General features: G+C 51.6%; 2 protein-coding genes across 6 annotated transcripts in view; one reads left to right on the top strand and one right to left on the bottom strand.

The window, feature by feature from the left end:
- Nucleotides 1-1,281, bottom strand: part of LOC133340584 (ras-related protein Rap-2b) — a 14,854-nt gene extending 13,573 nt beyond the window's left edge. The window contains exon 1 of one of the 3 annotated variants that reach the window (XM_061548936.1): nt 1,103-1,281. The gene's annotated coding sequence lies outside the window, so the exon portion shown is untranslated. Of the gene's footprint in view, nt 1-202; nt 223-944; nt 963-1,102 lie in introns of those variants that run through there. The other 2 variants (XM_061548953.1, XM_061548944.1) reach the window with 2 other exon arrangements.
- Nucleotides 1,282-13,641: 12,360 nt separating this feature from the next.
- On the top strand, nt 13,642-56,789 carry LOC133340604 (muscleblind-like protein 3). 3 transcript variants are annotated; one of them, XM_061548966.1, is made up of 13 exons: nt 13,642-13,870; nt 22,709-22,779; nt 33,000-33,112; nt 34,575-34,697; nt 35,847-36,020; nt 36,638-36,868; nt 37,446-37,688; nt 42,890-42,943; nt 46,133-46,286; nt 47,797-47,835; nt 48,854-48,966; nt 49,320-49,370; nt 49,948-56,789. In XM_061548966.1, exons 2-13 carry the CDS (start codon nt 22,746-22,748, stop codon nt 49,960-49,962), a joined length of 1,344 nt encoding a protein of 447 aa, XP_061404950.1. In that variant the 5' UTR covers nt 13,642-13,870; nt 22,709-22,745; the 3' UTR covers nt 49,963-56,789. The 3 variants fall into 3 exon arrangements, with proteins under 3 accessions (XP_061404950.1, XP_061404959.1, XP_061404968.1); XM_061548975.1 differs by lacking the exon at nt 42,890-42,943; XM_061548984.1 differs by lacking the exon at nt 22,709-22,779.
- The last annotated feature ends 4,922 nt before the right edge of the window (nt 56,790-61,711 follow it).

Consider the following 61,711-nt stretch of genomic DNA (forward strand, 5'->3'; position numbering starts at 1 on the left):
CCGACATTGACGATTGTTAATAATAAATACATATATAGAGCGCTTTTCATCAAGGATATAAAAGCGCTGTACAGGACAGCAGCAGTAGACACTACGCATAAAAAATACATTTTAAAAAAAATATTTAGTAAATTAACTAAAAGTTGAATTAGCAGAAGCATATACATAGATTTTAAGGCGCATTTTTTAAATGTCAACGTACTCAGAGATCCTGATATCTTGTGGAAGCGCGTTCCGTAGCCTGGGGGCTACACGGGAAAAAGCTTGGTCACCCATAGACAGAAACCTCGACCTGAAAATGCAGAGAAGATCTGCATCCCCAGATATTACTGACTTTGAGGGGACATATGGGTACAGGATGTCAATGATGTAGGCTGGGGCAAGATGGTTCACCGTTTTGTAAGTTAAGAATAGGATTTTAAACGGTATTCTAAGTGAAACTGGAAGCCAATGCAGGGAGGCCAAAACGGGTGTAATGTGTTCTGGTTAACACCCTAGCAGCCGCAGACCAGTGAGAAGGCGACGACTAATAACTGGGAGGCCTTTTATCCAGCAACTGAGTGACCACGTTGAAGACGGTGGCACCTCGCATTGGCGCACCGATATCGATGGCGTATCCCTCTCCCGATTAATCGAACATCGACGCCCGGTAAAGTTGCGGGTTCACATCACGGCACCAATCTGTGAGGCAAAGCAAGTGGGGTTCGGGAAGGCGTCGTCGCCGCCGCCTCAACCAAACCTCGTCCGCACGCCTCCGACGGCGGCAAAGATCGTGACCATTTGACAACAAGACGACGCCGAACGCGACAATGGCCTCTTGAAACAAGAAACTTTTGAGACATCGCGCGCGCGGGGAGACAAAGACATCGCCTCAGGAGTGTCCTCCTCCGGCTTCGTCAGCATAGACATCTCGCCACACAGGCGAAGAAGAAGAAGAAACCCACCACCACCAGCAGCACCAGCAGCCCCGTAGCGGTGAATCAGGCGGCGAGAACGAACTTTATAATCAGCTGGCGCTGTCGGGGGGAAGTGACGGCCGTTGTGACGAGTCGGTTTCGTTAATAATAACAAGAAGAAGACCAGCAACAGCAAACAAACCCACCCGCGCGGGGGACGACGATCGACGGCGACGAAGAAGACGACGAAGAAGACGACGACGAGGACGCGGGGAGGTTTAGCAGAAGAAAGCCACCGAGATGTGAGCCGCGAAAACCTCCTCAGCGCACGGCCGCCATGTTCAAGTCGGGCGGGGCGGGGCGGGGGCAGCGCGCGCGGGGCGTTGTGGGGCGGGGGGAGGGGGAAGTGTGGAGCGGCGATTATTTATTTATTTATTAACGATTGGCGAGGGGATATTTTTTTTTGTTCCCTGATGCTTCTCCGAGAAGAGGCGAAGTTGTTTGCGCGGCTTCGAGTGGCGGGGCTGGGGTGTGGGAATTTGTAAAAGAAATCGAATTTTATCAGCTCGATTGAAAGCGGCCGGTCGGTTGCTGACGTCACTTCCGCTATGCTGCGTGACGTCACCGGGGGGGTTCGTCGCGTGACTACGTTTCCGGTTCGGCGACGTCACGTGGGTGCTTTCTCATTGTTTTTAGATTTTTTTTTTAGTCGTCGTCGTTTTAAATAAGAAATATATAATTGTGATTTCACGCGTTCGTTTATTTTATAACAGGATCCTTTGATTCACGCTCGAGACAAATTTTGGAACAACAAAATAAAACGACGCTTCAGTTTTCGCGACGGCTCGCGTGACGTCACTACCGCCTACGTCACAGTTGACAGACATCTGCCAGACGGAAGACGCCCACCTCTTCCGGATGATTCTTCCGTCTTCCGGAAGACATTTTCCTCTTCTGGAAGATGCGACGGTTGCATAGGATCTGGCGGCTCTCGCGTGGGCGGCGGCGTCTTCCGGAAGAGGAAGATGACCTCCCATAGACCGCACGAATCCAAGCCGATGAAATATGTTCGATCAATTTCGATTTAAAGCTTTCGTGACTGCAGGGATTCATATTCTTGGTTCATTCGGTAAAGTCACGTAGAAGGGAAATAATAAAATAATAAAAAATTCACATTCATTTTAAGATGCTTTATTTTTATTAGGGAAATAATAAAATAATAAATATTAAACATTAATTGTATGCTTTATTTTTATTATTGTATTATTTCCCTTCTACGTGGCTTTACCGAAAGAACCAAGAATATGTTCGATCAATCGATCTCTTTCGTCACTTCGGTATTCACATCTCGGAATCTCATTATTCGGCAGTCGTGTGTTTACGTGTGTTTACGTGTGTGTGGTCCCACGCGATTTTAAAATAATCGATGCGTGTCCGTGGCTACAATAGTCGGTGTTAATCGATTAATCGGGAAGTTTAGATGCTACCACGTGGGTTACGCTGCTCTAGACATGTTTATCTTTTTTAAATCCTTTATATTAAGTTCGCTCGCTTGTTTGCTTGCGTGCTTGCTTGCTTATGACCGTGCAAATCTTTCGGTCGTTTTTAACCCACTTCCCGTGATCCAATCGAGCTGACATTTTGCACACAGACTCGTTGTGCGAGACAATTAATGTTCGTGAAAAAAAATCAAAAATTTTACACTGTTTATGGAAAACAAATTAAATATTTAATTACCAATTGCTTAATACTGGCAGACAATCATCTGACCCATAGGTGGCAGCCATCTCAAGCCAGAGGACGAGAGGACTCTAGCCGCCACGCATATAAAGGATTTATAGTGAAAAACTTTGTTTTTACGGGTTATACTTATTTTGTGTGCAATGTCAAACTTCAGCAAATGTCTCCCTGCTCGTTCGAGCCAACGGTAGAAATTCCACATCTTTGTGGCAGGGCCATTCCATCCGTGGAGAAACCACTGTTGACCTCCAACCCAAAGTGGTACATATTTCACCGACCGTGAATAAGGGATCATGGTTGACGATTGTTGGTGATGAGGGTAGCAGTGATAGTGGTGATGGTAATGATTGTAGGTGCTTTTGCTGCTGCTAATAGCGATGCTGGTGATAATGCTGATGTTTTGGTGATGTTGAGGCCGGGAATAATTCTAGAGGTCGTGGTGGTGGTGGAAGTGATGTTATTGTGATCGCTTGAATGTTGCAGGAAGTATTGCCACTGTTTCAACAGACCAAAAGTTTCCCAGTGACCCTATCAACATTGTCATCAAGTTCAACGCCATGCCACCAGTACAAATCAATTCCTGCCAACAGAATGCAGATGCAAGTTTCCAGACGCTGCTGCTGCTGCTGCCGATAATGAAGGATTGTTATCACGCTTGTTTACCCAGCAAAGTTTTACTGAGTCAATACTTTATTTTAGGAGGGTCCTGCCAAGTTTTCGCAGTAGAGGGCGACAGCTGCGATGTTGATCTGTGTGTAATCCCAATAGAGCAAGTTATAGGTAACTAGCTGTACCCGGCTTAACGCATTTAGCAGATGTTAAATAAAGTTTCACGCTTTTTTATATTTTCTAATAAAATATGTATCTAAAGATATAAGCTATAGATAGAAGATAGATACAAAAATAAACAAGATTTGAAAAGATACATACAAAATATAAAATATCACTTTGAAATAAATACATCATGGATATTGCCTCAATAGTGTCTTGCTGAGGTACGTAATAGTTGTAAAATGTAATATTTCGTAAAAAAAGAAATCTGAAAAGATTCAAACACTTGAAACTTCAACTGAAGAAAGCTTTCCTGTAGAGCTCAAATTTCATTATTCAAAGCAATACATCATGGATATTTCCTCCATAGTATCGCGCTTTGGAGCCAAATTAGACGATCCAGGAACTTGAAACCAGCTGAGTTGTTGCAGACATCTTTAGCTTTTTTTATTTAGAGATTCTTAAGCATTGGGATGCTCGTCCAATAATACCAGTCCAATTGTATGTTTTAGTTGTTCTTAGACATGGGTGGAAACCCTTGCATAACAGGGGGAGAACATACACATCTAATTTAGAAACATACACACCTCAAACAAAAAGGTGCCAGAGTCGGGAATCGAACAGGGGGGGGGGGCTTCTTGTGGTGAGACGCGAGTGTTGCAATTGCGCAGCCAGCCGATGACGATGGCATTTGGGCTCATCTAAAACCCTGGATCTCAATTCAAGCAACATGTTTTTTTCTTCTTCAAATTCTGCTCCCGTGCATTCTCTCCACATCGCCACTCATTTGCCAACCGTGAACACTTGGCGATAACGATGAGGATGATGGGCTGAATCGAGGAAGCCCAAGCAACAGTTCCATTCGCATGGTTAAATAGAGAGGGCATCTCGCCCATGGTGATCTGGTGGTGGCGGGGCCGGGGGGTGGGGTCCGACCCAGGATGTGTGTGCACATGCGATAGCGGCGGGGACAGTAACAGCAGCAGCAGAGCACCATGACGGCCAAGCACCACTTGTGCAACACGTGCATTGCACAACCGCGGTGCAATACGGCGCCAGACCGGTCACTGGGTCCGTGATGGCCACGTCCCATGACACTGACGAGCCTTGCGTCTGGGCGTCTCTCTGAGTTACCAAACTAACCAAACGTTTTTGTTTTATTGTACCAGGTAAGGTCCATTGAGCTATATAGCGCTTTTTTTTCTCTCGCTCTCAGAAGTGACCCGACCATCACAAATGATATTGTAGCAATGTCGGAGCCACTGAACCAGAACTGCTGAGATTCATGAGTTCAAGCCCTGGTACTGGACAGAGATATATATAAATATATGAGAAGGATTCAGAGTGGTCACACAGGTCATGTGGTTTGCAGGAGGTTTGTGCTGATTTAGATAGATTAATACTTTTTTTGTAATCATATCGCTGTTACTATAGCAGGCAGGGCCGGATTAAGATTTTGTAGGCCCCTGGGTTACAGGTACTGAGAGGCCCCCAGCAATATTTTCAAAAGGAAAACAAAGTGAAAGAAACTTACACTGTATTTCTACAAGGCTAACAAATACAATTCAGCATTCACAAATTAAATAACTTTTCAGTTAATATCTGGAGGCCCTCCAGCTGGCAGAGGCCTCTGGGCTTGCAGCCCCTAAGGCCCCCGTGCCTTAATCTGGCCCTGGTCGCAGGACTGGGCAACTGCAGCTGAAGTTAAACTGTTGGCTGCTTTCTCAGTGGATAACTGGCAAGCAGATCCAACTACAACTAGGTCTGCTCAGCCTCAAAAATAATTGCGCTATCTCCCAAGGCCACACGCGTGCCCACAACTGGTTTGTGTTTTTGTCCCTTTCCAGCAAATAAAAATAGCAGGTACAGTTTTTCTGTACCATCAAGTTACTTTTTTTTTTTTTACAGTATTCTAGTTAGATCCAGCTCGATAGATTTAAAACCCATATATACTTAGGTTTTGTTTGGTAAATAATATTTTACCAAATAAAAAAAAATTATTACATTTAAATAATACAAATACTTAATAATTGTATGACATTTTATGAATGAATAATCCATAATATTACTTTTAAAAATATTTAGTTAAAATTTACTTTCAAAGAAAAATATATTGTAGCCTTTAATAAAAAAATAATTATGCTAAAAATAAAGTGTTAGTCTTTTTTACAACATCTGTCTCTTGCAGTTGAGTGGCACTGAGTTAAAGCGCCCAATTCACGTAAAATTTTTATCTAGGACTCAGCCAATGATCCATTTTTTGTGGAAAAAATGTAGTACCGCTTCATTGGAATTTCAGCAACGGCCGTCGAAAGGACAGACTTTCCCCCGACCACTGGTAGAGCAGAAAATAACAAGTACAGCAATATTGATGTCACGGCATATATTTGGCAGGGCAATCGTACAGTAGTTAGCACGCTGTTATTAACCTGCTGGTCTGAGTTCGGTTCTTGGCCACGGCGGACATTAGTGAGGCGGGTGATACCAGAACCGGTCCTTACCTTTTCCTCTTCACCTACCCACCCTTACCAGCGTGGTTGAATTATTTAATACAAAAATAAAACATGACGCGCATTGTGTGGGGAGACATTCATCCTGCTGTGGATTGGAAAATGTAAAACGAATTTCTTGTGTTCAGTTTGTTGTCCTTCCCCCACACCTCCGATTTCCACGGTTTAGCTACGTACCTTGTGAAAGAAGTTCAACATACATAAATGCAAAAGGGCTGTACATTTACTATTGCAGAGTTCAAAGCTTCGCTGAGTCTCAAGAATATTTTCAGAAGGGTGCTGTTACATTGGGATGTTTGGTCAATTCAATTCCACGATCGTTTGGTTTCATGGTCCAAAGTTGCCAAATATATTTTTAAAACGAATTACACCACAATTAGTCGATTGCTGATGATATCGTACAATGCATAGCAACCATCGCACCCCTGTTGTGAAAACATGGCAAGACCCGCCTGAAATAGAGCCATGAGACTCCGTTAAGCTTGCCTGGGTAAATAAGCCGTCGTAATTAGGATTTGACCAGAAACGGAAGGATATGGAGAAAACCAAATCACGCATTTGAGGGGATAACACGTCAGGGTCTGCACACACGGGTTTACTCACGAACCCACTTACTGTACTGCCACCTCCTGGTCCACTCGCAGTCCAGTAGGTTTGCGAGTTTCATACGTCTATATGTGATCCATGAATACTTTACTCCGAAGGACGTTTTCTCAGTCGGAAAAAGTGACCTATTATGAGCCCTCTTCGAGAGACCCCTAGACCCAAAACTTGAAACCAGTATTTCAGCATTGCAGACTCCTTGTGTCTGTCATGGCCATTATGAACCCTCTAAGAGACAGATATTCACCCCCACAGTATGAACCTGGGATCTATGTTTGCTTCAGTGTATGATATATGATAGACACTCAGACCTAGGGCTTGAACCCAGCATCTTATCAGTTCCAGCTCCGTATTCCTGATCATTATGGCCATTATGAACCATCTTAGAGAGCGAGAGGGACACCCAGACCCTGGGCTAGACCCCAGGGCTTAGCAGTGGCTTTTGGCTGGCCATCGAACAAAGATGGTCACTGCATCGCGCGCTTTCAGATGTGCTTCTGCAGTCGTCTGGAACGCTCTTCCTTCCGATATTAGGAAGCCACTGGAACTGTGCACTTTAAAATCTAGATTTAAATCTCATTTATTTAAAACTGCTTTTTGGGTTGAGTTTGTGGTCCTTCCCCCGCACCTCCGATTAGCACGGTTGGCTACGTGCGGTGCGAAAGAAGTTCAACATATATGTAGAGGAGTGCTGACTCAGTGTTTCTGACACAGCCATTGTGGACCTCCTGAGAGAGAGAGATGAATAGCCGGTATCGAAGGCTCTAACCCAGTGGTTACTGACATCGTGAACCCTCTGAGCTAGCCGGCTTCCTCACATTCATACTTTCAGTCACGTGGGCCTTTTTTTCGTAAATATTTTTCATTCCATCGCCTCCTCTTGAAGTGGCGACCTCTCAGGTCACTCGACAAAATGCCGTGGAAAATGTTTTAAAGGAATTTTGTGTGTTTGTCTTTTTTTCGACTTGCAAACTCGCATTGACTGTACACTCATTACCGAACAACACTAACCGAGCCCACATACTTCACCCAAACGGTAACACATTAAACTGGAATAAATTAGTGCATTTAACCAGCACCTGATTATTAATCTATATTAATAATGAATAATTTACAGGTCTTTGTCAGTCCATTGCTATATGAAGGTCCTCTCCCTATGCCGTATCCAATCATGGGGGTTGTTTGACCATACTTCACCACGCTGGTCAGTGCGGGTTAGTGGCACTGAAGGGGGTAGAGGTTCAAGTCGCCACTGATGTGAACCGTGATCAGGAATACAATTCGTGTCACTGGGTTCACAGCACAGCGCACAAACCAGAGCGCCACTAATTTTTGGAAAGACAAAAAATGGCCATCTCAATGGACAGACTGGCCATGGTTATTAGGGAATTAGGAATTTCCACCACTATATCAGGGGCCACCAAGCGTAGAATTGCTAGATTTTGTGGTGGTTTGAAAGCGTTTAGATCATGTTAGCACGGTTGGCAATGCGCAGTGCGAAAGAAGTTCATCATATTAACGTATGAGTTAAAGCAGTGGTGTAGTGATCCCCGTGCTGCGCTATAAACTCAGCCACCTGAATTGGAATCCCGGCCAAGGCTAACACGAGTGGCGAGTAATGTCTGTTTCAGTCGTGAGCATCCCTCCCTCCTTCACCAACCCACACTTACCAGCGTGGTGAAGTATGGTGAAACAACCCGCACAATAAACAGTTTGTGAAGGCCTTCATACAGCAGTGTATTAAACAATGGACTGTAAATTACTCATTAGAAATATAAATTGTAAATCAGATGTTGGTAAAAAAAAAAGCTAATCTACATAGAGTTTCATTCCCGGCCACGGCTAAAATCAGTGGTGAGTTGATATCTGAATCTATACTAAGCCTCCCTTCCGCCTTCACCTAACCTGCACTGAATAGCATGATGAAGTATGGTGAAAAATACCCCCAAGGCCAACAGTGTTAGGGAGGCCTTTTCATCCAGCAGTAGATTAATAAAGGGGGCGTCACAGTGGCGAGTTGTTTAACTACCTCGCCTGGTATTCAGGTGGTGGTGGGTTCAATCTCAATCCTGACGCCTGTATATTTGGAGTTTGCATGTTCTCCCCGTGGTCACGTGGATTTTCTCCGGGTCCTCTGGTTTTTTTCCTCCACATTTAGAAAACATGCGTTTAGAGTATTTGGCTGCTATAAATTTCCACATGATAAGCCACTGTTGAGCTATCATTTGTAACCAGGTCGCTTCTGAAAAATAGCTATGGACCTGACCTGGTATAATATTTTTGAAAGTTTAGTTTTAGTAGTTTAAAGGGCCGTACAAGTCTAGTTCGTGTTTTGTTGGGTTAACTTTTTTTCACCACTACCTTAGGTGGCCGCGTGGCTCAGAGCTCAAAAATGCTGAACGAACACGGCTCGGATCTGGGGTTCAAATCCGCGTTTCAGCCGCCTGTGATTAAACCAGGTCCTCAAGTGTAGTGATTTTATGTCATATAATCCCATTCACCAATGGACTGCACAAACAAAAACCCATCACATTCAAACAAATTCTGCACTGCATTTTCTGGCAAAAATTCCAGCTCGGAGCATTAAAATATTGGGTTGACACTGTCATGTGACGGGAATTATCCTCAGTGGGTGGAAGAGTGGGTGGGAGGAGTGGTGCCCTCCTTATTGTGTGGAGTATAGGTCACTTGAAAGCTGTTCCCTAAAACGAATGGTTGCGCTGCTGCTGCTCCGATGTTGTAACATCCCCCGGCGAAATTGTTATAAACGATTGTCAAAAGGAAATGGACAACAAAGAGGACATGTCCACACTTCTAGCCCGTGGAAAGCAGCCCCAGTTGACTTTTAAATGGAATTGCAGTTTCAAAATCCCTCTATCTTCAGTGCAACAGAGTTATTTTGGGAGGGATGCAATACAGTTAAAACATATATTTCTAAACATGGCTCCCAATCCCTTATCTCACGGCAAAAAGGGGCACGGAGACTAAAATCCGTCCAAATTTCAAAGAAGCCTCCACACGTAAAAAAATTTGCACACTTTTGCCTTATCTGCTGACAGTGCAGGGCCCCTTTAAGGTCTGGCAGCCCATGTACAAGGCTAAGGTAATAGGGGGGGTACAGGTTTCCATGGCAATAGCCAATCAGGTTGTCCCATTGGATGTCTTCCCTGGGGTTCAAGGGTTAGGTGCTGCAGTTCGGCTCTCTAGGTGGTCTCTACTACTGCCCCAATGGGGGGGAGGGAGCCGTGGTTTTGTGGGATAAACCAAGGTGCATTTTGCATTCTTGCACGGTGTGTTGCCTTGCGTGGGGGATCTATTGGACCGGTACTGGGCCTTGCCTAACGTCGACTCAGCCTCAAATGAGTACCTTGTTCTGGTGGTGTAAGCATCGCGATTGGGGGAGACAAAGGCGGCCGGGCGTGGTGCTGGCCACCTAACCCTCATCGTGTACCGCGCCGGCCTTCATATGCGCTTGCTCACAGCACTTGACCCAATTGTCTTTAAAAGGCTATACGGGGGATCTTTGTCTTTGTTGTTGAGGTTTCTATTGGCAGTCTCTGTGTACCGCTTGAAACGCCCTCCCGTAAAAAAAATGTGTCTCTTTATTTATTAATTGTATTATGTAACAAAATTAGAGCTGGTTTATTTGAGTAAATGATTCATCTACCGATTTACCAGTTACATTTAATCAGATAGCTTGCAAATAGTTGGGCGAGTGGATGGATGTGTGGGGGGGGGGGACAAAAAGTCTGATTTCTGGTGACCGCGTGTGCCGCTGGACGGGAGGTGAAGGGCGGGGCTTGGTGACGCCACCAGCAGCTGGGTCACACTGGGCGTGGCTTGTACGGGCTTTCCTGCCTTCGGGAGGCTGCTATTTGTCAAGGCGACCTCAAGTAATAGAGCAACAGGAGAGTGGTGAATGACATGATTTTGTTGTCGATTTTTGACTTATGTCCCCAGTATCAGACAAAGTCACCGATTGACAAAACACCCAGATTGGACCTGATCAAATTTTTGTTTTAATCTCAGAACATAAGCAGGGTTGGGCATGAATAGTGTTTTGATGGGGTGACCACGATAAACAGGTGTTAACAGGCTTTTGGGTGACGTAAAGAGAGAGGGCTTTGCAGCAAAATCCATTATTGGGCTGTGCTTCTATGCTCCTCGCCTTCACTAACCCGCAGTGACCCAGTGTGGTGAAGTATGGTCTAATAGCCCACACGCTGTGGGGAGGTGGCCGTCGATCAGTTGACTGAAGGGGGGGGGGGTGTTGTAGTTCTGCACGTCTATTGTGCACCACCCTGGGTTCGTCATCGGAGTTCTATGGTACCTCGAAATTCACTTCATGTGCCCTCTGTATCCACACCAGGGTTATCACTTGTGCACTTGTGATGCCCTGGAATGAGTGGTTGTCGCATGCTGACCCACCTAAACTGGAACATCTGTGAAATCAGTAATATTTAAAAAAACTTTTTTTAAAAACACGCTTTAATTAAATGTATCGTCCGAGTAATGGCAGAACTCCACGACTCCAGGAAGTGGCCCCGAAGCTTGCCATAACGTAAGGGACCGAGGTGATTTACAGCCAACGTTAGTTGAGCGTGGACAATAAGACCCAAGCCGAAACATAAGATATAAAAAAATATGGTTTAAAAATATATATTTTTCTTTTTAAATGATAGAATATAGTATTGTCATCAGTAAGACATAAGTATACGAAGTTTGCAGTAGATAGCACATTGGGAAGTGGGTTAAAGTTGAGTTACAAGATTTGAGGATACAACAACAACAGACAGTGAGTTCAATAAAAGCGTGTAAAAAGAGCTTAATTGCTCATCGGATTTTCATGAATGAAATTCTTTTGGTTAAACCTCACATTCTGCAAGAATGAAAATTAATTTTACATTTAATGCGATTGTTTTTGGGCAGTTGTTGCCGTATACTTAATTATGTGTTTTATCACGCGTGACCGAAGCCAAGATTCGAACCCATATCAGCGATGTCGACGCCGACTTCTGAGCCACCCGATCACGTGTACACAAAATATTGCAGAAAAGCACCGTACACAAAAATGTGCAAAAATCCCAGTGGGATGCAAGTCAAACAACAACAACAACAACCACAAGACAACTTAAATTAAGGCCATCAGTCTAACTCTGTACTACAACAAACAAACATGGCCAAACCGAAAAACTTTTCGAAAATCACCAAAATAAAGCCATAAAAGCAATGAAACAGTGGTCATGGGAACTGTGACCGAATTTTCACAATAAACGACGTAAACAACATGTACTACCAAACTCTGCAGCCATAGCTGGCTGCATGAGTGACTCCACAACAGTAGGAGCATCAGTCGGAGTGTCAACATTTTTCAATGATGATGGGTCCTGCCCGAACAAATCCATGGGTTCCTATTTATCTGCATGCTTCCAAGCATGCACCTCCACAATGCGGTTTAGTGCCCTTGTCAGATTTTGTTTCAAGTTCACTGTCAGTATATCCGTGTTTCCAATCCATATTGGATAGTAGGTATTGTGCACTGATTGGAAAATGTCTTATTTCGGGGCAGTGGTAGCGATGCATGGCTCTGTAATCCAGCACTACGGAGACGAGTTTTTGAAAGATTACACAGAATGTTGTGAAATTCACATCCGATGAGCAGTTGCCCTTGAACGGCCACCAACAGCAGTGACGATCATCTGAACAAATCCTGGGTCTCCCTTCGGTCAACTCAGCCTTAAATAAGTAACTGGTGCGGTGTGTATCCATTGTCACTCGCGAGACAAAGGCGGCCGGGCGTGGTGCTGGCCACACACCCCCTCGTGTTGTTTACCCATGACAGCCTCACTCAGTCGAATGACAATTTTTTAGGAGGGTCCTGCCAAATTATGGCAGTAGGGGGCGATGACTGCTATGTACGACGTTACTGGAGATTCCGATAGAGAAACTCGCGGGTACAGTATTTTTTTCAAACTTGGTCCAATTTATGAATATGTATTTTGTTGGTTTCCTCGTGCAGTCTCAGTGTCGCTGTTCAATCACTTGTTTCTCTGCCCCCCTACCCACTTACAACAGATTTAAGTGGCGAACTAAGTGCAAAACCCGCTGAAAGTTCAAGCCGTTTGACCCAAATGCGGGCAACTTTTCCACCACCCCCATCCTTTCGATTTAAAGCTTTCGTGACTGCAGGGATTCATCTTCTTGGTTCTTTCGGTGAAGTCACGTAGAAGGGAAGTAATAAAATAATAAAAACAAAACATAATAAAATAATTCTCACGACGTTTCGACCACAACGCAAGCAGCCGTCCTCAGGTGAAGACCAGGTCTGTCGGGGGACGGCTGCTTGCCTTGTGGCCGAAACGTCGTGAGAATTATTTTATTATGGCTTATTTTTATTATTTTATTACTTCCCTTCTACGTGACTTTACCGAAAGAACCAAGAAGATTAACCCCCATCCTATTCAAACATAAGCCCCGCCCACACGCCCGCAAGCCACTCCCACATTTTCACAAGCCCCTCCCACTAGGTCTCAAGCCCCGCCTTCTCGATCACAAGCCCCTCCCACCAGGTCTCAAGCCCCGCCTTCTCGATCACAAGCCCTTCCCACTAGGTCTCAAGCCCCGCCTTCTCGATCACAAGCCCCTCCCACTAGGTCTCAAGCCCCGCCTTCTCGATCACAAGCCCCTCCCACCAGGTCTCAAGCCCCGCCTTCTCGATCACAAGCCCCTCCCACTAGGTCTCAAGCCCCGCCTTCTCGATCACAAGCCCCTCCCACTAGGTCTCAAGCCCCGCCTTCTCGATCTCAAGCCCCTCCCACTAGGTCTCAAGCCCCGCCTTCTCGATCACAAGCCCCTCCCACCAGGTCTCAAGCCCCGCCTTCTCGATCACACGCCCCTCCCACTAGGTCTCAAGCCCCGCCCACACCGTCATACGCCCCGCCCCCCGATGATCCACAAACTCCGCCCACAGAAAGCCAGGCCCCGCCCACAGAGCCCACACAAGCCCCGCCTTCTCGATCACAAGCCCTACCCCCCTAAGCACGCGGCGGCGGCGGAGTAGGGGGTGGAGCGAGTGAGTTCTCGAATCAACGCCCTTTCCGGTGACGTCACGTCCGGTTCCGCTACGAGGCCCCGCCCCCCTGTCTGCCCAGCGACAATGGCGTGAGGCGCGGCTCGCGTAGAGAGGCAGGGCCGCGATTCCAGCTCCACGAACGAATCTCCCGCTCTCATCTCTCTCCCCTCTCGCTCTGTCTCTCTCGCCTCGCTCTACAGCCGCGTCGCTCTCACGCCGCGCTGAGCGAGCGGAACGAGGTTGTCGCTCGGATTTTGGGCGAGGAGTGGCATTGAGGGGTGAGTGCGTACGTTGCGTGCGTGTGTGCGTGCACCTAGCCTGGCACAGTCGCCGCGGTGGTCACCGCGGCTTGGTGGTTGTGTGTGTGTGTGTACGCGCGCGCTCTCTCCTTGCGGTCGTGTTTGTCTCCCGCGCGAGTATGTTGCGTGTGTGCACCTAGCCTGGTACAAGCGCCGCGGTGACGTCAGCACCACTTGGCGGCGAGTGGTGGTTTTCGCGTGTTTGGTGTGTGTCGGTGTACAACGCGCGCGTCTCTGTGCGAGCTGTCGTCTTGTTAACTCGTAACACCTGGGCCTGCCCCGTGACCTGATAAGTCGGCCTTCGACGCATCACGTGGTCGCCGAGTGCACCTAGCCTGGCACGAAGCGCTACGGGGTTACGTCAACGTCACTTCTTAGTGCGAATGGGACGACCTGTTGTGCTGGTTTGTGGATGTGCGTTTGTGAATATTATTAACATTAGTCTGGGTGAGTGCGTGTGGGGGGGAGCGGTCGTGTAGCGGTTCGCGCTGCGCTACGAACCTGGTGACCAGGGCTCGATTCCCGCTCACGGCCACCAACACCCAGTGACGATTACCTGAACCGGCCCTGGGCCTCCCGTAGGTCTACTCAGCCTCAAATGAGTACCTGGTGCGATGTGGAAACATCGCCACTGGGGAGATAAAGGCGGCCGGGCGTGGTGCTGGCCACCCACCCCCTCGTAGTGTGCCGTGCCGGCCTTCATAGGTGCTCGCTAACAGCACTTTCCCCTACAGTCTGTTCAAGCTACACGGGGGGCTCTTTTTTGTAGGTAGTTAACGTGTTTTATGTGTGTGTGTGAATGTGGATACACTCTCAGTACGTGAGTACATGTGTTTGCGTATGTTTCGAATCGGTGCTGGAGGAATCCGATGAGCTATGAAGCTCATCATCGCACATGTCCGGCAGGGGCGGGTCAGAAAGTGATCTTGTTGTGCCTGTGTGTGATCTATGGCGTCACCGACCCGCACTGACCTGCCTGTTGAAGTATGGTACACAAAATAACCTTCACCACCCTCACGCACGGGCGTGAGGGAGCCCTCATCCAGCAGTGGATTGTCACATGTAGCGGCGTCTACGTTTCCTTTAGCCGTGAATCTCCCCGTGCCTCTCCCCCCTTCATTCATCTCCATCCTCTCCATCACTGTCTGACCCTCTTTCCTGTTTCTAAATCGCAGTGTCTTTCCCTCTAAGCGTGTGTTTTTGTATCATTTTATTGTCTCTATCTGCGTATCTCTATCTCGGTGTGTTTTAGCATCAATGTTTCACTGTCGACGTCTCGGAGGATCTGTTTCTTCGTCTTAATGTGTCTGTACCCTGGTGTTCCTGAGTGCCTGCCTCTCGCTTTGTGCGTCTCTAAACATGAATGTCTCTATCTCCGTGTTGTCTTTGCATCTGTATCTAAGTGTATAAGTGTGTCCCATCGTGTCTTTTTGCATATCAATGTGTTTCATTATCGTGTGTCTTACTGGCCTGTATATGTGGCTCTCTGTCTTAGGGTCTATAACCGAAGGCATGTCTCTGTGCTCGTGTTGGTGTGAATGTGTGTGTTTTTATGCTTTTTCAATGTCTCAACTGGATCACAGTCTCAGCGTCAATGTGTACACGGTGTGTCCGTATCTCGTTCTTTATGCGGCTCAATGCGTCCCCTCTCTGCTAACAAGCACGTCCATAATATTGTGTCGTTACCATGAATTTTGGAAATTAATCTCCCTGGGCAGACGCCACCACACGTCCCACGCACAGTGAGCGGAGCCACACGGTATGTGTTGTCTCTGTAAATCCTTGCCTCTGACCTTTGTGTCTTCCTGTGCCGTACTTGTGTGACCTCATCTCTCTTTGCATGTCCCCCCTATTTCTCTATCTCGCGCATCTTCGGTTCGATCTCCCTCTGGTCCACGTGTTTTCGCTCGCGCGCGGTCAATTGTCTGTTGGATGAGTTGTCTCGATTCCTGTCCATTATTCTGTGTCTCTCACAATCCATTTCACCTCCCACTCAACTCTCATCCCTCCTGCATCTCTCCCACTCCCTCGTCACCACCACTCATCCCTCCCCACTCATCCCTCCTCCCCACTCTCTCTTCGTCTCTCCACTTCCCACCCACCCACTCTCTCACCCCGCTCTTCCTCCCGTCGCTTTCGCTGCCTCTAGCAGAAACACGGATACGTAAAGTAAATTAACAAATAAAAAGGTGCGTTTCTACTCTCCCGCCACTCTCCCTTTCTCCCTCTGTTTACTCTCTTGAGTCTCTATACAATCTCTCTCCTCCCTTCTCTCCTTTCCATCTCCTCTCAATCGGTGTCATCTGCCATCTCCCCCGTCGCCCTCTGCTATCTCTGCTGTCCTGCTCTCTCTTCTTCCTTTTTCTCCCCATGCCGACGTTCCCTCTCATCCCTTGGCTCTCACTCCCACAATCTTTCTTTTCCTCGCTCTCCATCCCCCTCCGTCTCTCAATCCCGTCTCTCTTTCTCTCCATCCCTTTACCTCTCCCACTTCTCTCTCGGATCTTCCCTCTCTTCCTCTCGTATATCCCCCTCTTTGCACATCCCCTCTGCTATCTTTGCCCGCATGACTTCTCCCTCTCCCGTGCTTTTCTCTCTCACTCCTTCCCATCTCCCTCTCGTTCTGCGTCCGTCCCCCCCCGTCTCTCTCCCTCCCTCCTCCTCCATCTCCTCCCTCCCACACTCACACACGTGGCCCCGAGGCTTGCCACCACCGCTGCCGCCAGCTTAGTAATTCATTTTTTATTTAGGGTTGTTTAATTATTTTAGAATATCTCGCCGCTGACTGTACGGGGTTGGGTTTTTTTCCTCCCCTCTCTCTCTTCACGCAGTGCGAGAACGTGTCGGAACCCGCTCGCTCAACACCGCGCCTCAAATCCTTCCTATCCCCCCCGCCCACAACGCTTCCATCGAGGCTTGCCACGGTTTCAGTTGCTTTGCCAGGAATGATTTTCATTTATTTATTTCATGAATTTCGGGTAGTGACAATTGTACGCGGGGGCCAATATATTTAACACGACATTTTTTGTACATTTTTATCAATACTGACAACAGCCGCTTCAGGCCTTACCTAGGTGCACCTTGAGGCCACGTAAATTTGTCGAAGGCTCACTGGCAGGTCATCGGAGAGAGCCCCCAAGGTTACATTAATTATTGGTTGACCGACTGAGATGACTTAAAGAGAGACGCACACAAAGATAAATCTCCAGTATAGCCTTCACAGACTGTTGGGGCAAGTGCTGTTAGCGAGCACTATGAAGGCCGGTACGGCACACGGGATGGCCAACACCATGCCCGACCGCCTTTGTCTCCCCAGTGGCAATGCTTTTACACACCGTACCAGGTACTCATTTGAGGCTGAGTTTAGATTAATCGTCACTGATGTTGGCCGTGAGCAGGATTCGAACTCTGGTTACTGGTTTAATAGCGCAGCGCGCAAACCGCTAGACTGCCGCTCCCACACATACACACACCCACCACATACCCAGCCAATACTCAGGACTTGAACCAAGCATCATAATTCTTCTGGCTTAGTGTCTCTGAGACGACCATTATGCTCCCCCACCCATTCCTCTTCGAGAAATGGAGAGATGCCCAGACCCCGGGCTTGATCCCAGAATCTCAGAAGTGCTGGCTTCGTGTTTTCGACATAGCCATTTTGAACCCTCTGCAAGAGAGCGAGAGAGACATGATCAGACCAAGAGCTCAAAGCTAGGATATCGGTTAGTTGCAGGCTCTTAGTATTTTAACACATTCATCACGAACCCATTCAGAGATAGAGACATTTAGACTTTGAACTCAGAATTGTAGCACTGCCAGCTCAGGAAATCCTTACATGGCCTTTATGAACATCGAAATATATAAATTGTAACTATTAAATTATATTTATTTTACCAAGTAAGGCCCAACTGAACTATATAGCTGTTTGTTTGCAGAAGCGAACTGGCGATCACAAATGATAGCCCACTGAAGTGGCTTAGCAATGTGGAAAAGTTTCGCAGCCAAATACTCTAAACGCGTTTTGATTCCAAACGTGGAGAGAAAAACCAGAGGGCCTGGAGAAAAATGCGCACAACCACGGAGATAACATGCAAACTCTTAGGTTTTTTTCGGTAAAGTCACCATGTAGGTAAAAAATAAAATTAAAATTAATAAAAGTAAAATAAAAAGTCACGACGTTTCGGAGGCAACACAAGCTTCCGTCTTCAGGTGGAACCGTCACAGCACGATTGCTGTATATACATATATACAGCAATACATATATACAGCAATCGTAAACATATATACAGCAATCGTGCTGTGACGGTTCCACCTGAAGACGGAAGCTTGTGTTGCCTCCGAAACGTAGTGATTTTTTATTTTACTTTTATTAAATTTTATTTTTTACCTACGTGACTTTACCGAAAAAACCTAAAAGTATGAATCCTTGCAGTCACGAAAGCTTCAAATCTAGAAAGAACATGCAAACTCCAAATATACAGGTGTCAGGGTCTGCATCGAAACGATGACCTGTATTCCAGGTGAGGTATTTAGCATCTTTCCACCGCAGCGCCCCCTTGGTTTTAACCAACAATACAAATTGTGTTGACCAAGTTCCTCTTACATGAACATGGAATATTTGTGGTGCATGCGTGGTGTCTCTGACATGACCATTATGAACTCTCTCTGTGAGAGAGAGCGAGAGATAAATTAGACATTGAACCTAGGAACCCAAAAGTACCAGCTCGGTGTCTGACGGAGCCATTACAAACCCCCTGAGAAAGACGGATAACCAGCCCGGTTCGTAGGTCGGTGGCCAAAATGCACTACACGTTTACTTCAGCCTGGTTCTATTTGGTGGGCAGCAGAGGGAAGTCGAGCTCAGTTTATTTCTCTCTTGCACTTTTATTCTTCAACAGCCTTTACCAATCCCCATTGACCTGTGCGCTAAAGTATGGTCATGTAGCACCAATGACTCACACGGTGTATGGGGTGGGGGGAAGCCCCTCATCCAGCAGTGGATTGACAAACAATGGCGGTGCATTGGCATTAATTAAACAAGAAAAGTTAACTTTTTTTAACCAATCAGGCCCAATGAGTTATGTAGCTCTTTTTTAGAAGCGATCTGGCCACAAATGATTGCTCAACAAAGTGGCTCATCACGTGGAAATTTCTAGCAGCCAAATGCTCTTAAACGCACGTTTCTATAAGAGCGCTAGGACAGCTCGCCTATGATTTAAAATAATGTTATACTCTATGCAGCTACAGTTGAAAGCAATTAATAGTTGATTTGTTTTGGCCAGATCACGTGAGTGAAATGCCAATGTGTGTTGCGCACCCTCCTCCACCCGACCAGTCGAATGAGTAAAGTTGTCGCTTGAATAAGCGCGCCGATGTGAATTGCTTCACCACACAGCAATGTTGAAGGGCAATCCACAGAATTTAACAATCGTGTATGACGTTCCAGAGCTAAACTGCTATAGCTGAACTCTGGAAATCGCCCGACGATGCTGAACGTCGTGGCCAGCGAAACGTCGTGCCTCTCTGTTGAATGCGTATGGGTTGCTCTTCAACTTGCTGGCATGGTAAAGCGACTTTATTTATTTGGCCGTGTCTGGCAGTGTAGGGAAGGGTGTACAACACACATTGGCCTTGTGCTCTTGAGATCTGACCCAAAAAAAATAATTATGAATCATAATATTAGTCATGAAAGCCTTTGCTCAATTTGCATTTTAAAGTTAGTGCATTAGAATTGTAAATTTGGAGAGGGTGGTTGGGGGGAGGGAGGGTGGCAAGATACATCTGTAAAGATGATCCAATAAGAACTAACAATAAAGTTGTATTTTGATTAAAATTTTCGTGACTGCAGGGATTCATATTCTTGGTTCTTTCGGTAAAGTCACGTAGAAGGGAAGTAATAAAATAATATACATCTAATATAAATATTAATTCGTGAGAATTTTTATTTTATATATTTTTTTATTATTTCCCTTCTACGTGACTTTACCGAAAGAACCAAGAATATAATAAAGTTGTATATAAGGTTGCTCTACAATGAGGCGCTTAACCCACATTGATTCGGAGAGTTGCCAATAACCTGGCGGTAAAAAGGCCAACGTCAAAAGGATTCACGTTGCCAGCAGAGGTGATGTCGCCGTTACGTGCAACATCGCCGAGAAGTGTTGCATGTCACGTGCCTTGTGACGTCACCTTGTTGCAGGGGGGGGGGGCTTGAAACGGCAGGCATTATTGTCGCCAGATTTAATACTTCTGCGGACGTGCGCACGTTGGGAAACTGCTAGAGAATCCGCGCGATGTGCAAGGCTTTTCTTCCTCGTTTTGCTTGTAAGCGGTGCTTCCAACTGCTGCCTCGTGACCCAGTACACACGCACTAAATGTGTGTGCGTGTTGGTTTAATTAACGGTAAAAATGTAGAAGTCCCGGTATGAAGATCTAGTTCTCCCTGCAGCCCATGTCCCCTACTCCCGTGTTCCCCTCTGTGGAAACTTCGTGGCGTACGAGCAGGGACAGTTGTGAAAAGTGCCGGTACACTCTTCTCGTTTGGTGTTGAGAAGTGCCGTTATGGTGTATCGTAGTCTATACCGGTACGATTCGATGATGCTACACAACAATGTAACGTTGATATTAACGTGTTAGCAGCTCCGTTACCGGCCGTGGGTCCCAAGTCAAATGCATTTCAATTTCATTGGAGCAGTTATACAGATTGGGGCAACCTTTGGGAGTCAAAGTTTTGCAATTGTTATCGTATTACGTTGTGAGTGTCCTTGTGAAGGTGACCACCGATATGTTCAGAATGTGTGTCCCTGAGTCATCGGTTTGATACCAGCGGCTCAAATCTATCGTCTCTCTCCATCCCAGCGTGGATGAGAAAAAATCAATTTGTCCCACCCAGCATGCCCGACGCCATCGTATTTTGCAAGGAAGGTTGGGCAGATGATTTGCATCTGACCTAGTCAGCCCTGATTGGTCGACGTGCTGTCCCCAAGTCAAAAGACACTTGGCGATTATGCCCACAGTTTTCGTAAAGTGTCTGAAACTACGTCGGAGATCGTGGAATTGCCCAATAGCATAGACTTCTCCGCCCCGTCCCCCCCCCCCAACTTCCTATTGGCTGTTCCCAATGGCAGGCTGTGCCAGCATTGAGCATTGAAGGGAATTAAGCTTGAGATGCGGGTTGTGGTGAAGGCAGAAAGCGTAGATACATGCACTACGCAGGCTCAAGCCTGCTTGACCTCTTGAGAATGGGCACATTCCAGGAAATTTGGTCATAGGCACGTACAGAATAGTTGGTTTGTATATTTCAATCTGCGTCCATCACTTGGGAGCGTATGCCCTGTGTTCGTTTTGTTATAACACTTTCATTTACGTTCTAGTTAGAGTTGTTTAGATTCTATACGTAAATATGCTGACCAGTCACTGGACACACACATGCACACGATTCAATGAATAATCACAATTAGAGTTAGCAATTTTAATCATGAGTTAGCCTCGATTATGCTGTCGCATTTGCAATGTATAATATGGCCATGTCGCTCATTCTTCTCTGCTGCTCCCATTGTCTGAAACGCCCTTATCCCCGGCCATCCGTTCCGGATACTTTCTGCCTCCTGTTCACATCCAGGCTAGACTTCTCTTCCTTTCTCTGCCTACAACCGACTGCATCTCTCTATAAATTAAGTAGGCCGAGAGGTGCGTCATCAATGACCTGAGGTTGCTCGACGTAGTTTCAAATTAAACGCTGTATCTGACGGCTACATTTGGATGTGAGAATTGTTCTTCAACTTACCGGTGAGCTTGAACACAAAAATTTAGCATGATCAACGCTTTTACACCAGACAATTTAATTATTTTGGTTTTGTCGGCTGGCGGAGGGTTGCGCAACCTAAAAATGTGTTCAGATCATGAAGTGGCCTCACTGAAAATCTATTATATGAATCCTTATTGTATTTACTCACACAGAGACCCCATTCTCACATAGACCCATAAGACTCAATCAAAAGCCCATAGACTCGCATAGTGACGTATAGTCTCAAATTGAGACAACCACAACAACTGCCGCTCACCACAATGTGGCGGTGAGGTCACCATGACACTTGTGCCACGCTTGTTGCACCTGGAAACTCTCTGAAGTGTCGAAGGCTTGCTGGCAGGAGGTCAGACCCAGGTGCCATGTGTTCATTGACTGAGATGACTGGCAGTTGCACTACCTTTTCCCCCTAATTTGCCAACTTGCTGCCTTTTATCCGCCCAGCGCTCTGCTCCTAGTTGTGAGTGTTGCTCCTCTGCCCTCCGCTGTTGCTGGAGGACGACTGCCTTCAACTTCCCAGAAGCATCCTTCACGAGCCTCCTCCACAGAGGCCGATTAGAGACGCATATACCCACATGGACACTCTAGATTAATTTAGCCAACTGTTACTGCCTGCCTCTGCATAAAATCAACATTCCCCCTCCATCTGTACAGTGTCTTGATATGCGGTCACATTAATATGTCACACATATCACTTTGTATTGTAATTATAATTATATGATAACATAGTCTGTGTCGCTACGCCTACATGAAGGTGACACCCAATTGACGTAATTGCACAGGTGTCCTTGCCCTATTTGGCCACAAGACGTTTATGTTACAGGACTGGGGTGGTTTCTTTGGCCGGTGGCCTATAAATGACCACTGCGTTGTGTGTGCGAGGAGTTCGCGTCACTTGCAGCCACTAAGAGGCACTACAAATGCACAGCGCTCGGATAATTCACACAAATTTAAGAGATGCGCGACACCCCGCTCCCCTCCCCCACCCCTTCCCCCCACCCCTCCATCAGATTGCGGCTGTATTCGCGATTCCACGTCCCAAGTTCGATGCAAGAAGAGATTCCGTTTCCTTTATACTTGGGTGAGTGTAGTGGCCTCGAATGGCTGCAGATGTCACGTGAACGCACTGCATGATATTCGTACACGGTATAGTCGTTTTTGCCAATTGGTTCGCTTTTATTAGGGCAAAGACAAAGAAACCCACTTCCCCCCCCCCCCGTGTAGACTTAACAGACTGATGGGGAAAAAGCTGCAAGCGAGCATCTGTTATGGCCGGCTCAGTACACTATGCAGTAGGTAACCAACACCACGCCTGGCCGCCTTTGTCTCTCCAGTGGCGATGTTTACACATCGCAGCAGGTATTCATTTGAGGCTGAGTCTACCTAAGGGAAGCCCAGGACCGGTTCAGATAATCGTCACCGGTGTTGGCCACGAGCGGGAATCGAACTCGGGTTACGGGGTTCGTAGCGTAGCGCGCTAAACGTTGCGTGACCGCCCCCCCACACTTACATCTGCTGTGTCCACCTGCTGTCCCCTCGTTCACTCTCTCATACCCCCCTCTGCATCGTATTGCTCCTCGCTTTCTCGCTCACTCTCACCACAAACACTCTCTCCTTCCCAGCAACGTGTTCACTCCTCTCACTCTGTCTTTCCCGCCACCGTGCTCCACAGTCCGCAGCCCTGTTCCCTGTGCCACTCCACTTTCACCTTATAGGCACAACCTTTACTCTGTTACATCACCACCACCACCACCACGTTCTACAGTATCACTCCCCCTCCCTTCCCGTCTCTCGAATCGATCGCAGCCCGGACAGGGGATTCGAGCCAGATTTCCCCAGCGAGGGAGCGAGGGGGGAGAGATGGCGCTGGGACAGAGAGGGAGAGGAGGAAAGAGAGGAGAGTGGAGAGAAGAGAGATTAGTCGGGGGAATTGTCCACGTAGCGATGATTACGACGGAGATTGTATTCATGGGCACCGAATAATTCACTCCCCGCCTACCACCACCCCGCCCCAGTTTCAATTGATTCTCGCGATTCGGTGTCGCGATTCGATTCCAGATTCCATTCTATTTTTGTCACTTTTTTTTTGGGGGGGGGGGGGGTCGCTTATGCAATTTGGTTTGCCCCATTAGCCTAAACATAACATATAGCAGCAGCAGCCATGGTCTAGACACTTCTGGACCAAGGCCTAACCCAGGGGTCGGCAACCTACGGCTCCGGAGCCGCATGCGGCTCTTTACGGGCTGCTTCTTGACGATATGTACGTATGTACAGTATGTACTCAGATGCATTGCGGCTCTTGAAATACTGAATTTTGTACCGAATTGGAAAGAAATGGCTCTTCTTGTTATTTTGGTTGCCGACCCCTGGCCTAACCCAATCGCTCCCGCAATGTTACAACCCGCACTAGTGATCCATCGCACTCCATTGCACTCCATTGCACTCCTGCGCATGAGCGGAGCTCATTGCTACATCTGCACTGGTCATTGGTCATCCTCTCTGGGGTACGTTGCCTCCTTCGGCTGCCGTTCTGTCACCCGTCTCTGAATCGTGAGCGTGATCATTTATTTTAAAATGGTGAATCGATGCCTCGTTGCGCAGCTATTTATAATTTTTGGCTGCTATAAGTTTCCACACGACGGGCCACTTCGTTGAGCTATCATTTGTGGCCCGGTCCCTCCAGAAAAATAACTAATAGCTAAGTGGACCTCGCCTAGTAAAATAACAACCTGATTAAATAAAAATAAAAAAGTTTAGTTTTAGTTTATTTTTACTCATTTTCTTACCTTGCCTTTACTTTGCACTCCGATTGTATTTTTGTATTGTTTGTTGTAACTTTCTGACCCCATGCCCCCACTGACAAAGAGCTTCATAGCTCATCGGATGCTGAACAAGCGAGTGGACACAACATCAACGAGGCACCATATGAGCAAGATAGAACAATACAAACGAGACGGACAGTACAGACAATACTAAAACGTGGATTCCTCGAGTCTATGAAGTGAATAGTGACAAGTCTGAGGGTTCTCATCCTGGCCCTGCCCATAGCTATTGCTTGTTTTGCTCCAAGTGTGCCGATGCCTCCATTCCGATAAATGGTATCAGAATGGCAGCGAGGAATCGCATTACGCAATCCGTTTAAAGTTTATAAAGAGTCACCGCAGCTGCCTTGGGGCATGGTAGAGTTTTGCGCGCGTTTTGCGGTGTAAATGCAACGTACCGCCCTTCCTCGCTCCACTGCTGCATGAGGGCCTTCTCATGCTGTGCGCATGGGTCACGAGACATTGATGTGACCGTACTTCACCACGCTTGTCTCAGCGCGCATTGATGAGAGGCGCGGGAGCCTGGTGTCCTGCTCGGGGTTTGCCGGCTTAGCTCGGTGTGCCAACCGCCGCGCGCCACCCCCAGCGCTTATACAGCGTTACGTAATGGCGCTGAAGCTGTCGTGTTAGCGAGCACCTGTGACCTGTCGACTCGCACGAGCTGATGCCGTGGCCAGCACCGGTGCGGGTGGAAGGACGACAACTACCTTGGCCACCTTTGACGTTGAACAAGATGCCACTGTGAACGTGACTTGGGGGGGGAGGAACTGGCCGGTGTAGATACCAGGTGGCGGGGATTGGGTCCAGGTTGCTGTCTCCGAGGTTCGGATTGTGGAGCGTTATGAGAATGCTGCTACAGAGACAAATTCATTCCCCCACCCCCCCCGCCCGCATAGCATGCTTCGCAAGTGCTGCGGGCAAGCGTTAGTTTAGCCCAGTTCGGTACACCAGGCAGTAGGTGACAACACCACGCCCGGCCGCCTTTGTCTCCCCAATGCTGAAGCTTACACCAGCGACGATCTCGAGGAGTTCCCAGGACCGGTTTGGATATTTGCCGGCAATTTTGTTGCTTGTAAGCGGGCAGTAAACTCGCGTGGCGCTGGGCTCGTATTGCAGTGCACTAACCACAGCACTACCACTCCCCCATAAGGACATATATGGCCACATTCATGCGCAACTGCAAAGGCAAAGAAAAATATCCCCCATATAGCCTTAACAGACTGTTGGGGCAAGTGCTGTTGGCGAGTAGCACCTATGAAGGCCAGCACGGCGCACGAGGGGCTGGGTGGCCAGGGCCACGCCGGTCCACCTTTGTCTCCCTTGTGGCGATGTTCACACGATGCACCAGGTTACTTAATTAAGGCTGAGTCGGCCTAGGGGAGGCCCAGGACCGGTTCATATAATTGTCACTGGTGTTGCCCGTGAGCGGTAATCGAACTCGAATCGCCGAGATTGTAGCACAGCGTGCTAATCGGTGCACTGCACACACATTCACACATCCGCACATATGCTCATGCATGCATGCATGCAAACCCAAACATCCAAAAAGGCTAAGATCCCCCACATGTCCAACTGACTGCTGAGAAAAGCACTGTTAGCGTTCACCTATTAATGCGAGTCTTGTTCGCAATGACGTGGTCAGAACCATTCTGGAGTGCTTTTATCTCCCCAGTACGGATGTCTACACACCGCACCGGTACTAATTTTAGTGTCTGTCGACCTACCTGAGGCCCGTTTACCAGTTCACATAATTGCCATTGATGTTTGCTTTACAAGGGAATTGAACTCAGGTTAGCGGATTTCGTGGCGCAATTTGCTAACCACTATCCGACCGCTCCCCACAGCCACACACACACAGACCGACGCACGAACACGCCCTGCACTCGGACAATAGCCACCATTCCGATTCATAATGAAGTGGCAGTGGTGACTTCACCGCATCGCTTGCGATGAAGTCACTGCCATAGAGGCCAGCCGTGACGCTGCTGGTACCGGTTCAGTATGCAGCTCCAAGTTCTCTCTCGAGCCCTCGTGTCGGCAACCAAAGTAAGAAAGAGACATATTTTTCGAATTCAGTAAGAAACTATATATTTCAAGAGCCGCAATGCATGTGCATACGAGACGGTCATTAATAAATGAAGTCACAAAGCAGTCCTTAAAGAGCCGCGTGCGGCTTTGGAGCCGCAGGTTGCTGACCCCGGCTCTCGCCCGTGTTGTGCCTGTGTAGCCCCTTCTATCCAGCCAAATAGAAGCCGCTTGGTCATGCGGTGGCTGGGGGACATGGGAGCTACATGACCAAGCCATGCAGCCTCGCCCGCTGGAGGAATTCGCAGACGGGACTCAGTCCAGATCTTTCAGGGATGAGCACAATCCAGTCTGGTTAAACCTGGGATGGGTAGTAGGCAGGACAGCCTGAATGTTTCAAGCCGGCGCAGATGTTCCGGTTGTTTCATGTTTTGTAAGCATAGGGCAGAGAGGGCATAACTGTGACCAAGCAGACCGGGAGCGTCGCGGCCAGCGTAGTGTTACACAGTGGATGGAAAGATAAGGCTGCTCGATTGATTGGATGGAAAGATATAAGGCTGCTCGACTGAATGAGACTCGTGTTACCAAACACTAGAAAATTGCCCAGATATGGGATCTCCTCTACGCTCTTTATAACTACCCTATTACTCGCAGAGTGTTAGGGAGTGGAGTGTTTGGATGTCACATAGTAGCAAGGCAGATTTTAATTGTACTGGTAGGAACCTCCTGGTTACACCAGCCCACAGGGGATTATTGTGTCCGTCGTGCAGGGAAGGGCTGGGTGGGGAGGGAGGGGCTGGGTGGGGAGGGAGAGGCTGAGTGGGGAGGGGAGGGAGGAGCTGGGAGGGGAGGGAGGGGCTGGGTGGAGAGGGGAGGGAGGGGCTGGGTGGGGAGGGGCTGGGTGGGGAGGGGCTGGGGTGTGGTGCGGAGGGGCTGGGTCGGGAGGGACTGGGTGGGGGGTGGGGCTGGGTGGGGAGGGGCTGGCCACCCCGCGGTGCCCTTATAAAACTCAACGTTTAACCTACTCACGCCGGCTTGTGCCCGCCCTCAGAGTCGAGCATATTTGTGGAATACACCACGCCGCCGTTGACCCTGGTCATTGATCGTAAGGCCACACCACGTATTCGTGGACTGCTCCAGGTTAGCAGTCTAAAACTCCTCAGTTGGCAGCAATTACTAGGTCCATAATAATACGAAACATGGTTGCCCAGTAGGGAGCCATCCCTAGACCGAGGCTTCGATCAGCCTCCCATTGCATCTCTACCAGATGAAAATTCCTCCGGTACAACCAACCATAGGAAGTGTCTGAGAACTACATGGTAAAATAAACTCCTTAAAAAAAGTTTTTTTTTAAACAACAGTTTTTTTAACAACTTCGTTTAACTCGCAGTCTTTGAGAAGTACGTCAATGGTGCCTGAGACACGTGGCGCCTGCTTCTTGTGCGAGCCGATGCCACAGTTTAGGGACCGCGGCGTTTTTGACCTACACAAAAATATATAATTAATGAGCCGTTCATACAAAGATTGTCATTGCTTGAAAGGGGGCAATTAATTGATGAATTGATGCCGATGTTGATACAGGCATGCATTGTTACCGGATCTGAGTACGTGTGCAAAATGTGGAATTGATTAGACAACAGGAAGTAGACTAACTCTTGATTACAAGATTTGACCACGACAAACACAAGTGAAGTGAAATACAACCGTTGAAAAAGATGTGAAATAGTGTCGAGGCCAGATGATGTGCCTTCTTGTACCCCAATGGCTCTGGATCTTATGGTGTGTGTGTGTGGGAGTTATCCACAATCACACACACACCTACTAGATACTCACACCAAGATATCCTCACACACAGATACACAAATACAAAGATCCCCCATATAGCCTTAACAGACTGTAGGGGTAAGTACTGTTATCGAGCACCTATAAAGGCCAGAACGGTACACGAGAGGGTGGGTGACCAGCATCACGCTTAGACCACCAGGTAACCATTTGAGGCCAAGTCGACCTAGGGGAGGCCCAGGACCAGTTCAGATAATCGTCATCGGTGTTAGCCGTGAGCGGGAATCAAACTCGGGTCGCTAGGTTCGTAGCGCAGCACCACTGCTCACCACCACACTACCGCCTCCCACTCGCACACAGACATTCAAAGATAAAAAGACAAAGATCCCCCGTGTAGCCTTAACAGACTGTTGGGGCAAGTGCTGTTAGCGAGCACCTATGAAGGCCAGAACGGTACACGAGGGGGTGGGTGGCCAGCACCACGCCCGACCGCCTTTGTCTCCCCAGTGCGAGGTTTGCACACCGCACCGGTACTCATTTGAGGCTGAGTCGACCTCGGGGAGGCCCGGGACCGGTTCAGATAATCGTCACTGGTGTTGGCTGTGAGTGGGAATCGAACCCGTGTCGCTGAGTTTATAGCGCAGCACGCTAACCGCTACACTACCGCTCCCCACAGATACACACACACACAGATACACACACACCGATACACACACACCGATACACACACACCCATACACACACCCATACACACACACAGATACACACACACACACAGCTACACACACACAGATACACACACACAGATACACACAGATACACACACACAGATATACACACACAGATATACACACACAGATACACCCACACAGATACACACACAGATACACACACACATATATACACACACACACAGATACACACACACAGATATATACACACACCCATACACACACACACAGATACACACACACAGATACACACACACAGATACACACACACCGATACACACAAACCGATACACACACACCGATACACACACACCGATACACACCGATACACACAAACCGATACACACAAACCGATACACACACACCGATACACACCGATACACCGATACACACACCGATACACACACCGATACACACACACCGATACACACACACAGATACACACCGATACACACACACACAGATACACACCGATACACACACACAGATACACACACACAGATACACACAAACCAATACACACACACCGATACACACACCAACACACACCAACACACACACACACACGTGGTGCCAGGTGGTGGCTTTGCCCTCCCCGTGCGCCTAGGAGGAGCCCCCTTCTCGACCACTTACACCAATTAGCGGCTAATTAGTCATGTCAGGAGGAGGGAGGGAGGGTGCGGAGTCTGTGCCCCTCCCTTCTCCTGACCCCCCGCAGTCTCCTCATCCATGGCCTCGTTAAATAATCACCATTGTCATGGATACCGCTGGTGCCACCACCACCACCCCTCGCCACCAGCACCGCAGCTCCCTCTCTTGTGGGGGAGTTCAATCCCTGCCTGGGGTCCGGGGTGGAGGGAGATGTCGGGGGCGATAGGGTTAGTTGTAGTCGCGGGGTTGCCACGATCCTACCACGTGTAACGTACGATGTAGCATATCCACGAGAATCGTATCGTCCATCCGGCAACGTATCGTCCGTGAATACCCCTGTAAACCCGCATCACGACTCGCAGTGAGCCTCGACTATTGTAGAAGTTAATTTAAACACATTCCTCCTGCGGAGGGAGCTGGTAGGAACGTTGGGTTGCTCGGTCAATGGCCAGGGTCAATGGCGGCGTGGTGTATTCCGCAAATATGCCCGACTGAGGGCGGGCACAAGCCGGCGTGAGTAGGTTAAACGTTGAGTTTTATAAGGGCACCACGGGGTGACCAGCCCCTCCCCACCCAGCCCCACCCCTCCCAACCCCCACCCTACCCCACCCTCCCCACTCAGCCCCTCCCCACCCTCCCCACCCAGCCCCTCCCCACCCAGCCCCACCCCTCCCAACCCCCACCCTCCCCACCCAGCCCCCCCCTACCCAGCCCCACCCCTCCCAACCCCCACCCTACCCCACCCTCCCCACCCAGCCCCTCCCCACCCTCCCCTCCCACCCAGCCTCACCCTCCCCACCCAGCCCCACCCTCCCCACCCAGCCCCTCCCTGCACGACGGACACAATAATCCCCTGTGGGCTGGTGTAACCAGGAGGTTCCTACCAGTATTATATTTCTTTCTTGTTCTGTCACTGACAGTTGCGTGCGTTATGTGCGTCTGTGTGCTGCAAAGTTTTACCCGGGATTACAGGACCGACCCACGGGCAGGTTTACGTCGAGTGATCCGCAGTCGAGGAACTTTAAGGCAATCTCCAGTGGTACTGAAAAATGTTGTTTACGTTTACAAGACGATGAGACATCGATTTCGCGATAATCGTCATTCGTCGTGAACGTTGATATTATATCTAGAACACTTGTATCACGGCGACGCTCGGACGAGTAGGTCGTAACGACGCATCAATTCGTAAATCTGCCGATGAGATTGTGTCTGAGACGCACAGTACGTACAGTCAGTATAGCACGTGCTTTCATAACGCAAATTGGATACAACGCGATGAATGTATTAGGGAACACGTCTTTTTATGACGCGGATGCCAATTGGATATCACGCGATAGACTGAACAGAAACTGCGTCGCGAGTAGAAATTGGTGGTTGTACCGCTGCCTCAGGGTAGCATCGCACGAGGCATTGGGATGCTGCTGGGTGCTTATTATAGATGGCACCCACGTGCCTCAGTCATTTTTCAGCCTGCGTACGCATCTAACGTGTTATAATTACGCGATTCTTCCATAACGCGGTGGTTCTTTAAGAAGGCAACTACTACCGTGTTATAGGTGAACAGACTATTTGTCTGTTTACTCACCTAACACCATCTGTGTCTGAGGTTGTGTGTCTATGTGACCGTGGGGAGCAGTAGTGTAGTGGTGTTAGCGCGCTGCGCTACAGACATGGTAACCCAAGTTCTATTCCAGCTCACGACCAGCACGAGTGACGATTATCTGAGCCGCTCCTGGGCCTCTTTTAGGTCAACTCGGCCTCAAATGAGTACCTGGTGCGGTGTGTAAACATCGCCACTAGGGAGACAAAGGTGGCCGGGCGTGGTGCTGGCCACCCTCCCCCTCGCGTGCCGTGCCGGCCTTCATAGGTGCTCGCTAACAGCACTTGCCCCAACAGTCTGTTTAGGCTATATGGGAGGGATCTTTGTATGTCTGAGGCTTTGTGTGACTATCCGTACATCTGTGAGGCTCTGTAACCGCCTGCGTATCTGAGGAGCACCTAGCCTGGCACAGGTGCTGCAGTGACGTCACTGCCACTTTGTGGCGAATGGCAGTTGTTGCATATCCGAGGCTGTGTGTTTGCGCGACTGCTTGCGTGTTTATTGGACAGTGTGTTCATCTGTCGAATGAGTCGGTGCTGTGCGTATGCCCATGATTCCCGCTGTGTAGCCATCTATGTTGAACCGTACCTAGCCAACCGTGCTAATCGGAGGTGAACTATGAGACTGGAAAGAAAGCCTCGGTGAAATAGACTTACATTGGACACAAAACAACGCACGGATCTCCTCTGTCGCCTTATGGCACTGTAGGAACAAGTGTTTTTAGCAAGCGCCTATTAAGGCTGCCACAACAAGCGGTGGTGTGGTGCGTTGGCATCGCCCTCGGCCACGATCGCCTTTCCCCAGTGCTGGAATGGACACCACACCAGACGCCTTTTGTTTTATTGCCGAGTCTTTCGAACGTGCAGAGCCTGGACAGATTGATGTGGAGCACATGCCGCTGTTGCACGGCTAGAAATTGAACCCAGGTCGCCGGGTTTCTAGTGCAGTGATTTTCCGCCAACCAATTTTGCCATCATTCCTCACGCAAAGACGCACACGTACACACGAGTGCATACGTACACGTATTACCATATTCGCACGTGTGCATGGACAACATAAACATACATTTCGATTTAAAGCTTTCGTGACTGCAGGGATTCATCTTCTTGGTTCTTTCGGTAAAGTCACGTAGAAGGGAAATATTTTATTAAGAACCAAGGAGAAAAAACGTAAACATACTCGAAACGCAAAGATTCTCCATATAGACTGTCCGGGCAGGTGCTGTTGGCGATCGAGTAGGTGGCCAACGTCACGCCAGGTCGCCTCTGTCTCCCCAGTTCTGATGTTTTATGCACCACATCAGGTCGGCTGAGTTGACCTAGGGGAGGCCCAGCGCCAATTAAAATATCCGCCACTTGAATTAGTCGTTACTCGGGTAGCCGTGTAATGCGCTTACCACTATACTACCGCTCCGCATACTTAAACACAACACTCCTACACACACCTACATGCACACACCTATGTACACACTCGCAAAGACAAACATCCCTCACACCAAGTGCTGTTGTGCGTACGTATATTGAACTTCTTCCGCATCGTACGTACGCAGCCAACCGTGTTCATCGGAGGTGCACCACACATCGGGTGCCCTTTTAAGGCTGAGTAGACCTAGCATCTACTAAGCCTCTTGCACATGCTCTTATGCGCGCGCACACACACTCACGCTCGCTCTCTCTCCCTCTCCCCACAGGAGCCGACTGTCGGTGGGGGAGCTCCCTGGCAGCAGGGCCCATGAACAGCGAGGTGGCGGCCGTGGCCCCCATCAGCCTGGTGCCCCGCGACACCAAGTGGCTCACGCTCGAGGTAGCCCCCCCCCCCCCCCCCACATCTCCGCAACCCCCTTGAGGCTCCCCCAAACTTCCCTCGACTCTTCTCAATTTATACCGTCGCCTACGCACTGATGGCCACAGCCGCCCCCCTTCACACCCCCTACCTCCACACACCCCTCCACCTCCACACCCCCCCTCTCCACACCACCCACTACTAACCCCCCCTCCACACCCCCCACCTCCACACCCCCCCTCCTCCCCACACCCCTCCACCCCCCCTCTCCACACCCCCCCCACCTTATACACTATCCACGAATCCACCCCCAGACGTCCCTCTACGCTATCCCTCGGAGCCCCCTAGACTCTCCTAGCCGCCCCTCCAGACCCCACGGAGTGGTTCTGTACAAACTCCCGCCCCCGCTAGCTCTGCCTCCAGTCCTCTGCTGCCCACCCCCCCCACCCCCCGCATCCCCCGAGCTGTCTCTCCACACATCCCCGAGTGGCCCCCCCAGACTTCTCCTCTGACCTCCCTTATGCCGCCCCTACCGCTGTACAATTTCAGCCGTGTTACTCGCCACGTTTAGTCCGTTGTCCTTCCCTCCCGCACCTCCGATTAGCACGGTTGGCTACGTACGGTGCGAAAGAAGTTCAACATACGTACATGACCGAGAAGCAGGGGTCTCCGTATGTCAAACGGCCAAAGAGGCTTTCCGACTGGGTTGAACGTATTTATTTTCATGTCTTTGCAAAGTGAAAGTCAATGGTTGGCCAAGACGTCCCGAGCGCACGGTTTTTCGACGAATTCCACACAGCAGCAAAGTGTCTGGCTGTAGAATTGGTAGCGCGCGCATGCAGAGTGCAGCACCGCTACGCAACGCTGCTGCCTGACCACATCTCACGGGGACCGCCGCCGTTACCTAATTTGTCCCATGTGCCTATTCTAGAGTCACATCTACCCCTGGTGGGCCGGGGAGTCGTCGCCCCTCCCCCCCGAAACACTCGCTCGTGAAGCCCTCCCGTAGGCCCTTTTGCGCCACCCCCCACCAGACACCCCCACCCCCGCACTGCCGTTCCCCCGGATCCGTCAAGCTCTGTACACGCAGTGTGTGTGCGCGTGCTCGTGAGCAAGATCCATAGTTTTTTTTTTTAGTCGGATCGTGTAAACATAAAAGCGTGTCGTTAAACCCGCTGTCAGGTAAACCAAACGTGCCAATCAGTCACTGCTTCAGCACACCGGTGTGTTGGAGAGTCAACCCACAGCGTTTACAATTTGAGTACTGTGAGGTATCGCCGGCGATTACAACAACCAGCTCCGACAGGCGATTAGCCAGGATTGTGAAAAAGTCTTCCTCTTTCGGTTTTAAATTTTGAGTAAGCTATTAAAACCCGTGAGCAAGAGTTCTCTTGCGTGTGTGCCTGCCCAGACCTGCGTGCGCACCCGTGTACATGTGTCGTGTGTGTGTACGCATGTCGTGTGTTCACCCGTGCCTGCGTAGGTGTGCCGTGAGTTCCAGCGGGGCGCGTGCTCGCGCACTGCGGAGGAGTGTCGCTACGCCCACCCCCCCAAGCACGTGAGCGCCCCCCACGGGCGCGTCATAGCCTGCTTCGACTCACTCAAGGTGCGTGCGTGCGTGCGCGTGCGTGCGCGTGTGTGTCTTCGTGTGAGTGGGGTCATCTCAGTCAGTCGACCCGTGGCACCCGGGTCTGCCCCGTGATCTCCTGCCAGCGGGCGTTCGACACTTCACGTGGCCTCAAGGTGCACATGGCCTGGCACAAGCGTCGTGGTGATGTCACCGCCACTTAGTGGCGAATGGCGATTGTTGTTGTGGGGAGCGGTAGTGTAGCGGTTAGCGCGCTGCGCTATGAACCTGGCGACCCGGGTTCGATTCCCGCTCATGGCCAACACCCAGTGACAATTATCTGAACCGGTCCTGGGCCTCCCCTAGGTCGACTCAGCCTCAAATGAGCAACCGGTGCAATGTGTAAACATCGCCACTGGGGATACAAAGGCGGTCAGGCGTGGTGCTGGCCACCCACCCCCTCGTGTACCGTTTCGGCCTTCATAGGGGCTCGCTAACAGCACTTGCCCCTACAGTCTGTTAAGGCAATACGGGGGATCTTTGTGTGCGTGGGTGGGTGGGTGGGAGGCTCGTGAGGGAAGCTGCTACTGGGCAGTTGGAGGCGGTCGTTTTCCATCAACAACAGAGGGCAGAGAGAGCAACACTCACAACAATGAGCGCCAGGTGGCTAAAATGCAGCAAGTTGGCACGGTAGGGGGCACAGCAGAGGACCTGATTTCGGTTCCCTCTCGGTCAACATCAGTGGCAAATATCTGAACCAGTCCTGGGCTTCCTCTAGGTCGACTCAGACTTAAATGAGTACCTGGTTCGGTGTGTAAAAACATTAGCATTGGGGAGACAAAGTCGGCTTGGCGTGGTGCTGGCCACCCACCCTTCAGTGCCGAACAAGCTTAATAGTCGCTCGCTCACAGGACTTGGCCCAAACGGTCTGTTGAGGGTATAGGTGGGATCTTTGTCTTTTGTGAGCGTATCTGCTTGTGCAGGTGAGTGTGCGAACGCGATCGGTGCGAGTGTCCCAGTGAGCCCGCGGGTGAGTGAGTGCGTGTTCCTGCGTGCGCACGCGTGTGATCGTCCACAACTGTATTTAGTTTGTTGTCCTTTCCACGCATAAGTGTACGTCCTCGTGCGCGGAACCCTCGGGTGTGTGCGTGTGCGTCACATTGCGTGCGCGCGTCATCACTGTGTCAGGGCCGCTGCACGCGTGAGAACTGCAAGTACCTGCACCCGCCCGCGCACCTCAAGACGCAGCTCGAGATTAACGGCAAAAACAACCTGATCCAGCAGAAGAACCTCACGGCGATGGCGCACATGCAGATGATGGCGCCCTCCATGCTCGCGCCCATGCACTCCTACCCCCAGCTGGTGAGGGCGTTGCCTCCCCCCCCATTTCCCCCCCACTTAAACCCCAAAATTAGATGATCCTGGTGCACGCGTGTGTGTGTTTGTGTGTGCGTGCCTGTGTTTGTGTGTGTGCGTGCGTGCATATGTGTGTTTGTGTGTGCGCTTATGTGCGCTTGTGTGTGCAGGTCTTTGTATCTGCCTTCATAGGTGCTCGCTAACAGCACTTGCCCCAACAGTCTGTTGAAGCTATACGGGGGTGGGGGGGGGGGTCTTTGTGGTGTCTGCACGCACATGGGGAACGGTAGTGTAGCGGTTAGCGCGCTGCGCTACGAATCCGGCAACCCGGGTTTGATTCTCACTCACACCAGCGACGATTATCTGAACCGGTCCTGAGCCTCCACTAGGTCGTAAACATCGCCACTAGGGCCGTGCCGACCTTCATAGGTGCTCACGAACAGCACTTTCATGGGAATAGACACATGGCCCCATGGGTAGTGACGCGTGGGGCACCCTGGGTAAAGATTCACAACCGCCCCTCCTCTTGCTGGAGATACGCAGCACAAAAGCTGGGCGTGCACTGCACTCGACCCCATGATCCCCTGCGACGCCATGTCCTCTCGACCCCATGACCCCCGCAGAGCATGTACTCGCAGCCGGCCTCCCCGATGCCATACCTGAGTTACCTGTCCCCGGCGACCCCGGGCCTCGGCTACCTCCCTCCGGATGTCCTGGCCACGGCGGGGGGTGCCATGCCGGGCACCCACGCGGCGCTCGTCATGAACGCGCATGCGCCCGGCGCCATGGCGGCGGCAACGGCCGCTGGCGCCCTGCAGCCCGGAATGCGACCCCTCCGCACGGACAAGCTGGACGTACGTACGCACGACACGCACGGACAAAGATCCCCCGTATAGCCTTTGACAGACGGTAGGGGCAAGTGCTGTTAGCGAGCACCTGTGAAGGCCGGCACGGTACACGAGGTGGTGGTTAGCCAGCACCACGCCCGGCCGCCTTTGTCTCCCGAGTGGCGACGTTTGCACACTGCACCAGGTACTCATTTTACGCTGAGTCGACCTAGAGAAGGCCAAGGGCCGGTTAAAATATTCACCACCGTTAATGGTCCTGAGCGGGAATCAACGCGCTCACCACTACACAACCACTCTCCACACGCACACATACACACACATCAAGACCAACCGCCGTTTGCCATGAAGTGGCGATGATGTCACCACGGCGCTTATGCCAGGCTAGGTGCACGCTGAAGCCACGTGAAGTGTCATATATACACACAGGCATAATCACTCGCATGCATGCACGCACACAGACAGGCATATACTGGCGACGCACACTCGTACTCAAATAAAGGTGACCGCCAAACCGAACCAGCCATCGCGTCGTCATCACGCCTACCCGCTCCCACCACCTCCCTGCGCCACGCCTCACCACCAGGTGTGCTCGGAGTTTGTGCGTGGGGGTTGCCCCCTGTCGGCGGACGACTGCCGCCTGGCGCACCCTCCGGAGCGGGGCCTGCTGGACCCGGCGGACGGGCGCGTCACCGTGTGCATGGACTTCGTGAAGGGCCGCTGCTCGCGCCACAAGTGCCGCTACTTCCACCCGCCGCTCCACCTGCAGGCCAAGGTCAAGGCCCTGCAGCACCAGGCCAACCAGGCGGCCGCCGCCGCCGCCATCGCGGTGAGTGACGGCTCCCGGGGGAGGAGGAGCGAACGGCGGTCGTGATGGGCAGGTGGCAGGGGTGGGCAGAGGCGGGCGGTCGGACGCACGCCAGCAGCAGTGCTTGAGTTGTGTGTGAGCGGTGGTAATTGTGTAGTCGGCGTGAGCGGCGGGTTGGGTGGGCAGCGGCAGTGGTCGGGGCAGCAAGCACGGGAGTAGGGTGAGATGGGCAGCCGCCGGGTACACGTTGGCCTCGGGCAGAGATTGTCAATGCTGGCAGGGGCGGCGGGCAGTGGGGCGTGGGTGTGCACGCACCGGCGATAGGAAGTGTGGGTGAGGTGCAGACAGCAGATGTGGACGATAGGGGCTGGTGAGCAGCGGCAACGTGCAGCAGGGAGGTGTGGGGAATCAAAAGTAAGTGAGCAGCAGCAGGCCTGGTTGGGCGAGCAGTAGCCCTGAGCATCGGGGGCACAAGCGGGAGAACAGCGCAGACGAGGCCAGGAAGAATAAGCAGGTGGCTAGCGAGGACATGCAGGGAGAAGGGGCAGGTGGACATGCAGCTAGACACAGGCAACAGGAGCAAGGTGGAGGATGCTAGTGGGCAGTTGGCTATCGGCATTGGGCACACGTGGGCAGCAGCTATGGGCAGCGGGTGGGCAGCAACAGCTGGGCATCAGGTGCAAATTGGCAGAGGCAGATGAGGGCAGAGGGAATTGGAATTGAGCCGTGCAGGGGCACAGGGAATCGGTCGCAAACACGGCACGGACAGTCACCGTGTGCAGAGGCTGAGCTCCACAGTGGAGCTGTGTAGAACGTTGGGGCAAGTGGCTGTCGGTGAGAATTTATGAGGTGTCACCAGTGTACGCACATTGTACGCACGCACACGAATACAGACACGCGGTGTTACACACGCATTCGCATGTATGCTCACACAGATAAGTGCCTCAATAGGTCCACACACACCTTTGTATATGTATACTTACGCACGCTCAGTCATACACATTTATACCTACATGAATGTGTACACTTACACGCGCGTCCGTATAGCAATATTACGCAAGTTTGTACACAGACCGTGCTTGACATATGCATATACACACACATACATTGCACATATATATTCATATGAAAACACATTCTTATCTTATATAAAAAAAAAAAGGTCCCCGTTATGGCCAACGTAGACTGTTAGCGAGGGGGTGGTGTGACCAGGACCCATGGCCAGCCACAGTTTCCCCTTACAGAAGTGATGTTTACACACCATGACAGATGCTCACTTAAGGCCGAGTTGACCTAGGGGAGGCCCATTACTAGGTCAAGATATATATGTCAGCCAGAGTCAGAAATCGAAATCGGGGTACGAGGTTTGTAGCGTACTGCACCACAGACGTTCCGAGCGCATTTAGAATTTATGATGCACACAAATTCATACCACTCAAGACACGTTTAAATTAATATTATATCCATAATAGAGGTTTTTGGGTTATATATATTACCTCTGTAATGATATTGTCCTCACATAAACGCATACATTTCAGCAGACATTTCCACAAATGTTTACATATATGCTCAATCATGGTGCCATGAAAAGCAGCATTTCACACATGCATGTACACTTGTGCACCCCTATATATACACCCATGCACATATGTACAAAGGCACACTTGAACACAAACATGCACGTGCACAGACAGGCATGCTTACGGGCACAGTTCACACACGCATACGCATCCACTGGCATACATACGCACATTTTGAATAAGACAGATCCCCCCTATAGACTTTAACAGTCTGTTGAGGCAAGTGCTGTTAGCAAACACGTAATGAAGGCCGGCACGGCACACGAGGGGGTGGGTGGCCAACACCACGCCCAGCCGCCTTTGTCTCCCTAGTGGCAACGTTTACACGCTGCACCAGGTACTCATTTTGAGGCTGAGCCGACCTAGGGGAGGCCCACGACCGGTTCAGATAATCGTCACTGGTGTTGGCCTTGAGCGGGAATCGAACTAGTGTCTCTGGGTTCGTAGTGCAGCGCGCTAGCCGCTAGCCGCTGCACTACCACTCCCCACACACATTCACATGCATGGATGCACGCACAGACAGTTTACATGGGCAACAACAACAACCGTCGTGGTGACGTCACATAGGCAAAGACACACATACACACACAGTTCATACACGCGCCTATGTTCACACTCGTATGCACACACACACACCTGTGCATGCATCTTGGTGCACTCGCACACAACACGCGCACACACGCACATCCATGCTCGCACGCACACGCGCGCACGCTCACACGCGCGCACATGCACACCCACACACGTGCTGTCTCGCGTGCATTAACGATAACGAGCTTTCTGGTAATGAGCGCGTTCATGTCGAGGGCATCCATAGCCAGCGTCTCCCTCGCCTAGAACACGGCCATCATGGCGGGTAGGCGGATGGGCAGGCGGGTGGGTGTGGGTGTGTTTGCAGAGGTAATTGGGTAGGTGGGTGAATGAGTGAGCGGATTGGTGAGTGGGTGGTTGAAATGGTGGGTAGGTCAGTGAATGGATGACTGCGTGGGCGAATAGAAGGGTGGGTGGGTAGGTGAGTGAGTAGGTTGGTGAATTAGTGGGCAGATAGGGGAGTTAGTTGTTGAGAGGATGTGTTGGTCAGTGAATGGATGAGTTGGTGGGTGGGTGGGTGGGGCAATGCTTGAGATGGTTGGTGAATAGGTGGGTAGGTGAGTGAGTAAATGGTTGAGTGGATTAGTGCGTAGATGAATGAGTGTGTGAGTGGTGGGTGGGTGAGTCGGTGTGTGGGTGCTCGGGTAGATATAGGAGTGTAAATTGGTAACTCAGTGTGTGAATGTATCCTTGTGTAGATGGATGAATGGGTCAGTTGGGTGAGTTGGTGGATGGATGGCGAGGCAGGCGAGTGGGGGTAGATATGCCTACCAAATGGGTCTTTACATCCTAATTATATGAAATGAATCCCAGCACGAAAATCCCACGCAACCATTGGCATTAATCTGCACAACGCTGCCTCACTACCTTTGCCTCCCGCCCCTCGTAAAATGTAATTAGAATTCCAAGTAATTAATCCCAAACCGTCAACAATTACCGTGAACAATTCCAGCGTCAATTACATCTCCCCACGGCTAATGCCTCTTAACGGCTCAAACTGCCGCTGCATTGGCTCCACTCGCGGGGGTGATCGTGGGCTCTCTCCGCTTATGCCGAGCAACCGCCGCGATCAGCTTCCTCGCGTCTCTCTCCGTCACGGGAAAAGGTTGCCAACTAGACGCGATTGTAATGCTCGCATGGGATGGGTTCTTGTGATTTGCGGCATTCGAACCACGCGGCAGCGAGAGAGAGAGGGATCGACGCCTCGCGGCCGAATTAACGCGGAATTTTTTGATCGACAAGTCCGGTCGAAGCGCCTCTCTGTTCTCCTCCATCGCAAAACGTGACGACGCCACCCCAGGCCGGAGGGCCCCTCGACATGAACGTGCGCTTACACGACTTAAAAAAAAAAAAGCGTTTTGTCCGTTTTTTTTGTAACAATTTTTTTTGGTAACGTTTCCCCCTCCCCCTCTTCCGCTCCCCTCCCCTTTTTTGTTTCCTCTTTCTCTCCTACCCATAATGCACCCGGCTTGACCTTTCACCTTTGCGACAATAACCGCCTGCCGCTGCCACCAACAACAAAAACCAAACCCCTGCCGCCCTCCCTGGCCGCGCCGCGCCCCCATTGGCTGGGCCGTGGTCACGTGACGTGTTGCTGCCTCTGCTACTACCTCCGCCCGCCGCCATCGCTGCCACCACCTTCGCCTTGCGCCGCCGCTGTGATGGTGGCGATGATGACGATGGTGGTGGTGATGGTGCTGATGATGATGATGGTGGCGCTACTGCTGATGATGATGATGACGATGCTGCCCTCGTCTCCACGGCTGCTGCTGCTACTGCTACCGCTGCTGTCAACGCCTGCTGCCATGATAACGCCGTGTGTCTGCCTCTTGCCCCTACCCCAACTTCTGACCCCTACATCCTGACCCCCTATACCTGAACCTACGCCCTGACCTCCTGCACCTGAATACCCGATCACTATATCCAACCATAAAACTCTGTCTTGCTTACCCACTCACTCGTCCACTCTTTCACCCTCCCAACCAACACATCACCCACTCACTCGTCATCTCACGCTTCACCCCGCCCATTTTCTCGCTCGCTCATCCCCTCCCCCGCTATCTCACCCACTTCCTCACCCACTTCCTCACCCATCACTGCCCTACCCATTCCTTCACCCTTTCACCCCCAATCCTTTTTCCTCACCTGCTCACCCCCATCACCCCTAACCTACACCTTCCCACCTCCGACACAACACAACACTGTTGCTAACTTTGTCAAATCTGCACGTGGGGTCCCTGTTGATTTGTTTTTGCACTGCATGTGTCTCCCATCTGCGCGCGCGTGTGTGTGTGTATAACCATCGCTGTTACGTAAACACATTGTCATGTGTGTGTGCCTGCATGTGTCTGTGTTTGACTCACCCATGCTACCCTCTTTCCTGTGTCTGCCGCTGTCACAACCACATGCTGTGCTCAAATCGCACGCGCACGCTCACGCTCACATACTCGCATTGACACGTACTGCTATTAATGATAATCACATGATCGCACACACGCACTCACGCACTCACACACTCAAAACGACACACGTGCTGTTAATGACAATCACATGGTCACACACACACACACATTAACCGCACACTCCACACACTCACCACACACCGTCTGATCCACGCACTCACGCTCATACACTCTCACCACACACACGCTGTTACCACACACTCCATACACTCACCACACACACCATCTGATCCACACACTCACACGCTCATACTCACCATACACGCCCTGTCACCACACACTCCATACATTCACCCCATACACTCACCACAAACACCATCGAACCCATGCACTCACACACTCGTACACACTCGCACACACACTTTCACCACACACTCCCACATCCCTCATGGTCTCGCCACACGTGCACACACACTCCTACACTGTCACCACACATTCTCCATATTCACTCGCACATCTCTCTCACCGCACTCACTCACGCTCGCCACACGCTCGCCGTACGCGCTAACCCTCACTTCACACACGCACACACACATACTCACCTCTCACCCCCCGTCACACCGATGGCCATAATATTTTTACGCAAAAGGCTCCAACAGCAGTGAAATCGCTGAAGAGACCATACAACGCGGCCTTTGACTTGGTACCCACACCCCCCCTTCCCACGCATGCCACGTTTGTACCCCAGTGCCCCCCCACCCCCTCCCCCCCCCCACCAAAAGTTAAACAAGGAAGAAAAATCACACGTACGCATGGATTCTGTAACACATCCAATGTGCATTTGTCTTCGGAAATGTTTAATTTATCAGTACGGAAGCCGGCGCTGTCGGGGCAAACACGGTTTGCTTCTTTGGAAATTGTCCAAATTTCTTTGCCTCGGATTGCCTTGGGCGGCAACACTTTGATGAATGAGGAAGCGTCGTTTTAAATTGGATTTATTCGCTCATAGCAACACATCTTTACACTGCACACACTGGGGTTGGTTGCATTGGAGCTTCTCCGCAAGCGTTATTGTGCTCACCCCCCCTCCCCCTGTTTACTGCTCCCAGCCTCTGCCGAATAGCGTTGTAGAACCTCCGTTAAGAGAACGAGACCAGCACGCGAATAGTTGTTAATTTTATATATATTTTAAGTCATATCTTTGCAAATTTAGACCAAAAAAAAACTAATTGTTTCACTAAATCTTGACTTAAAGTTTTCGTGACTGTAGGAATTCATATTCTTGGGTCTTTCGGTAAAGTCACGTAGATAGATTCAAATAAAATAACAACAAAAAACTACGACGTTTAGATCGCAACACAAGCGGTCGTCTTCAGGAACAAAGGCGACCGCTTGTGTTCCGATCGACACTGTCGTAGTTTTTGTTTGTTATTTTTTGTTATTTTCTTTGAACCTATCTACGTGACTTGAACGAAAGACCCAAGAATGTTTAAACTTAGTAATTGGCCCAACTTCCCAAAGCAAGGGACGCTCCTGAGAAAGTATAGAAACTCAAGGCAATGCTTCCCTCGGACAAATCGATCGCGCCGTTACTGTCCAAAACCTTGATATGCGGTCGCACAGCGTGCAACAGGTGGCTCTAGGCGTGCACTAGGATGGGCGAGGTTGAGGCTGCTGTAACCCCCCCCCTGCCCCCATCCATCTTGAATCAAACTACGAAGGGACGACGGGGAGACGATCGGAATAACCGTGCCGCCCTAAGGCCATGAAATGGACAGGCGTCCGTTGACGTCTCCTGGGCAAACCCCACCTGGTGCAGCCAGGAGACTGACTAGCACCTCCCCTCCATCCCACCATCCTTGAGGGGTTATCTCCGGAGACGACGGGCAATCACCGCGGCCGACCACGTGGAATGTCCAGAACGCTCAGTGGAAGTTGCCCATTTTGTCGGGAGCTTCGACCGGTACCGCCGCCTGCCACTTGAGCGGGAACGGTTCTGGCTCCGGTGACCACGAGGAGGCGGGGGGGGAGGCAGCCCTCTCCTCGGCACGAGCGTAACGTGGAACCAGCAGGGAAGTGGCTCCTTCTCAACAAGGGAATGAAAAGACCGTGGGGGCGTGGCAGTGAGGTGTGGGAAGCCACTGGTCCCAGGCTATTGTGGGCTCATCTCCCCCATCAACTTGAGGATGAGTACGATGCCTAATATCACCTCCTGCCCCAGGTGTTGGCTATAGTGGCCCTAATGGGGCCTCCAAATGAGGAATTTGGAGCCTGTTGGACACGCAATGACAGGTAACAGTGGAGCCAAGATCGGCCTCTGTAAAACAATATTCATGAAGGACGCTACTGGGCAGTTGGAGGCAGTTGCCCTCCAACAACAACGGAGATTGGAGGAAGCGACCAAAACGAGCGGCGTGCCGGGCGGCTAGAAACGCAGCGAGTTGGCACAGTGGGGAGCACAGGCAATGGATCGTCAACCCATGGCACCTGGGTCTATCCAGTGACCTGCCAGCGAGCCTTCGACACTTCAAGTGGCCTTAAAGTGCACATAGCCGACCACAAGCGCAGTGTTGACATCACCGCCACTTAGTGGCGGATGGTGGATGTTGTGTTTAGTGTGTGTGTACGTGTGGGGAGCGGTGGCGTAGCGGTTCGCGCACTGCGCTACGAACCCGGCGACCAGAGTTGGATTCCCGCTCACAGCCAACACCAGTGACGAATATTTGACCTCCCCTAGGTTGACTCGGCCTCAAATGAGTACCTTGTGCAGAGTGTAAATGTCGCCACTGGGGAGACAGGTGGCCGGGCGTGGTGCTGGCCACCCACCCCCTCGTGTGCCATGCCATCTTTCAAAGGTGCTCACTAACAGCACTTGGCCCAACAGTCTGTTAAGGCTATATGGGGGATCTTTGTCTTTGTTAATACATGGGGAGCGGTACTGTAGTGGTTATCGCATCACTCTATGAACCCGCTGACCCGTGTTCGATCCCCATTTGAGGCCAACAGTGACATATTTGAACTGGTCCTGGGCCTCCCCTATGTAGACTCAACCTTAAAGGAGTACCTGGTGCAGTGTGGAAGCATCAGGACTGTACTGGGGAAACAAAGGCTGGCCACCCACCCCCTCATGTGTTGTCGGCCTTAATCGGTGTAATATAACAGCACTTGCCGGAACAAGTTTAAAGCTATACGGGGGATTTTTCTGTGTTTAGCTGGCTGCCTTCCTGTGTCTGTATTCGTACCTGCATGTCTTGTGTCTGTGTCTACTTGTGCATCTGTATATGTGTACATATTTGTGTCTGCATGTCTGCATGAGTGTGTGACTGTATGCTTCTTTTTTTGTCTGCATGTACACCTGCTGTGTGTCTGCATCTGACCACATCCGTGTGCCTATGTGTGCGCATGTGTCTGCATATCCTGGCCTTGCGTGTATCTGTGTGCACCCGTGTATACATCCATGCAAATGCCTGTGTCTGTGCATGTGTATGTCTGTGTCTGCATGTGTCCTTTTGTATGCATCCCTACATGTGTCCGTGTGTTCATGCGTGTGTATGCCGACCTGTCTCCATGTGTTTCCGTGTGTATGTATGTCTCCACGCGTGCGTGTCCATGTTTGCCCATGTGTGGCTGTATTTCCATGTGTGTGCGTCTGCACGCATGTCACTATGTCCTTGCGTGTCTATATGTGTGTCTTCGTGTGTGTATTTGTCTTCACGTGTCTACGTGTCTCCTCCTGTGTCTCCATGTGCGTGCACGTGTCTATATGTACATCCATGTCTTCATTTCCATGCGTGCGTGCGCACGCTTGTGTCCGCGTGTCTCCACTCGTCCACGTGTGTCACCGTGCCTCCCCGTGTCTCCATGTGTCCGCGTGTTTCCCCGTGTCCCTCAGTCCATGCCCACAGGGGTCATGACCCCATTACCAAAGCGGGCGGCCATGGACAAGCCCAACGGCATGCTGGGAGCGACGTTCAACCACGCGCTCATGGCGTACCAGTCGGGGCTGTCCGGCCTCCACATGGCCGCGCAGCCTTACATGGCTCCAGGTGGGAAGCACAGCGGGCGGGCGGGAGGGAGCGTGTGTGAGTGAGTGTACGGGCAAAATTGAGCTTTCCGGAATGAATGTTGTAATGTGGGTGGATAGGTTTGACAGCGGAGGTTTCCGAATCAGTCGGGGCGGCATTATCTTTTCATCGGCTGCACGATGCTGTGTGGAGGCTACCTGGTGGTCAGTCGCTCCGCACGAAGCTTCGGGTCTTCTCGGCCACAGTCATGCCCTCCCTTCTCTATGCTTGTGGAACATCTGCGCCGGTTAGAAACATTTCAGGCTGGCATGCCTACGATCCATCCTGGGTTTAATCAGGCTGGATTGTGTGAGCAGCTCCCAAATCCTTGAAAGATCTGGACACATTTTTATCAGCTGCTCTGGCAGGCAAGGCTGCGTTGGCTGGGTCATGTAGCCCGCATGCCCAGCCACCGCATGCCCAAGCAGCTTCTGTTTTGCCACATCGAGGGGGCTAAATGGGCACGACATGCGCTGGAAAAGAGATGGACTGATGCGGTACGAGAGGATGTGAAGCTGAGTGGACTTGCCAACGACTGGTACCAGCAGTGTCAAGATTGACCTCTGGAGGAGGCTCGTGAAGGACACTACTGGGCAGTTGAAGGCAGTCGCCCTCCAGCAACAATGTAGGGCAGAGGAGCGACGCTCACAACAATGAGCGGAGCGCCGGGCGGTATCAAGTTGGCACAGTAGGGAGTACAGCTGGTGTATTTACCAGTCATCTCGGTCAACCAACCCATGGCACCTTGGTCTGTCCCGAGACCTGTCGGCGAGCCTTCGACACTTGACGTGGCCTCAAAGTGCACCTGGCCTGGCACAGGCTCTGTGGTGGCATCACCGTCACTTAGTGGCAAATGGTGGGTATTGGTGGGCTTGTGTGCGAGTGTTTGCGCAGTGGGGTGCGGTAGGGTAGCAGTGAGTCAATTCCTGCTCACGACCAACACAAGTGACGATGATCTGAACCTCGGCCTCCCCTAGGTTGACTCGGCCTCAAATAAGTACCTAGTGCGGTGTGTAAACATCACCACTAGGGAGACAAAGGCGGCAGGGCGTGGTGCTGTCCACCCACCCCTTCGTGTGCTGTACCGGCCTTAATAGTCGCTCACAAACAACACTTGCCCCAACTGTGGGGGGGGGTCTTTTTATGTGCGTGTGTATTTGCATGTGTGTGCGTGCATGTGTGTGCGTGCATGTGTGTGTGTATGTGTGTGCATATGTGTGTATGTGTGTGCATGTGTGTGCGTGCACGTGTGTGCGTGCACGTGTGTGTATGTGTGTGCGTGTGTGTGCGTGTATGTGTGTGTGCATGTGTGTGCGTGTGTGTGCATGTGTGTGCATGTGTGTGTGTGCTTGTTGAACGAGGGATGGCGTCGTCGTGCGTGTCGGGACACGAGCCCCGTGTGGGAGACAGCGTCGTGGACGCTCACCCCTCTCCCATGTTGTCCCCCCCCCCCCCCCCCCCCGCTTACTGTCGCACGGCATGCTGGGAGCAGGTTCCATGTTTTGCATGGCAGCACCCACAGCCACGTTCGGTGAGTAGACGCACGCACATCACAACAACAACCACGATGGCAATTGCTTAAGAACCATAATAACAACCACTATTAACTTAGCAGCAGCAACCTATGAACCACATCGTTCACAAACAAAACACGACACAACTCGCTCGTATCAACACCCACAGTGATGATCACAGCGTTGATGATGATGATGACTGTCACCGGTATGTAACGATGACTTGGTGGTGATGATGATGACGATGACAATCTAAAGAATTGATGATTGACAACGATGTTGATTATCATGATGGAATTGATAACAATCATGGTGACCGTTACAAAGGTGAGGATGAGTAATTTAAGACGTGGCCGTGGTGGCTATAACGGTGATTAACACGGTAAATGACGATTACATTACTGGTTGCGACGGTGACGATGGGCGTCACTGCAATGAAGACGATGATGATGTCAACCGTGACGATGGCAATGTCGATGATGTTGGCCATGATGTTGTGGACTTCACTTTCTCCTCTCTCCCTGTCCATGCTGGCAGTTGTAACATATGTTCCGTGATGGGGATAACATTGATGATGATGATGATGTTGACTGATATTGGTGATGACTGAGGATGTGGACTCTGTTGACGTGCACGATGTTGATGATGTTGGTGATGACGAGCGAGATGGTAACTACCTTGCCTGGCATACAGGACATTGTGGGTTCGATCCCGACCCTGACTCCTGCTGTATATTTTAAGTTTGCGTGTTCTCCCCATGGTGGGAGCGTGGATTTTACCCCGGGTCCTCTGGTTTTTCGCTCCACATTTACAATCAACACGCGTTTAGAGCATTTGGCTGCCTCGATACATTTCCACATGATGATGAGCCACTTCGTTGAGCTATCATTTGCGGCCAGGTCGCATGTCTGAAAAATAACTATATATAGCTTAGTCGTCCTTACCTGGTAAACATTTTAAAATATTGTTTAAGAGGTGATAGGTTGACTCGCCTTGTCCTCCCCACTCTCCCCGTGTCTCCGCATGTGCCTGCAGCGCCCATCATGTACCACCACAACCACCACCACCACCACGCGGCAGCCGCAGCCGCTGCGGCCGCCGCCGTTGCCTCCGCAGGGTCGGGACCGCCAAACCCCTTGGCCAATCAGGTGAGAGCTGGCGGAGGCGTTTGATTGGCTTGGACGACGCGAGCGCCGTGCCCGTCGGGGTTCAGAGGTTAGGCGGGATTGGAACGTGAACCGGGTTAAAGTCTAACCCCGGTGCACGAGTGCGTCTGGATCATCGGCCCCGTGTCTCCCCGTGTCTCCTCTTGTCTCCCTGCGTCTCTTCTCAGGTCTTGTCATGCTGTCCCGCGTGTCTCTGTCTCTCGTGTCTCCCCGTGTCTCCTCGTGACCCTGCGTATCGTTCTAACTCCATGTGTCTCGTGTCTCCCCCACAACTCACCGTGTCTCCTCCGTGTCTCCCTCCGTCTCCCCCGTAACTCCCCCGTGTCTCCCCACAGTTGCAACATGGAGGCCTCACCGCCCTGGACCCTGAAGATGAGCGTTACCATGTAAACAGCACACGGACACACTTGTACGTGTTCACATACATATAAAGACAAACAAAGATCCTCCGTATACCCTGAACAGACTGTTGGGGCAAGTGCTGTTCGCGAGCATCTATGAAGGCCTGGCACGGCACACGAGGGGGTGGGTAGCCAGCACCATGCCCAGTGGCCGCCTATGTCTCCCCAGTCGCTTCAAAGTACCTAATGCAGTGTGTATAACACATTGCCATGAGGGAGACAAAGGCGGCCGGGCGTGGTGCTGTCCTTCATAGGTGCTCGATAACGGTACTTGCCCCAACAGTCTGTGAAGGCTATACGGGGGGTCTTTGTCACAAACACACTCTCAGACAGCCACGCACACACGCACACACGTACACACGTACACACGTACACACATACACACGTACACACATATACACATATACACACACATGTGTTGTGCTCATCTCATCCTCCATCTCCATGTCCCCTCCCTGCCTGTCTCCTGTCTCCCTCGTGTTTCTGTCTACCCCTGTATCTTGCCTCCCCCGTGTCTCCCCTTCTGCTCCCCCACCCCCCACCCCCCACCGTGTCTCTCCAGGTTCTGCTGAAGTGACTTCCCACGCAGCCAAATCCCACGGGGGGGACCCAGTCCTCGACCTCACCAAAACCCGAGTCGTCTTTCGGCCAAAAAAAAGAAAAGTTACGATTACATGAAATGGTGCGAGCGAGAGAGCGAGGGAGTGCGATGACGTGGAGGGGAGCGATCGCGCGGAGTGTGGGCGTCAAACGCAGCTCGCGCGCCGCCGCCGCCTCTCGCGTTTAACCGCCGGAAAGAAGAGAGAGAAAAATTATACGGAGAAGAGAATATTTATGACGATTAGAGGAGAGCACTTTTTAAAAAAGAAAAAAGTAATATTAATAAATATCGATTATCCCCATCCTCCCCATCCCATCCCCCCATATATTATTTTGCCCCACAGCGCAAATTTAGTAAAAACACACAAAGCCGCGAGTCACTAAATTAAGTTACGTTGGAACGAATCCGCTTAGTGCCGCGGCCATGTATCCTCTTCGAATAGCAAGACTTTTTTTTTTCAGTAATATAAATATCCGCGTAGTCTTTTTAAGTTTCACCGCAAGTTTTTTTTTCGGGGGAAAGACGCAACCGACGGATCGAATCGGCGGCGATCGTGCGGACGAGACGCTCGCCGCTCGCCCCCCACCCTTCACGTCGATTTCAACGCAAACCACCGCCTTTGTCAATCCGCCCTGTGTTTGATCATAATTCATCACGCTGATCGGCGCGTGGGCTGGGTTGGTGAAGGTGGTGGTTGAGGGCGGGTGGGCGGGCGGGGAGCGGTGGTAATGGAGGGTGGGGAGGACCGGTGGCCAAGTATTGAACTCCGGTTGCTGGGTTCGTGTGGCTAGCCCCTTGCGACTCGCCGCTTGCTGACGGCAGAGTGAATCGGAGGTTTGGAGGTCGCCATTCGTAACGCGCGCAGCCCCCGTGTCCATCCACTGCTGGATGAGAGACCCCACACCACCGTGCCGTGCGGGTCGCGGTTGTTACGTGACCATGCTTCATGCTGTGCCAGTGCGGGTGGGTGAAGGTTCACAGCGTAGACTTACGTGGAGCACACAAAGTACAGGACGAGAGTGGATTTTGCTGCACTGCCCAATGGTGCCCACGCCCCCCCACACTTCACTTTCAAGAGCCGGCGAGATCGGGTGCATTGTGGGTGATTGGGCCACGGTCACGTGACCGGATTAATCGGAAGCTGTTTGTGATGCGGAGGCAACAGCTGAGAGATGGGCGCTTCTTACTTTTCATGGCAAAACAGCCGCCGACCGACAGAATCAATATTTAGACGGGAGGAGGAGGAATCCGATGAGCTGTGAAGCTCTTTTATCACCAAATGTCCAGTATGGGCAGGGTCAGCAGGTTACACCAACAAACAATACAAACACAAATGATAGTTCAAAGTAGAGAATGCTAAGCAAGTCACCAAATATAAATAGACTGAAACTAAGTTTTTTTTTTTACCTCGTTCAGCCCACTAATTGTATCAGTCCGGCAGGGCAGCCGGTCGAATCTACCGCCCCAGTAGTTCCCGTCCGTTGCTGCCCTGGCCATTTTCAAACCCCCTGGCACGCTGCCGCCTGACCTCCATTAACCTCCGTTGACCTCCATTGACCTCCGTTGACTCCGGCAGCCGCCACCCGCAGCACGAGGTGTCCACCCAGTGACGGAGCCGGAGGACTGGCTCCCATAATGCATTGTCGTTCATTATACAGTTGTAGGACCTGCTCCCGTAATGCACAGCCGTCAACTAAACAGTTGTCAAAATGAATCGCTCTTAACGACGTATGACCGGCTACCATAATGCATCGCTCTTAACGACGTAGTTGTATGACCAGCTCCCATAACGCATTTCTCTTAACGATGTTAATGGCAGGCTCCCATAATGCATTGCTCGTAACAACATAGTTGTATGGCCAGCTCCCATAATTCATTGCTCTTAACGATGTAGTTGTATGGCAGGCTCCCATAATGCATTGCTCATAACAACATAGTTGTATGACCAGCTCCCATAATTCATTGCTCTTAACGATGTAGTTGTATGGCAGGCTCCCATAATGCATTGCTCATAACATAGTTGTATGACCAGCTCCCATAATGCATTGCTCTTAACGAAGTAGTTGTATGACCAGCTCCCATAATACATTGCTCTTAACGAAGTAGTTGTATGACCAGCTCCCATAATACATTGCTCATAACATAGTTGTATGACCAGCTCCCATAATGCATTGCTCTTAACGAAGTAGTTGTATGACCAGCTCCCATAATGCATTGCTCATAACATAGTTGTATGACCAGCTCCCATAATGCATTGCTCTTAACGAAGTAGTTGTATGACCAGCTCCCATAATACATTGCTCTTAACGACGTAGTTGTATGACAGGTTCCCATATTGCACTGCTCTTAACGACGTAGGCGTTTGACCGACTCCCATAATTAGTTTCCCTCCTCCACTAGAGGGAGCTCTAGGGAGAACCTCTCTAAGAGGGTCTTTGACAATGACCCCCACACTTCGCCCCCCATCACATGCGACCTGCCGATTGACCTTCCTGTTGCAACTCGGTGCCGCGGGAGTGTCGAGATGTAGCGGGGGCCCACGCCCGCTTACCCCCGGAGTTTCCCGGTAGGGAACTTTCTAAACGTTTTTTATTTTTTCTCGTCTCTTATGCATCGCGCTGGAAACACGGCACGGATACCAGTCCGCTGGATTTTTTTTTTGCGGAGGTTGCGTCTTCCCCCCCCCACCCCCCCCCCCCCCTAAAAAGCGCGGCGAGACGCGAGAAATACAATATTAAGGATAAGGATTTTGTCCGTCTGGTTGGTCGTGACCGCGCGTGTATTTAATGTGACGGGGCCGCCACCGCTGTTTGTTCTAAAGACGGCGTTTCACACCGTAGGCAAACTCAGTTCGTGGGTCGCGAGTCGCCGCGCTTTACTGGGTCTCTCCCCCGGTCGCTCCGCAGGTTTGAGTCGTTACGCGCTGCCGCACGCACCCGATTGGATAAACAAGTCCCGTTGCGATGTTAGAGAACGTCCGTTTTAAAAAATGGAGATAATTTGTTCGTGTGTGTGTGTGCCGTGTAACGTGTGTGGGGGAACGGTAGCGTAGCGGTTGGGGGCCCGAGTTCCATTCTGGCTGACGGTCAACATCGGATTGCGAATATCTGAACGGGTCCTGCGCTTCGCCCGAGGTCGATTCGGCTTAAACATCAGCGCTGCGGGAGACGGGCGGCCGGCCGTGGGTCTGGCCGCAGCAATCCCCTCTTGTGTGCCTTGCCGGCCTTCATAGGCGCTCGCCTAACAGTACACGTACTTGCCCCAAACAGTCGTGTTTGTCAATGTTTTGGGTTTACTCTCCAACACACCGGCGTGCTGAGAAGCAGTCATTGGCACCTTTTGTTTACGTGACAAACCTTGACTAATTGGCTGGGGTCGGGTGGTGGCGGGTTAAACGACACATTTACGCGACCTTGTTTAAAGCCAATACAGGAGTATGGGGGTGGCCTTTGTCCCACGTGACATCGTCCCGATTAAAATGTTTAGGATGTGTCAACATCGGCACTGGATCCAGGTCTCGTGTACAGTGCACGCGTATCCCGTTTTAATGTAGAGAGAGAGGGGGTGGGCGATCCAAATTGGGATGGGTCACCAATCGACGGCGTACCCCGGGACCCAGGGAGCCAGCGTGCTGCAGCGTGGAACGGGGGTCGGGGGGGGGGGGTGGTGCTCCTCTCTCTGCGCTTCAAACCGCGGGAGCCGCCCGGTCTCGACGCACCAGAGACGGGACGGACGGGGAAACCCCCCGAACCCTGGCCAGGTAGAGACGCTAAACGCGGCAACGATGGAAACCATTCGTCCATCACTGCAACAGTTTGTTATCTCCTGTTGCTTGCGGTGGTGGTGGCGGGCGGCGGCAGTGGTGATAGTTGGTGCTGATGGTGATCGTGTTCGTGTCGACCTCGTGGTGGCCGTGTCGGTCTCGGGCACCTGAAGCAGCACCCCTGATGTCCACCGGTCGCCACGGCCCCCCCCCCCCCGCCAACCTCCCACTGCTGCCCACCTTCGCCCGGCGTGTAACGACGAAGCGCGCGGAGGCTCTCAATCGACTTTTACCGCTCCGCCGTTAACGTCGGCGATTCTTGTGCGTAATCGCGGCTGCGAGGAACCGGTTACAATTCGTGTGTTATACATATTGGGGGGGCTGGGGGCGGGTCGCGTGACTACCTGCCGCTACCGGTAGGCGCTTACATTCACGACGGTGCGACGTTAAAACGCAATCGAGTCGCGGGTTCCCCAAATTGCAGCAATCCGTGGAACCCCTCCCCCCCACCACCCCGAGGGTCTGTGGGATCATCATCACGTGTGCCTCGTGGTTGACGTCTCGGGAAGAACCCCGCAGGGGCGGTCTTGGGCCAGACCTTCTCAGCGCCAGGGCCCAGGTGAAGGGCCGCGCGTCGTATTGTCACGAGCAGCTGAAGGATCGCGACGCGTAGAAAGGGCGGCGTGTCTTTTATAGAGGGTCGCGACGACCGGGCATGAGAATGGGCCGGGCAGGTGCTGCTGGAGTTGAGGATGGGTGCTCGCCTTGACAGTGGGGTCACGGCCAGGGCGATTCTTAGTGGCTGTCAGCCCTCGCCGGGCGCTGAGGCCAGTCCCAACACCGAGGCTACGCTCCCAAGCACTCAAACCAAACTCCACACCGAACTAAACCAGTTTAACCATTAACATCGCTCTAGACCTGTTGCTAGCCCTGACTCTATCCCGAGCCGAGCCCAATACGAGGCTACATCAGGGTCAGGATCACGGCTATAGCGCCCTAACCCCTTCAGCCTAAAATCCAACATGACTTCAAACTGGTTTAAAATTACGCGTCTTAATCCAAGCCCATACACAACATCCAGCCGAACACCAAGATAGGCCAGTTTAACCGTGGTTATTGTAGTCGGGAGCTTAACACCCAGTCCAATACAAATGTTAAGCCAGCTTAGGGTCATGGCGTTAGCCCCCAGAGAGGCCTGCACTAAACGCCACCAGCTCAACACGGTGATGCGGAACCGGTTCAGGGTCGTGGCTTGAGCCCTGATCCTGACCCCAACACGGAGCCGCACAGACCCTTGTCAAACAAAACACTCACGGATTCGATGTTTTTGTTGTTGCTTTAACACTTTAACATTGTTTTGTTACAGTATATGAACATTTTAAAGAGAGAGAGAACATGTTTTAAAAATGATTTAAGAAATGTAAAAAAAAAACATACTTCTATAAGTAAGGTATATAGATAAGTCTAAAGGTTTAGTGTCAAATTTTTACGATATTGTAACGTAACGATAAAGTTCTAAACATTTTTGAACTTAGCCATGTTTTGTAAACACGACGGAGATCTTTTGTACGAGTGTTAATAGTTACCAACTTTAATTTTACTTTATAGTATTTCATTAATTTCTGTCATTTTTGATCGTTATTCTCGTAACAGATTCTAAATATGCGTCGTCGTTTAAGCAACCGTGGGTCGGTTTTTACCTCCCCCCCCCCCCCCCTGTTGGATGGTTGGTAGCGGCCGAATGAATACCGAGTTCCCCCCCCCCCTTCCTCCACTCTCTCGAATGGTTCGGTACACTCCCCCCCCACGCCTCCAGCCCACCACGTGGTGGCGGTTAAACGCAGAGGTTGGAGTCACGTGGGTGCGCGGATAACCGGGTTGTGTGAGAGACAGGAGGAGGAGGTGGTGGTGGTTGTTGGGGGTGGTGGTGGTGGTGGTTTATGGAATGGGTTGGTCTAGTCTCTATGTTTTTCGGGGGTGAGATGTTGAGAGTCGCACTTAACATTAAAACGAAATGAACTAAAGTTCTTTTAAGAAATGCAAAACTTAAAATCGATTTATATATTTTTGTTGTTGTTGTGGAAGAAAGGGGACGAGCTTTTGATTTTAAGGGGGTGGGGGGGGGGGGGCGTTTTGCCAATACTACGCGATTAAAAACCGGGCCGCTATTGCTGCCAACCTCCGTTTTTTTTTGTTAACGAGAAGCGGAGAACCGATTATAAAGGTCAAGTCGGCAATTTACAGGAGAAATTCACTCGGGCGCAACTCACCCGCCGCCGTGAGCCGGTGTCCAAACCCTCCACGCGGCAGAGCAGAGAAGGGAGAGGAGGTCCTTCCTTGTGGGGATAGTCGTTGCGGATAGATGGTGATTGTGGTCGTGTGAGTGCGGATATCGCGGGGGATCGTGGCTACCGCGGAAAGCAGCGAGCGGGGACGACATTCCAAGAAGTCAAAGCGCCGTGTCCCCTTCGTGCTCGGACGCTAGCAACTTCAAGGGCACTGGTGGAAATTCCACGTTTTTATGGCGGGGGAGGTGGTTTTTGTTTTCCGCATAGTGATTGGTTGGTTTGGTTTTTGTGGTTGAGGGGGATAGGTTGGCACTGGGGGTGGGGGGGCCCTGGGTGGACCCCCCCCCCTTCTCTACCTCCCCCCACTCATTGCACTTGTGTACATACAGACCGGGGCGTGTTAACACGAGAGTTGGCATTCACATGAAGTTCATGTGCATGGGGGGGGGAGGGGGGGCGGCTCTTTAACCGTGCCATCTACCACGCTGCGCGGTACGGCTTGTTATTGTGTGTGTGTGTTGAACTTCTTTCGCACCGTACGTGGCCAACCGTACTAATCGGTGGGGGTGGAGGGAGGACAACAACAACAACAAGCAGCCGGTGACATGGCCGGTGGGTAAGCACAGCTCTGATGCACAGGAGTGTGGCGTGAGTGGGGAGTGTGGCGTGAGTAGGGAATGTGTGGTGTGAGTGGGAAGTGTGTGGTGTGAGTGGGGAGTGTGTGGTGTGAGTGGGGAGTGTGGTGTGTGAGTGGGGAGTGTGTGGTGTGAGTAGGGGGTGTGAGTGGGGAGTGTGTGAGTGGGGAGTGTGCGGTGTGAGTGGGGAGTGTGCGGTGTTGAGTGGGGAGGGTGCTTTGTGAGTGGGGAGTGTGAGTGGGGAGTGTGCGGTGTGAGTGGGGAGTGTGCGGTGTGAGTGGGGAGTGTGCGGTGTGAGTGGGGAGTGTGCGGTGTGAGTGGGGAGTGTGCGGTGTGAGTGGGGAGTGTGCGGTGTGAGTGGGGAGTGTGCGGTGTGAGTGGGGAGTGTGCGGTGTGAGTGGGGAGTGTGCGGTGTGAGTGGGGAGTGTGCGGTGTGAGTGGGGAGTGTGCGGTGTGAGTGGGGAGTGTGCGGTGTGAGTGGGGAGTGTGCGGTGTGAGTGGGGAGTGTGCGGTGTGAGTGGGGAGTGTGCGGTGTGAGTGGGGAGTGTGCGGTGTGAGTGGGGAGTGTGCGGTGTGAGTGGGGAGTGTGCGGTGTGAGTGGGGAGTGTGCGGTGTGAGTGGGGAGTGTGCGGTGTGAGTGGGGAGTGTGCGGTGTGAGTGGGGAGTGTGCGGTGTGAGTGGGGAGTGTGCGGTGTGAGTGGGGAGTGTGCGGTGTGAGTGGGAAGTGTGTGGTGTGAGTGGGGAGTGTGTGGTGTGAGTGGGGAGTGTGTGGTGTGAGTGGGGAGTGTGTGGTGTGAGTGGGGAGTGTGTGGTGTGAGTGGGGAGTGTGTGGTGTGAGTGGGGAGTGTGCCCGTGTGAGTGGGGAGTGTGCCCGTGTGAGTGGGGAGTGTGCCCGTGTGAGTGGGGAGTGTGCCCGTGTGAGTGGGGAGTGTGCGGTGTGAGTGGGGAGTGTGCGGTGTGAGTGGGGAGTGTGCGGTGTGAGTGGGGAGTGTGCGGTGTGAGTGGGGAGTGTGCGGTGTGAGTGGGGAGTGTGCGGTGTGAGTGGGGAGTGTGCGGTGTGAGTGGGGAGTGTGCGGTGTGAGTGGGGAGTGTGCGGTGTGAGTGGGAAGTGTGTGGTGTGAGTGGGGAGTGTGCGTTGTGAGTGGGGAGTGTGCGTTGTGAGTGGGGAGTGTGCCCGTGTGAGTGGGGAGTGTGCGGTGTGAGTGGGGAGTGTGCGGTGTGAGTGGGGAGTGTGCGGTGTGAGTGGGGAGTGTGCGGTGTGAGTGGGGAGTGTGCGGTGTGAGTGGGGAGTGTGCGGTGTGAGTGGGAAGTGTGTGGTGTGAGTGGGAAGTGTGTGGTGTGAGTGGGAAGTGTGTGGTGTGAGTGGGAAGTGTGTGGTGTGAGTGGGGAGTGTGCGTTGAGTGGGGAGTGTGCCCGTGTGAGTGGGGAGTGTGCCCGTGTGAGTGGGGAGTGTGCGGTGTGAGTGGGGAGTGTGCGGTGTGAGTGGGGAGTGTGCGGTGTGAGTGGGGAGTGTGCGGTGTGAGTGGGGAGTGTGCGGTGTGAGTGGGGAGTGTGTGGTGTGAGTGGGAAGTGTGTGGTGTGAGTGGGAAGTGTGTGGTGTGAGTGGGGAGTGTGTGGTGTGAGTGGGGAGTGTGCGGTGTGAGTGGGGAGTGTGCGGTGTGAGTGGGGAGTGTGCGGTGTGAGTGGGGAGTGTGCGGTGTGAGTGGGGAGTGTGTGGTGTCGAGTTCACTACAGCGGTCGTCTCTATCCCCCCCCCCCTCACACACACAAGGGCAGATGCTCGTGACGGATTGCGTGGTGCTAATTGTGGACATTCCACATACATATGGCGGGGGAGCCGTAATGTGGAAATTCCACACTCGTATGGCGGGAGCCGGTTTGGATGTTACTTGGGACAGGCACCGATGGGTTTCCTACATTACTGGTAGAGTACTCACTCGTTTTGTATCGGCCGCACAAGGGGATGATTGGCTGACCGGGATTTCAGAAACGCCGCACCTCCGTCAGGAGGGAAGAAAAAACTTTTAAAAAACCACAAATCTGAACCAAAAATTGCCGTGGAACATTTATGACAAAATAATAATGAAGACGTAACATGTTTAATAGAACAAGTATTCGTTACATAGATGTTTTTTCAAAGGGGTAAAACTGATGGTGCTGGAAATTGCATGCAATGATAGTGGTAGCGCAACTCGGAGGATGGCGATGGCAGATGGCAGGAGGGGAGCGCGTTGCGGTTGTGATGGGGTAGAGGGCGGAGGAGGAGTAGACGGCTGTGGGTTGAGTGGAACGCGAGTTCTCGAGGTGAACCGGGACGGGCATTTGAGCTCCAGGTCGGTGGTGATAGATGATGATGAGGATGTAAGGGAATGGTCCCTAAAGATTGGGCCGCTGAATACACATCTTGAACTTCTTTCGCACCGTACTCGGCTCACCGCTCATCGGAGGTCCGGTGGTTGTGGGGGGAGAACAACAATCTAAACACAACAAGAACTTCTAAAGAAATTAGTTTTCAATCGAGAGGATTTAAAAGTGCACGGCTCCAGTGGCTTCCTAATATCGAAAGTGAAAACAACACGCCGACCCGAGAGGGGGTGGAGGTTGTGGATTCGCGTCCCGATCACTTTGCCGGCTCCGTGAATCGAGGTTCTGGGTTCGACTCCGGGTTCGAGCCGCGTTCTCACGAGCGGTGGACTTGGTGGGTCATCAGCCCGGTCACTGTGGGGCGACACCTCACCCCCCACCCCCTCCCTCCCGCCCTCCCTTTGTCAATCCACGAACTGCCTCCTCATGCAACCATACTTCACCACGCTGGTCGGCGCGTGTTGGTGAAGGTCGGCAAGCGATGTCTCCCAACACGCGGCCAGCGCTCGTTTGCAGGATATCGGCAGCGTGTGGGGGAAGAGGGAGAGAGAGCTGTTCATTGAAGTGACTTCAGATGTTGTTACATCATCAGCCAGGGTTGTCCAGCCAGGGTTGTGTGCGCTGCTCACTCCCTCCCCGCATCCATCCACACGTGGGTGGACGCGGCGAGGGATGTCCATTCACCGCGCTGTCTGCAGTCAGGATTTGCGTAATGATTCTCACGCGATTTGTATTATTACAACGCATGGACGGGCCCTCCCTTCCCGCATGCCGTGTTGGTCATGGCGGTGGGAGGGGAGGTGGGGTGTTTGACCATACTTCACCACCGCTGGCTACTGCGAGTTTGAGACAAGGGGGAGAAGCCAAGGGTGCGTCGCTGGCGTTAGCCGTAGGTCGCAAACCCCAACTCGGTCAAGAACCACGCTCGGTATCCATGAACGCATGGCGGTGAAGGGGCTTGCGGTTCTCACGTGCGAAGGTGGCAGTACAGCAAGTAGGTTCACGAGTGGGGGTCTCGGGGGTGTGGACAGTTTGAGACTACGGCGTAGAGAGGGCTGATGGCTGAGTCCACTGTTAATGGTTTTCCGTGTTTACCAATCATCCGGTGTGTATGGCATGTAACGGTACCTGTGTATTTGAATGGGATTTGTGCTGTAATTGGAAGGCGGACGTGCTGTTTGCGAGCGCATATTAAGGCCGGAAGGGCACACGTACGCACGGAGGGAGTGGTGTTGCCAGAACAATAACAGTAACCTGATTTTGAGGCAGGACAGGCCACTTGCCACTGATGTTTGCCGTGTCAGGGAATCGAACCATGGCAGATGGGGGTCGTAGCGCAGTGCGCAAACCACTGCACCACCCCTCCTCACAAAGACAAAGATCCCCCGTGTAGCCTTAACAGACTGTAGGGGCAAGTGCTGTTAGCGAGTAGCACCTATGAAGGCCGGCACGGCACACGAGGGGGTGAGTGGCCAGCACCACGCCCGGCCGCCTTTGTCTCCCGAGTAACGATGTTTACACACCGCACCAGGTATTCATTTGAGGCCGAGTCGAGCTAGGGGAGGCCCAGGATCGCTTTAGATCATCGTCACCGGGTGTTGGTGGTCCTTAGCGGGAATCGAACTCGGGTCTCCGGGTTCGTAGCGCAGCGCGCGATCCGACACACACAGGACGACACACACAGAACGACACACACAGGGCGACACGGATGGACATGCAGTCTGCCGGAGCAAGTGCTGTTCGCGAGCTCCTACTCATGGGTGTGTCCAGAAACCCCGCCCGACCGCCTTTGTCTCCCTCGTGCTACCTTCACGCCGCACCGAGAGCTCGTGCACACACGGGGGGTGCCCACAGCAAGGGGAAGAATTCCCCACTAAGTGGTGGTGACGGCAACACCTGCGCGTGTGCCAGGCTAGGTGCACCATTAGGAGGTCGACGCACGCCTCTAACCACGCCCCGTGCACACGGCAAAGACAAAGATCCCCCACTCACCCACCTCCGATAGCTTTAAGAGAGCGTTCGTGGCCAAGTGCTTGCTCCCGAGGGCGCACGCAGCGAGCGCTCCCTACCGAGACGAACTCCGCTCGCCCCGTGCGTGGAGGCCGCCTACGTGCTGGTCGCCGATATCGCACCCGGCCGTCTTTGTTTCCCTGGCGCTGATTTTCACATCGATCCCCCCCTCCCCAAAAATCCTCTCCCACCCCCCCCCCCTAATGACCTCCCCAAGGCGAGCCGCGCACCCGGTGGTGAAGTATGGATGATATATTTTTTTGGGGGGGGGAGGGGGCGGTGTCGATACTTTTGTACAAAGTCCCGCGTGGGTGTCTGCCCGGAGCGGAGAAATGCAGGGTAACACGAGGTGCGGGGCACTGCCGCTTGCCGTGGGGGGGGGGGGTGTTGGAGGGGGGGCGTGTTGGAGGAGGGGGGGGCGTTGGAGGGGGGGGGGTGTCCCTTCACCATACTTCACCGCGCTGGTCGGTATATGAAAAACGGAAACCCAGGACAGGTTTCAGTGATCACTCGGCGCTAATGTTCGCCGTGGCCGGGAATGGAATTCAGATCACCGGGTTCGTAGCGCGATGCGCGCTGCCCTCTGCGTCAGCGCTGCAACCAACGTGCCGGGAGAGAAACGTGAAGTCACTCGGGTCGGGATCGGCGTCATCGCTGCCAAACTC

This window comes from Lethenteron reissneri, chromosome 2, assembly GCF_015708825.2.
Source record: "Lethenteron reissneri isolate LAM-NWPU_2019-01 chromosome 2, ASM1570882v1, whole genome shotgun sequence".
NCBI lineage: Eukaryota > Metazoa > Chordata > Hyperoartia > Petromyzontiformes > Petromyzontidae > Lethenteron > Lethenteron reissneri.

Excerpts from the sequence above, each read along its gene's own strand:
- LOC133340604 (XM_061548966.1), top strand. The coding sequence starts at position 22,746 with ATGCAAGAAGAGATTCCGTTTCCTTTATACTTGG. Across the intron at positions 47,836-48,853 it reads AGCACCCACAGCCACGTTCG|CGCCCATCATGTACCACCAC; the intron begins GTGAGTAGACGC and ends ATGTGCCTGCAG. Across the intron at positions 48,967-49,319 it reads CAAACCCCTTGGCCAATCAG|TTGCAACATGGAGGCCTCAC; the intron begins GTGAGAGCTGGC and ends GTCTCCCCACAG.